Here is a 58,306-nt window from a genome sequence, read left to right as displayed (position 1 = left end):
ATTGTGCTATTGTGTACTGGTAAATGAAAAGAGTCATTAATAGTTTGAGGTGATCACCAACACTTAGAGGAAAATACTGTTATTTACTACATCAGTACTGTAAAAGGTATATATTTATTAAAAAGTTACAAAATGCCCTGCTTATTCAGGAAAAATTAGAGTGCTGTGGGTATGTAATGTAATTCTTGAGGGCTTTATACTCATCTCTTGGAGTACACAAGCTTTCATCCACAATGAAAATGCACACAGTTCAATAGTTCCAATGTGGAAGAATGACTGGACAATACAAGAAAATATCCCTGAGAGGCAGACACCAGAACCCCCCTGGACTGGTGCTTGATAGCCATATGATCTGACAGCCCGTGTGTAAGATCCCTCAGGTAGTTTCACATATGGTTTAAGTGGGTGGAAGTCAATAAAAAGAAGCATTTTCTTCTGCGCTGCTCACTTGTATTATTAACACAGACATTTTTGTGTCTGCCTCCTGAACCAGATCAGGAAACTGATTCACTTCTAGAACTAATCCAAGGAAAAAAGTGCTAGATGTCAGTGGGATTTAATATGCCTCATCATGCAAATACGTGTTGACATGGGGGAATGTGGGAATTCACATGGAAGGTTTGAATGGTGCTTCAGTCAATTCACAGTTAAAATTGTTTCCTGAACATGTCATTTTAGTGTTGGTCACCAAAAACAGTTGGCATATGATGGATCATACTGGGATTCTGCTGTGAGCTACTTGCCAGTAAAATTCATGATTTTATGGCATTGCCTTCATTAAGACTGTGATGTGTCCCTTAAGCCTATTGAAGGAGGAAAATATTTATCTATTTGGTAAGTGTTGAAGTCTGATTTAGAATACCTAATAAAGCCACTGAAAAGATGCTATTGAAAACTTCCATCTGAAATTGAGTCATTACCAAAGCCACATACATTTAGTGAGATGATTACATTTTTCTAAAGGCTGACAATCCCTATAGTTTCTGCCAGCATTGCATTACTTTGGTTATTTTATTTTTACTCTGAGCAGTTGTAATAATGCTTACTGCTTTCAGATATTGATCATAAATCCTCTGCATCAAAGGAAGAATAAGCTGCCACAGACTACTAAAAATATATTTATTTATTTATTTTTTAATGTATACCAAAGCCTGTTGCTGTAACTGAAGCTAGTGAAATAGATCAAAGAATGGCTTTTCTGTGCACATTATCTGAGTATAGGAAAAATACAGGGGAGTGTGCTTATCACTTAGGTATTTAGCTAATCCTGTCAGAACAAGCAGCAGTGTTTCGTATGTAGTGGTGTCAGCATGTGCCTCTTTATCTTATGCATTCAGTAAGTGCATAATAATGTAACATTTTGGTAACATTGAAATAATTTTAGATAGTGTGTAGTGACTTAGGGGGGTTATGGTAATGTGGGGGTTTTGCTATTAATTGAATTTCTCTATTGCAGCATTAATAGAATATGAGAGAAGTAAGATGAAGTGTCAGACAGGGAATTGAGAGGTGGACCAACGAAAGGTTGGGTTGAAGTACACTGATTCACAGAATAACAACCCTCTAATTGTAAGGGAAATGAAAGTTACTTTTTCTTAGGAGTTTGTAGATCTTAATACTGCATGCACTTATTAATGTTTTTTACAATCTTGATACAAATATATTCATTATATAAATCACTTTATGCCTTGACTTTGCACTCATTAATGAATTAACATTTATGTAAGTATTGTGAGATTTAGTTGACTGGTCTTTTCAAATAGCAGATGCTGTGTACTACACTTTTGGACAGAAATAAAGGCAAAAGATTACATGATCCCTTTTTAAGTGTGGTCTTAACTTGGGAGAAATAGTATTTTATAGCACTACCCATAGTCAAAATCAGTAAATGGAAGATGTGGTCTCTGTTTCATAAAGCTACTTGTGTTTTACTAGTAGTTCAAACCAGATACTTACTCATTTGAGTTTCTGGTATTTTGCAGGGAAAGTGATTTTGCTTTCTGATGGTTTATGCAGGTTCTCATCCTTAGGGGTGGTCTCAGGTGTGTTGTGACCAGGGCATAAGATGGCAGGAGGCAGCAAAAATGATCGTATGCCTCTTGTGGGACTGCCAGGAGGCAATTAGCACTCAGCCTAAGCTGGAGTAGCCCTGAAGCTATTCTGATGAACCATGACTGACATGAGTTCCTAGCAGCCCCTATGCTAGTCAAGAATTGCTGGCATTCAGCAGTTCTCTTTCACACCACTGCCTCCAAAGAACCCACTGATATGATTCAGCTGCATAATTGGCTGTGATAACTTTCATCAGCTAAGCCAAAACACATTGACAAGCAAAGCAGAGATTTCAGAATTGTAAGAAATTCAGGTCACTATTCATATCTCACTGTTAAAGAACTTCCTGTTCACAAATTTTAGCTCAGTCTTTGTAATAAATCCCTGCCTTGAGTTTTTTTCATGTTCCAATCAATGTGTAGCCTACATTGGCTGTTTATAAAGAGTTCCAGAAAAGTTAGTTTCATCTCTGGAATTATTTGAGTAATTAGAAATCTGCCTTCATTGCTTTCCAAGTGATTTTATTATTTCGGCGTGTCATATAGAAAACAGATGGTAGGACACAGCACAAATAATTCTGTAACAAACTAAGTCAAGATAATTTCGACCTTAGTAGCTGTAGGAACTATAAATACTTAAGGAGAAAACAACTATTTGTCAAAAATTGTGTGAGACCAAAAGGCAAAATGGAAGCTAAATTCCAGTGAATATGTATGAAAATGTCTTCTGGGTTTACCAATCTTCTTATATTTACCAAAATAATATTTCTCTTTTAATGTCGTGGCTGGAAAACTTAGTTACCTCTGGCCTCATGAAAAACTGCACCATGAGAACCGGAACAAAATACTAAGGTGATATGAGCAAATTGACACAAATTTGCACCAGTGGCTAAGGAGAATTCAAGCTCACTTCAAAGGAGAGATCAGTTTTGCCATAGGATATTACAGAGCAATTTTAATTGACAAGAGATGCTCCACATTAATTCATTTGCTATGCTCCTCTGCTGCTTCTTCCATGGTGCTGCTTTTGTTGTAGGGAAAAGAGGGGTCAGTACAGTGTGACACCTGGAGACTTGCTGGGCAGGCTTTAGAGTTGCCATGGTATTGCAGCCATAAATCCGATTGCTATAGGAGTGAGTAAAATAGGCTGATGCTGGGAAAATATGACTGAAGAGTTGTCACTGGACAGGGCATGTTTCCTTCTTAGGAAGATTTTTCTCAGGCTTTTGAATCATGAGGTTCACACTTTCTCTAAAAGGAGGAAAGAAGCTTATTACTTAGTGTCTGAGTCTCTATAGGTATTATTTAACAGCTACTTAGCACTCAGTGTTCAATTTCATATGTACTTAACAATGTAATTTCAACATTTAGTTCTATTTACCTGCAAAATAGAAGAGCAATCTCACCTATTTACAATATGTACTTTGTTTCTGGGCACTACACAACAGAGTTCATAACCAATAACTCAAAGAGAAAGAAGGTAAGTGACATTAATGAGTGTGCTCCTAACAGCATTCCAGCCTCTTCTGGCTGCAAAATGAGTGGGATGGAAGATGAGAAATGTGTGAACCTTCCTTTGAAGATTATTTGGAGTGCTTTTTGCACTGGTGCATGATAAACCTGGTAGTAACATTTTCAAGGTTGTGTACTTGATTATAAGATTATAGGGCATGCTAAATTGCCGCCTGTAACAGACCCATTTCCTGGGTTGATTTCTGGTCAGCACTAAACACTGATGAAGGAAAGGTACTCTTATTCATCAGCCTATTCAGTGTGAGTCATGACAATTTTCAAACATATGGTGATGGTGTACTTTGTGGCCCTTCAGCATGTAATAATGAGTGTAACACTGTGTAGGCAGTACATTTCACTTTCATAGCTAATGTATATATACATCAGTTGTTCCCAGCTTTCTCCTAGTATTGAGACATATTTCAATTCCTGTTTACAGTTACATTATTTTCAATATGTAGGGCTTGATAAAGTATGTAAGACTGCACTATATATGTATATTTGGAACAATTTCAGTGTATATCAGCTTTCATTAAAACAAATGGTATTTTAAATAGTAAGGAACAATTTTGTTAGAACACACTATTTAAAAATCTAAAGTACTGCATATGGCATGCTTCAGCAATTCCCCAGAACTTGCCTAGGAGACTGTTAACTGATATGCTAGAGTGAACTGCTCCATGTAATCAAAACACCTCAAACAGACCATGCGTATAGGTGACACTGGCATTGTAGAAAATGGTGGTGGCACTAATTTTTTCATTAGATTAATACAAGCTCTGCTTCCTGTGCATTGTGCTGGCCACTAAAGTCGGAGGTCAGGGAGCCTTGCTTTAAATTCCAATCTTTAATTATCTGTGAAGCAAAACCATAGCCTCAGAATATCTGTGATGATCTACATGCTGATGATGTAACTCCTTTCTTAGCCAATGTCTGCATAAATTACAACTTAGTTGCACTGAGACTAGCCTTATTGGAACATGAAAAACCTTCAGAATATGATGTAATGCAGCAGTATTTGTCAAACTGGACAAATTATACAGAGAGAGTGACTGCCCATTGGAATGGGCTGCCTGGGGAGGTGGTGGAGTCGCCATCATTGGAGGTTTTCAGGAGAAGACTTGATGGGGTGCTTGGTGCCATGGGTTAGTTGTTTAGGTGGTGTTGGATTGGTTGATGGGTTGGACGCGATGATCTTGAAGGTCTCTTCCAACCTGGTTTATTCTATGTATTAATAGCATCCCCTCACTAGTGGGTTGTTTGTTTTTCTATACTGATCTCTGAATCACCTATACATGGATGTACGAGGAATTCCTTTCTTCAAAACCTGAGACCTAGAAGTTACATTCCGTAATAGAGGGGGTATACTAAATGTGGACAAGCTAGATCATGGATCCTGTGGTCTACTCAATGTGGTGGTGTGAGGTCATAGGCTGGACTTGATGATCTCGGGGGTCTGTGATTCTGTGAGGTCATGGGCAGAACATGGAAGCCAGGTCCTTGTGGCTGTCTAAATCAGACAGGGATCAGGGAGTATTATAGCACTGGGAAGACACAAAATGATTAAAAAACATTCAATCCTTTCTCATCTGGGATAACAGACTCTCTTCTACACCTTTTCAAGACTGAACACAGATCAAGTTCTTGGTAACTGACAGGCCTGTGGGGATAAAACATCCCGACCAGCTTGTAGGAATTAATTGTGCAACCTTCTCAGTAATGTTTTAAGTCTTAAGACTTGATAGCAGTGATGCACAAATCTTTTCTTCTGTATCACTGTGAAGGTACAGAAGTAGTAAGTGTGTCCATGGTGTCCTTGAACTTAATCCTTTTCAATGAATTTCTCTGTGAACTTGAAAGCAGATTTTTAAAAAATAATTACAGCATAAGAGATAGGAATGGAAACATCTGAAACTGAAGCAAAAACTTCACAGTACATACTTGCTGTGGAGGCAACAAGGAGAGAGAATTCCACCCCTCTGGGAATAAGATTATCCCTCCTTATTCTGCATCTGCTCTATTTCCCAGGAGACAGGATGAGGAACAAAATAGCTAGCACAGGCAGTTCTCTTTCCTATTGATTTCTAGAGTGACTCTGCCATTCTCAGCCCCATATACTGTATGCCATCCATCTAGCCACAGGCATATTCACAGAAGCCATTTTCTGTAGAGACATAATTGGTCATTGGCACAGAAACTACAGAAATGGTTGTCACACAGCAGAAACATTTCCATCTCCCTTTCCCTTGGGGCAAACTGTATCACCATTAATTCCCCAGTCCAGTGCAGCTGAGTACTGCCTTGATTTGAATACCCTCTTAACCAAAGCAAGTGCCCACAATAAAAAGCAGATGCAAAATGGCCTCCCATTAAAAAACCAACCAAACAAAAAACACCAAAAAACCCCAAAACAACAAAAAAAGGCAGCTTAGATGTCAAATTTGGTGTAATTCCTTACAGAGTATTAGTTGATAAGGAGAGAAAAGCACTTAGTGGAAGAACTGGAAGGAGATAAGGGTTTGGCAATTGCTGCAACTTCAGCAGTGCAGAAAAGTAATACATAAGTGAAAGGCAGATTACTGATAAATCAGACTTGGGAACAATCATTTTCAATAGTGACCATGGCAAACAACTGCAGCACATTAGCTCAAGAAATCTGAAATAAATGGGAGCAGTGGAAGACGAGTAACTGAGGAGGTGTAGAATCTCTCTTATAGAGACTTCAGTTTATTTAGCCAAGTAAACTGATGGTCAAAAGGTGAGAAAGAAGTGCAAAATCTCTAGAGGGGTAAGTGGAGGAAGGACCAGCTAAGAGGGTTACCCAGGGAACAATCTTCTTTCTGTACAATAATTTAGACATGTGAAAGTGTCACATTGGAAGACCTCCTTAGAAATGCAAACACATAGAGAAACGAGACTAATCACTAGCAAGGGAAAAGAGCTGGAAAGAAATGACACAATTTGGCACTAAATCTGCCGGTATATATTGCCCTTGAGAGTGAACACTGGAGAACTGAGGTTCTTGGGCAGGAAGGGCAAGATGTCTTCTCAGTTTTCAATAGTTTGATAATTACAAGCAGAAAAAGACCTGATCAGGCAGTTGTCTGTAATGCCTTTTAGACTTGTGACACTGCATTCTCTCTCATCAGTAGGTGCAAGTTTCTACTTGGAATAGGTCACATACAGGCATACACTGGCATTAGCATTTCTTTGATTAGCACATGCATGAGCTTTAATAAGAGGCAGCATCTGAAAAATTACAACTTCCTTCTTTTCCAAATGTATGCAGGAATCTTAGAATAAAGAGAATACATCTTTATCATCTCCATGAGGAAGCACCATTTTCCCTGGTGCTGGGACAAGTTTATGTCTCAGTCTGTGTCTCTGCCTAATGTTGGTTGGAAAAATTAATGCCTTTCTGACGCTTTCAAAGTTCCATACTATACAGTTATCCCAGATTTACATGGATGCACGACTGACCGTCCTCACAGGTTGTGTTTTTTAGGGAAAAAGGCACTTTTCCCAATGAAACTCTGGAAAATGTAATGAGAAAAAGACACCTAAGTTTCCTTCACCATGGAAAAAACCCTACAATAACTACCAAGATTATCAAGGTAAGAGTCTCACCTAATGTGATCACAAGTAATCTGTCAGCAAAGCCTGGTGAGTTAGCAAATTCTAGCAAAGGAATTCCTTAGCTAATGAATGCTAACAAACCAGGTAGGTAACCAAGAGCTGGTGTTCAAAGAAAGGGAAGGGGATAATGTAAATGGCAATAAAGCAGGCAGTTGGGGATCAGTAGAGGTGAAATTTTTGTTTTCTGCTTCTAGCCAAGTCATTCCCCAGGTTTGAGTATGGACTATCAAAGACTTTGTGTTTGGAAGAATCTGTCTGTGGAATAAACATTTTTCCTATCAATACTAGGCCTTTTCCCAAAGAAAAGGTAAAGAAAATTAGCACAGTCATAGGAACTAAACATATGGGAGGGAGAAGAGTAGTACTGTGTCAAACACTGAATGATCTTACTCTAGGAGTGGCCTAAATTGTGATATTCCATCAACAAAGTTTTTATTTCTGCCAAAGGATTTTACACACTTTCTCAATGGTTCAGTGACAAAGGAGATGAATAAAGAAATAAATGTAACTTCCTGTGACTCATATGCAGTGATTAACAATTCTCATACCCTTGAAACTGAAAGCCCAAGAGAATAAACTCACTGAAAAATGAAAGTATGGAGGAAGGAAAGAAGTAGCATAGACAGAATATTTTCTTCATGTAGAAGCACTAGAAGTTGTACAGAGTGAATATGGAGAAGAGTCCTTCCAAGCTAGAGGGGTGCTGGGTCAACTATTAGCTGACTGCATAACACAGATGCAGGTGAGGAAGAAAGTTGCTACATCTTTAGTGAAATGAGAGTATGGCAGAATTAAAGAAGGAACAGAACTTGCTGGTTGAGCAGAGTAAGTGTGTGTTGGTGTGAGCATTTCCTTGTAGAGGTGGGAACCTACTCCTTGCATGCAGAGAATAAAGATACAAGTCTAATTATCATAAGCTCTCCTCTGTGAACCGTAACCTATTGGGGATTTTGATGCTTAAAAGTAGAAGAATATTACAGCTTGTCAAGGGGTGCATTTCTTAGATCCTTAGTACTTCAAAGATAGCAGTGGAAATATGGATATATAATTATAGCTGTGTTGCTGAAACTGTCTAGTATTTTTCTCTACATTCACATTAATATTGACACGCAAATTCTTCAGTAGTTTATAGCTTTTAAGAAGTTACTTTAACTGTATTACCTGAGGTTTTTATGCTTGATTTTTCATGATAGTTTTAATTGAAAGGGCATCTTAACCTTTCAGTCTGTTACTTTTGGGCTTTAACAATAGCACAGCTCTGTAATAGCTGGGAGATGAGAAGAAGAATTGTTAGCAAAATCTTAATATCCAGTGCAAGCACCCTGGTCTGTTTTAAAGGCAGATGTTAGCTAATGAAATGGCCTGGTTTAACACCTCATGGCTTTTTTTTCTCTGTGGGTAGAAAATGGCAGAGTTTTTGTGTTACAGTTTTCTAGAAATCTTTGTGACTGTGAAAAAGAAGAGTTCACTTGCATATAAATAAAGCTTATTGACTTGGGAAGAGGACCATGATCAGTTGTTACTTTATTTAGAACTTTAATACCATCTCCAGCAGTGAGTTCTTGATGGTATATTCTGGCATCTTGACTATGACAGTGAGTCATGGCACACAAAATACAGCCCTTTTAATCCAAAGTGCTTGAATTTCCTAATAACAAGATACCCCTGTGTGCAACAATTGCACATATGCATAAAGGAGTTAGGCTAAAATTGTGCCTGTGTACTTGACACCTTTCACTCTTGAGCACTGACTTTTGTTTCTTCTTTTCCGTAAAGGACATTCTTGTAGGAAATACAAGTGTACAGCATATGCAACTGTCAAGCAACTGTGATGAAAAGCCAGACAAGTTGCTGAATCTGGCCTTTCAATATTTATTACTGCCAGGATGCTTTTAAACAGCACTTTAGCAGCAGTTGACATTATTCCAATGTAGTGCTTTACTCCAGCCCATATTTATAAAATGAAGTAATAGATTTTATAGACTGTAGGATTAGATATAAAGAACTTTTGTCTCTTTTTCAGGAAAGATCCTCTAAACCAGAAGGATTTGGTCTTTTTAATAACAATGGTAAAATCAAATGACCTACACTCCTTAAATGAAGTGAGCCTGAATGTCTTTACAGAGGCTTTCTCTGTTTCTGGATGTCAGTTAAACCGAATCTTAGTCTGCTGCATGTGTTTGTCACACTGTGGCACCTAAGACCTTCGTATTGCATTAGTTCAATCATTTAGCTTTTTTTTTTTCCTCTTCCACTGTGAATTACAACCCCCTTTCTTCTGGGAGAGGAGGGAAGTGAGTACATAAAAGACAAATGACAATAAAGAATTCAGCATTTTAAACAGTGTATTTTGAGGCTTTGTTTTAATACCCACTCATATGTCCCCAGAAAACCATGGTGACTTTGGTGGTGGTAGGCAAAGACTACTCTAGAGACAGCATGTCTAGATTGTTTATTCTTAAAAGCAGGAGATACAGCATAACTAGTTCCCTAGCAGAAGATGGAAATGTGGCAAATAAATAGTTCTTACTGCTAGATGAACTTGGATAATTTCTATGTAGACGAGACAGGAAAAACAAGATCCTGGTGGAGAGGAAGTCTTACAAATATTTCAGGTCAGGCAGAAGCTTGACAAAGCGGCACAATCACCAAGTCTTTTCTGTGTCTGTCTTCTGCTGTGTGCCATAAACAGAGGGGAGTAATATTGCACTCTAGTTCCATTGAGCTAATCAACCTTCCTGCAGGAGGGAGCTTATAGTATGTGCTACTTATATGGGAAATTGCCAACGTGCATACACTTGATTAGCCAGTGTACTATGAATCAGGGTCATAGCTGGAGTACTTGCTTTATTCAGATATGCTCAGATCCCTCGGGTAAGCTGTTAATTGCAGGAAATCTTTTAAAGGAAATGCATGATAGGAAGAAAGCAATGAATATTGTTTATTCAAAAGACAGGAGTGGTGCCTTTGAATCACTTCTCCTGCATAATTATGTAATTAGGGCATGTTCTATTTTTAATTAAATCTCTTTCATATTAATGAAAATTCTCTGAACCTGTAGACCAACTGGCATGACTCTTGTAGTTTGTATAAAGAAATGCCTTTCAATCTTTTTTACTCCCTTTCATATTACTGTACAAACACATAGTCCACATTATTATACATCGTGAGCCTGTACTGCCTTGTCACAATATGATGGTAAACCATTAATACATTTTAAATGGAGATGAAGAACAAAGGAAGCTGCTGCTCCAAAACATGAGCATCACAGTTGTTTCCTTGTTGGACAGCTTGACCTGTGTAAAATATCAATTAGTGAGTGGTAGTCAGAAAGTATACTTAAGTTCCCTCAGCTTTTCAAATCCAACAGTGACTCGATTTGCAGTCTGTAGACAAGCCACATTCCCCTTTGTTTTGTTTCTTGAGGGCTTCTCTGGCTCTTGCTGATTTTCTGCCCCTTTGACAACAGCATTACCCTTGCTTCCTTTTCCATCTTCCTCCTGCTTAGGAGTTTCGCTTTCTTACCTGTCTTTTCTCATATCTGCCATGTTGGAGATTTCCTCAGTGTTGTATGTGAGGGCAAACAGATGTTAGCTCTGTTTTCCTTGTGTATTTTACATATTACCATTTAGTCAAGGCTGGACATTTTGATTTACCACTATACCCCCTTATGTTTTCATTAACTTATGATTCAAACCCTGTATATACTGCAAGCAGACTAGATGATTGTTGTACATCCCTTTCAACTGAGCTACTCCATGCTATTCTATTCTCTTCTATTCCTCAAATGATACTGCATCATGGTATTCTGCCCAGACAATAATTCTTTAATGAAGTTAGGCTGTTGCTGTTCCCTGATGATTTCCAGTTTATATTTTACCACTTTGATATACTGAGCTATTTTTTAATCTCAAACCTCAGTTCCTTCTATCTTCTGTTTCTGGGTTTAATCTCTACTTAGTGGAACACAGAGCAACAGTAAGAAAATACTGTGATTGTTCCCTTGTGAGAGAGAGAATGAAGTTTGGAAGCTGTAAAGAAATAGTTCTTGTGGTTCTCATAGAAGTCTTTTTTTGTGTGTGTGTAAACCTGTAGAAGAGTAGGCATCTTTCACTTAGTTCAATGTAGAACAAAGGTGCTGAAACATATGAACAGCACTTAATTACTCTTAGGTGGGCTGAAGTACAGAATTTGGACGCCAGCCAGTGTTTCCCCCGTGTAACTTGGACTGTGATCTGGCTGCATGCTATAGTGCATTTGTCCCAGAGGTGTTCAACAGCACCAGCGTTGTAGGTCGTACTGTCAGCCTGCTTTATGTGGGGAAGCAAATCCCTAAACTTCTCTCCAGGACACTCAAAAGCGCTAGCCCACTCTGGAGTAAAAACACCACAGTGTCACCAGAGGAAGAGTGCCTTGAGGAAATAATCAGGTTTTGCTCTCTGCTGACACACACTTCAAGCAGGCGAAGCCTTAGCAACGTTTAGCATGGCCCCTGCCCTTCTCTCCCGGCAGCCCTGGGGATGTCAGTGTAAAGCCTTGCATCTCAGCCACTGAAGGCCTCCATCAGCATCCCTCTTCTCCCTGGGTCCGCGCAGCATCAGCAAACGAGTGGCCCTCTCTGGGGAGAGAAGGGAAGGTCGGGCAAAGCAGGCGCGAGGACCTCCGCTGCTAACTGCGCTGCCCGCTTCCCGCGCAGCTCCCACCCTCTGAGGGGGAGAGATGACGTCATGGGGTTGGAGAAGGGGGGGCGCGGTTGGAAAGAAGGGCGCGCGGGGACTTATGGGAGCAGCAGGGGGAGCCGCCATGTTGGGCGGGGTGGCGGGTGGGAGGAGGCGGGGGAGCGCGGGGCGGGCGTAGGGGCGGTGGCGGCGGCAGTGGCAGCAGCAGCCGGGGCGGTGGTGGCTGGCAGCTGTCAGTGCCCACTTCTCCGGGGCCGGGCCGTGCGCCTACCACCGCGGTCGCCGGGCTGGGCTGCATCTGTCAGCGCCTCGGGGTGAGGGTGCCGTGGTGCTGACCTGTTCCCTTCCTTCCTTTTTCCCGGTCCTCTTCTATCCCCCCCCCCCCCCCCCCCCCCCCCAAAACCCCTTTTCCTTCCGCCCGCCCATCGCTGACATCCTCCTCCGGTCGCCTCCTCCACACCACCCCCCGCTCCCCGGGCTGCGCGGCCCCCCGCCGCCTCTGTGAGCGCTGCGCACATCGCCCGAGCCTGCAGCACCGAGCGGTGAGCGAGGGGAGCTGTCCGCGCCCCGGGGCGGCCCTGCTGGGGGATGGCGGGGTGGGGGGGCAGGTGACGAGGGGGGGTGCTGTTTGATATTTTAGTTTTTTTCCTTTTTATTTGCAATTACGCAAACAACAAAAGGCTGCGCGGGCCGGCTGGTCCCTCCGCAGCGCCGCTGACAGCCAGCCCCTTCCCTGTGCCGAGGGACGGGGTGGGGTTTTTAGGGGATGTGGGGCGGCGAGGTTGATTTTCGATGTTCTGCGTAAAGCTTTCTCAGCTGCAGTTGTCGCTCGGCTGCAGGAAGGAGAAACCCCCCCAGCGGTGATGGGGATCGGCTCGCCTTTGTCCCTGTTTCCTCTCCTGGCTCCCGTCGGTGCTGCGGCTGGGGCCGGGCGCCGCCCTGGGAGGGACCCCGCACAGAGCCGGGGGTGAGGGAGGCTGCCGGCCTCGCCCCTTCGTTGTGGTCGGATCCTCTCCTTGGGCTAGCGGCGCTTTGTTTTTACTTCACGTACTTCGCTTGGGGGGTTTGCTCTGTTGCTAACTGGGGAATGGTGAAAGAGGAGGCGAGGGCGGCTTTCTCGGGTTTTGCAAATAGTCACCGGATTTATATATTGTAGGTCACCTACCATGCTGTAGTCGGACGCGATTTGTAGATTTAGGTCTTGCCAGGTTGCTACACTTCTAAAACGAGGCTTGGTTAGGAACAGGTTATTCTAGCAAAATGACACGAACACATAACTGACTTAAGATAGCTGTATTTTAAGGGGAGAGATTAATTAGAAAGACACTTTAAATTTTCCTGGTCCTGGCCTCGTGTTTCTAATACTTTGACAAGACGCTGGATTTGTAGATCACAAATCACAAGAAGGAGCTTCTTTACTCTATTGAATTCTATGTTCTAAGCATATTTACTAATCAGAACATCATCGCTAGTGTCATGCTATCTCCTAGCTTTTTGGAGGCTACTATATCGATGATGGTGCTCTTACTTGTTTTATTTTTCCTGTTAATGATTTCCATTAGTGTATAGGATTTAAATGAAGGAGCAGTATGTGAGTACTGCCCATGGAATAAGAATACAGAATCAGAAAATAAAAACAGCTAGAAAAAGAGCAAAGGTTTGTTTTTGTAATTTGCTTTGAACAGCAAGATGATGAGCAAATGTTATTCATTATATATAATACTTAAAGTTACACATAATAATGCATAAAGTGAAGACTATCAGAATGCAATTTTAGTGTAATTGCAATTGACAGAAGGCTTAATAACATTTACTCTGGGAAGTAATTGTCTCTCACTTCCACTTTTGTACTGAACTTCACTTCAACAGGAAACTTACACCAAAAGGGTGTGAGCATTGGAAGCTAAAAAGGAACCTTCGAGATTTTGAGACTTAGCATTTTAATTAAAAAACCCCCAAACAAACTGAAACAAAACAAACCCAAATGCAATTGATTTCAAGCTCTTTGGAAAATAGCTTTATTTTGATTATGAATTACAAAGCTTCAGCAAAACACCATAGAGGATATTATGACCCTAGGATTATAGATACAATTGAAAGTAACACATTCAGCATTTACTGGCAGTAGAGAGAAAGCTGATCCATCTGGTGATCCTGAGCAGAAGACCTTGCATTTTGTAAGTCACTTGCGTGATTATTTTGGTGAGCATGTGGTTTAAGAGAGCCTTTTTATGAAAAAAGAAGATACAACTTCATCAGTTCATTTTAGATATGCATTTTATATGGTGCAGAATCGTGTGGACAAATGCAGGGTATTAAAATTGTCAGTTCCTGAAACTGGCACAACAATGCAGTATTACTTCTGCATCATGTTGCAGTTAAAGTTTGGCAACCTTTCTGTTTCTAAAGGATGATGATGGAACCAGACAATTTCAGTAATCAGAAATTCTAATAGTAATTCAAGCTTAAATTCCCTTCACTTTATCATTAAACATTCTATCATACAGGATTAAAAAAGAGAATAAAGCTACCCTTCAAACGTCTGTGAAATAGACTCATTTACTGTTTGTCAAATTACTGTAGTATGCTAAGAGTGCCTTATTAGTGGAAACTGGTTTTTAAAAAGGTGTGTTTGACAAAAGTGGAGTTGCATACAGAATTGTTAATTAAATTTGCAAGAGTCCAGAATAAAATCCTCTGAATGTTTTTGAAGTACAGGAATCAAAATAATACTGTACAGACACTTAAGGCATAGAAGAGCAAATGCTGCTTCCTCTATTTATGAAGGCCTTACCATGGTAATGTCAGAAAACCCTCACTTGTGTGCTATGTTTATGCAGTGTATGTATCTCTCTGTATATCTGTATGTGCATATCTGTTTATGTATGCACATGTACCTGCACGTCCCTTGCTTAACTGGGAGGTTGGGGAAGGGTATCCTGCATATTCAGTTCTGAGTCCCTTTAATGAAACTTCTTGAGATGTGGGCTTGTGTAGTTACTCATTTATCTTTCTCTGCTTGGCCTCTCTGGCAGATGTGCAGTTGGGTTTATTCTAGGATTAACAGCATCTCTTCAGATGCACAGCTCATAATTATTTTAAAACTTAGTGTACAAATACTTGTTAAAATAACGTTTGTATCGAAGGAGTGGAAAATAAGGAAATTTGGGTAATTTCATTAATAAGCAAAATTGGTATTTAATGTTGAAGAGCATAGTAATGATAGGGACAAGCACACTAGGTCTGCTTAAACTATCATAAAAATGGACCAGTTCCCTGATGCTTGGAATGAAGTGGCTAGTCAGAGGCTTTTTTCTTAATCCAGCCTGTGTGGTACATTGTGTCTCCAAAGTATTTTAAAATTGTTTTAAACTAACATCATATTTACCTTGATCAAAGTTTAGGAAAGCATTTCTTTTCACTATTAACTCTCATTTTCTTTAAAACTAAAGCACGATGAATACAATATCAAATAGATACCACGTGGTAACCAAGTAGCAGTCAAAGACACGATTCTAAAAAAGAAAAAAAACAAAACCAGAACCATTTTGACTTCAAAATAGAACTGATTATAGTAATGAAAACCTGAGTCATGATTGGCTTCAGGTATTATGAGGCATTATGACTTTCCCAGTTACTTCTTTAGTGAAACATTTTTTTCCTGAAAGCAAGCTGTAGAAATAAGTGGATTTAGTTTGAAAAATTGCTTAATCAATAAATGGTGACCATAAAAAGGTGCACTTTTGCTGGCTTAGATTTGCTAAAATGCTTTTGTTGCCTTCATTTTATGGGATTTAAATTGGGCACTTTGTTAGAGGGTCAGGGTTGGAATTACAGGTGCTTTCAGTGATGGAGGAATTACTTCCATAGGGTTTTGTGTGAGGTTCTTTGCAGGCATCAGATGACAATATACTTGGGGGGTTTTTGTGCTTAGAGAGTTAATATATTTAATAATGGCAGGCCATAGTAAATAGGCAAACATGAGGACTGAGGATGTGTGCTTCTAGTACTCATAATACTTTTCTGAATGTGACCAAGGGAGTTGTTCTCAGAGGATGAATACTAAAGCACAGTTAACAAATGATATGTTAATTTCTTAGCCTATGAAGAAAATTAATTTCTGATAGTTGACAGTTTCTGCAGATTCAATCAGCTAAGAAAACAGATTCAATTAGTGGTGTGTGTGTGTTAATTTAATCACTGTTTCTTTGAATCCAGTTTATCTCCCATGGATGTAACCGGTCTAGTCAGTAATACTGGGCTTCCTTACATACCAGTAGGGTTGGGATAGTGGCTAATTACACCTATTTACTCTGTGATGCACCCCAGCAAAACATTTAAAAACTTAATGTTGCACTAATGAACGTAAAGAAGGTCAAGAAACATCTAATATAAAGCTGAACTCCTTGGTACTACTAAAAAAGTTGTATCTGAAAATCAGTCGTTAAAGGACAGTGCATGTTTTTGAATTAGCAGATAATGGTATATATTAACTTTTACTAATTTGCATTGCATCCAAACACTGATGTTATAAAAGCTTTCTTCTGTGCTGCAATCTTTTGGCAGCATATTACTGCACTGTGTGTCTGGAGACAGCACAAGTAGTTAAATGCTAACAAAAAAAAAGAGTGCTCATGTGCTGTGATTTGTGTGCGTATGCCATTCCACAGTGTAGGGGTGGTGGTTTTAAACTTTTGAGTTTGGTCCTTCCAGCTGACAGTAGTTGAATGGTTTGCAAAGCCTGTCATACAGATTAGGCACTAGCAGAGTAGGATATGGGAGTTAAGTGTTGGGGTGGTTCTACTTCCCCCCCCCCCTTTTTTTTTTTTTTTCCCCTTTTTCATTTATCTGGTGAAGAGAATCTTGTGTTTTAAGATTGAGTGCTTTTATGGAACTTCCTTTATCAGTGTCAGGAAGAATGGTGCAGGAAATTCACAGCCACGTCTTTCTTTTCAGTCTGAGCAGCTTTCAGAGACCGCTGTTACTCTCCCATACCTCTTCTATGTTTGCCACGGATTAATTTTACTCACACTGACTGTTTCATGTGTTCATGTGCGTAAATTGGATGTTCCTCCCTACACCCCTCCTGCCCCTTCCAATCATTTAGAGTGTTTTAGAGGGAGAAGAGTTGGTTAAAAAAGTAGGATTCTTCTTCCCCTTCCTGCCATTACAGATGGTGGCTATGTGTAGTCAGTGCATCTAGTGTGATGGTAGTTGGAGCGTATAGGAGAGGTCGCAAGTTTGAGATAGGAGGATGACAACCACCTCCTAAAATTCTGCTGACAGAATAGTAATGTATAATCAATATCTAAGGATCTAGTTGAACTTTTTCTTCAGTCTCAGTGCCGGTTTACTTAGTTCCATGCTTTTCTCATTTGTTCCATGTCCTTTTTCTGTTAACACAGCTCACTGCATGGCAGCATGGTGAAAGAGGTGTATTTTGTCTGTTTCTGTCCTGGCTCTTACCCCTCACCTGTGACTGAAATACAATCCAGTCAAAGATGCAGATCTTTGTTATTTATTCTTAAATTGTCAATTTTTTTTTTGGACAGAACATCTTGTTCTGGCACAGTGATGGGAGTTGTGAATGAAGGTGTGGCTGGATGAGGAGCATTACTTACTACCTAACCATAGCCTTAGTGACTGACTGCTCATGGTCTTGTGTTTGCAGGAAGGCAGACCAGGTGATTAAGTGGCCATTTCTGTCTCTAAATTCCTCTTTACATAGAGGGCAATAATGTGTGGAAGAGACGAGAATGCACTATTATTTATATTTACCATTTCCTTGGATACATTCAGTATAGTGAATATTGCTACACTGAAATATGGAGGTCACAGTGTACAGAAGTTATAATGATGTTTGGCAGCATGCTAGCACGTCATGGTGATGATCTAGAGGTCTTACTAGAGAGGTCTTCCCGAGGATTTACTCATTCGTATGCTAATTCTGGTGAGTGGTCTATATTGTGACGTTTGGGTCTGTGAACCTGATCATTATGCCTGCTGTAAGGCCCACATAACAAGAGGATAACTTCTCTATAGGGCTATGGTTTGGGAGCATTCTGGAACACAGAATGCTGGTACTTGGTGGGCATTCCGGAGGGCTTAGTCATATCTTACCGCGATGAAAGGTAAGATTTTGTTACAGTACTGACAAAGAGTGAAGTGATTCTCCCCTTAGGCTCTGATCTTGTGAGAGCCCACCTGGAGTACTGCATCCAGTTCTGAGAGTGCCCCCACCACAAGGACATCGACTTGCTGGAATGGGTCCAGAGCAGGTCCATGAAAAATGATGAGCTGGCTGGAGCACTTTTCTATGGAGTCAGGCTCAGAGAGCTGGGATTGTTCAGTCTGGAGAAGTGAAGGCTCCAGGGAGACCTTATAGTGGCCTTTCCGTACCTGAAAGGGGGCTATAAGAAAGCCGGGAAGGGACTTCTTAAAAGGACTTGTAGTTGTAGGATAAGAGGGAATGCGTTGGAACTTGAGGAGGGCAGATTTAAACTAGGTGTTAGGAAGGAATTCTTTACAGTGAGGGTGGTGAGACACTGGATGCCCCCTCCCTGGAGAGGTGGTTCAAGGATGGGATGGATGAAGCCTTGAGAAACCTGGTCTAGTGGAAGGTGTTCTTGCCCGTGGTGGAGGGTTTGGAACTAGATGATGTTTAAGATCCCTTCCAATCCAAACCATTCTATGAATCTATGAATGTCTTAGCCAGGTGTCCTCATTTTTCAACGATGTGTTATTCAGCCAGTGTCTTTTGAAAGACAAGAGGCACCACAGGATGACTTTGACTCAGTATCCTGGTAATTTGTTTTTACTTTAATGTATCTCTTTCCCACTGTTCAGAAAAGAGGTAAAAACAGATTAATGATTCAGTTACTCTAGTTTTAAGCCTTTCTTAGAATTCAGTTAGTATCATTTTATCTCACAGTACTTTTAAGATAAATTTACATGCTGCATGTTGATTGGAGAGCACACTTAAAATATTGCTGTTCAAATACTTACTGAACTTAAAAATTCTAAGTTTGGAGTTTGTGCAGAATGCAGGTAGAGAGCAAAGATACACAGTATATTTTTGAAAGTAGCTGCCAGTGAGGTTTAGATTATAGTGCCGTTTTGTAGTTTGTATCACCATCAAATCTTTAACCTTGCTCAGTTGTTACATAAACAAATGGCTTGGATTTCCACCCCCCCTTTTGTTTCATTTTGGGTTTGCTCCCCCTCTCTCCCCCCACATCTGGAGGCACTGGAAGCAACACTTGGAAGTACAAGATATATTTCTTGCAGTGGCACAGTTTTAGGAAGTGACTGTTCTGATGTCCTCAGTACCAGGATGCTTTCAAAACAGATTTGTCCGAGCAAGATGGTTTAAAAACTAATACTGAAAACATTAGGTTTTATATCTTTTGTGTCTATTTTCCAGTTAATGTGTGATTTTGTTCCCTGTCAGTCCACCAGAAGAGTGGTGTAGTGCAGCAGGATGGTGGGAGCTATCATGCTAGTGTTATCACAGCCCGTATTTCAGAAGTTCCAAAGGATCACCCAATGCCTCAGCACTGAGATAAATCACAAATGTGAAAGGTCACTGAGAGGGAGCAAAAACTGTGGTTCGGTCCTCAGGTGTGAGTGCACAGAATGCTAAACTGACACTGTCAGATGCTGGGTTAGGGCCTGCTGTACTGCTCTCTTCTGCCTGTCCTCATAAAGACCACATGAGTAAACCCTGCAGATTATGGAGTACTTCACAAGGAAGTTTGTCCCAACGTTACAGGCAAATCAGCGCTCTGCTGTTGTAAGTAAGAAACAGTGAATGATACAAGGTCGTTTTTCTAGACCATTGCATTGTTTGCTGTGCTTTTGAAATTGGCTAGGTATAAAAAAGCATTACTCTGATAACTGATGATTGCATTTGAAAATATAAATGTTGATGTAATACTTAATGGAGTAGAATTACTCCCCTTGCAATAAAACAGTTAAAACCTGAACTATTTAGTTGTGGAACTCTTTTCTATAGTTACTTTGGAATAATTAGAGAGGTGATTTTATGAGGTGGTTTTGTGTTTTGGTTTGGGTTTTGTGTGTGTGTGGGCTTTTTTTGTTTTTCTAATGGTAGGGTAAGCTGGAGAAGGCAGTTTTCCTTAAAGCCTGAAGAGTGACTGCAGTTTTTGCATCTTAATGTGAACTATTAGATAGCTTCAAAACCAGCTTTAAAGGTTTGTTAAACCTGAAGGCTAGTGTGTTCTGAAGCAGTGTTAGTGGATATTCCTTTTATATCTCGTTTTGGTTCAAATAACCCTTTTGTTCAATGCCCTCAACTGTGTCAGAGCAATGTAATCTGTACTCACAGTCAATTGTCAGCAAAGCTTCCCACACAGATCCAGTAATATGAGGCAAGATGTGCCCTTCTGTGCCCTTCTTGCATGTGTTTTTTCAGTGATTATAGGTATGTCATAAAAAGTAGATTTAGTTAAGATTATAGGTCTGACGTTAGTAAGTGGAAGCTGATGGGGGTTTTTAAGGTATTATGGAAGTCTGATGGGAACATTCCTGTACTTAAGTACTATTTAGAGTTAAGATAAATAGAGAACACAAATGGGTACAGTTCTTGTCTGAAAATAACAATGCAAAATGAAAGATCTAGAGTTAAGATAAAAAAAAAAAATTGTCTACACTATTGACATCTAAAAATTGCAAAACAAGTAGCTTTGAAAACGCTTCGATGTTACTGTCTGCTCTATTCCAGTCCGGAAGAGACACTCAGACTGGCTTGAATCAGTCTATTAAAAATGTATTACCAAAGCTAAAAATTTGCTGAAGACATGGTTGTGCAGAAGGGGACAAGTCTATGAAGAGCCAAGTGGCATTTCCACACAGAAATAAATCTGGATTCTTGGAATATTGAGAGTGAAAACTGAGATTCAATAATCATGGTGGATTTGTAACTCAAAGTGTCTTGAAACTACTTCTTTAAAAACAGACAAAATTTCCTTTCAATCTATTGAAAGTAGGTAATTTATGAAATGTCTTCATAACTGCAAAATACTAAACTACATTACAATTTTAAAAATAATTAACCTTGATATTTCCTAATATATAGTTGATTCTTAGGGCAAGCATTTCTAATAAGTAAGGGTAAATATAATGACATTCTAAATGATTCAGCATCTGCCTTGTCATGAATTTAAGTAGGTTTATTCCGGCTTCATGTAACAAAACTGCTTAACAAAATTATCATGACTGTATTAAATGATCCAGTGAGATGGACTTTGTGGTCAAAAGCAGAATGCAAATCCTGTGTGGCCCTGGCTGATATATTGTGTCAGTGTTTTAGGCAATAGGCAAAATGTTCTGCTTTCTTAAGGTCTGCTGGTGGCTGCTTGAATGTGATTCTTAGTGTTAGCTTTGAAGATGATCAACAGACACTGTTTGCTGTTGACACAGCAGCAGTACAAAAAAGAGGCAGCTCCCTTGCTTGAAGGGATAGGAGGCTGGGTTTGCTGTCTGTCTTTAGAAGTTGCGTGGTCATAACTGAAATTAACAAACTGACATTAGAGCCAAACAGGTTTGTATTTGGTTCTGTTATTCTGGAAAAGAATGGAGGCTTGGTTTTGTCACAGGTATGAGGATAGTTAATAAGTATGTTGTTTCAAGTTTAGAACAAAGAAGGTATGTGCCACCAGACTGTAACAGATAATAGTAACATTTATTAAGAAGGAATTAATAAGTACCTTCTTGAAAGTACAGCTTTTAATGTAGTTCCTCTAGACTCCTGGTTGGGTCTATTAAACTGCCTTAGACACAGGCCTGTCAGATTTCTCATGCACTTGCTCCATCTTTGACAAAGAATAACCTTTGACATGTTAACAAATACATGGAAAGATCTTATTTCCATCTAGCTTCATTTGAAACCTGAGATGGTAGTAGGGTTTGGGAGTGTATACAGAGAATACATTTTTCTCTTAGGTGCTTATGATCCATGTGGACTGACTGTGTGGTCCAAACAGGTGCCACTTTTCAGAGGAAGAATAATCCACTGTGACTTTAGGGTATGTCACAATTCTGTGTTTCAATCACTATCTATTTTTAGTACTTCAGGGAGGTAAGATACAGTGAATGAGATACACCAAAAAGAGAATACATTCCCTTGATTCCTTTTACACAAATAATGCAGGTAGGCATAGTAATGCTGCAGTTTGTGAGCAGGGAGAGCAAGGTGGGATTTGGCCACAGTCTGCAGCATTGTGGAATCCCAGATACGGTTGAATCTAAAAGGTTTTGGCGATAGTTAAATTCTCAGGTCATGTGGATTGTCTTCAGTTAAAAGGATACAGCTTTGACTGTATCATGATAATTGAAACCCCAGCTAGTGTTTATTCAGTGGAATACTGTCAGGAGATTGACACCATAATAACCTTTTCTTTAAGAGTAGGAGTAATCTGTGTCGTTACAGGACATATGTTTATTCTACTGAATAATTTTATTGAATTAATTTTCTACTGAATTAACTGTTTCACTCATAATTTTAATGAAAGTACTTTACCTGGTACAAAAGAAGGAAGGCTGAAATTACTCCAAAGGTTTCTTTTGGTTAGTAATTCTTGAAATGTACAAAAGTACTCATTTCAAAATATTAAGACTCTCACTTAAAAGAATGCAGCTTTGATTGCTAAGAAAGTGTATGCTTCATTAGTGTTGTAGTGTATAGAAATGTAAAAGAACTCCACAGTAGTGCAGATCTTCATAGCTTGCAGTTTCTCAAAGAGATTTGCCAGCATCACTCTTTGCTGCAGGTTTTATAGTAGCTATTTTTGCTATAATCAGTTTTATTAGCAAATACAATCTTTCAAAGAATCCAAAGATTTTTCTCTGTAAGGTATGATTAGCTATCTCTTTGTTTGTTTTGTTGGTTTTTTTTTATTGTGATGTTAAAAGATTCCAAGATTTATCAAGGCATATGTACAATGACTCTGTTCTTTGGCTAAGCAAGTTGATAATCCTCTTCCCTTAAATACAGTTTAATGCAGTGGATGGAATTAATGATAGGCATTGGGATTTCCTAAAGTTTGACACAGTGTCTTTTCGGAGGTGGATGCTGTTGTGATGTAGGGATAGATCTTGTAGCTATACAACCTCTTCCCACTGATGCCCTGTGGAATGGGTAGGCTGCGCTGGGCAGTCTTAATAGAAAAGCAACAGCCAGTATTCAAGGCTTTTTTAAAAGCACATTTTAGTCAAGCTATGCTTACTGTGCATTTCTTCAGAAGTTTGTCGATTTACCTTTGCAAAATATCAGTGTCCAGTTTGCTTACCAACACAGTTGTGTTGTGATAGGGTTGTAGGTCAAATTACAAATGTGATTCTGAACTTTCATTGGCATATGTGTCCTTGACATTAAAGCACTGCAAGTGTCCTTTTCATAGTATTTACTTTATACACCATTATCTTAGACTAAGTGCTTCCAGTTGGCAGACTTCTTCACTGGCACTAATTAGCTCTGAGTTGAAGGCTAGCAGAAGCAGCACAGCAAGTTTTTTTTTGTTGTTTAAATTCAGATGCTTACTAGCTGCAAGTTGATAGACAAAGTGACTCCAAGGGGTTAAATCTTTTTTTTCAAACAATTAGTGTACTCTAAGAGACTTTTCTGTACCTTAATATTGATTGCTAGTCATGTACAATTCCATCTTCTTACCTGCTTCAAGCCAGTGATTTACATCCTCCAGTATTGTTCTCACTGAGTTATTTTTAAGGTAGTTTGTGTATGTGTGCTCAATTGTGTAGACACTTTCTGAGATTACGTATTTGGAAATCCGAGGCAGTACAGGAGTGCAGCAGTATTCTGTTTATAGAACTGGGTCAGCTAGTGTACTGCAAGTCTGACCTCCAACAGGACACAGTTTCTAGGTGCAGGTCAAGATTGAGGCTTATACATGGAATCATATATAGTATGATGGAAAGAGTGATAAATAGCGTTGACAGTTCAGCTACAGTCCTGAACAGGTCACGAGGAAAAAGCTAACCAGTTTATTTGTGGGGTTAGAATGTAATGGAATAAAATTCCTAAGTAATTAAAGGGAGGGCAAGTCAAAGAGGAGAAAGGTTATAGATTGTCTTATGTGTGGGAATGACTTGTGATAGCAGAACTACCCTCACAGAGAAAGAGAAATTAACATCTTAGATGGGGAAAAAAAATACAAGAAGTTAGTAACCATTGTTCTTCCAGAGTTGGAAATTCCTGGCTGTAAACCGTGACATCAATATATTCAAACTGGAGTTTTTCTTACCTGAGTCCTTTTACAAGTACCTTTCTAAGTACATGAAAAGAACCCCTGAGTGAATCATTCTTGCCGTTGTTTCTGACTAGTGTGTGTAGCTGAGCTGCCTTCTTTGGAAGGGGTGCAGTTAATGCAGTCTTTTACACAGTATTTGTGTCCCTCAGTAGACTGGTTTCCTTCTCTTGCCTTCGTCGATGAGTTTCTTTTGTGCTTGGAAGGCCTGTCATCTTTTAGGGATTGCTTGAGAAGGCAGTTTTCCACATTATGGAGATTAGCAGTTAAAGCAGCTCATAGTGTTTCAAGATGGTGTGTTCAGTGATGTAATGAGATGTGTTCCAGGTCCGAGCAGGGAGTTAATAACTTGTAATTTGCAGTTGGTACAAAATGAAACAAGTGCATGCCAGATGTAGGACACTGAGGTTTGCCATTTAATTAAGAAGGAACTAAGTGTGAAATTAGGGTTAAAAGCCCTGAATAGGCTGATTATTGTTATGAAACAGTGAACTGATGAGTACATATTGGAGACACAAAAAGTTCAAACTAGTATATATTGTATCTTTGTGGAATTAGAAGTGCTGGTAGATGACAGGGCCTGTAACTATGGCTTAGCCAGTCTTGTAGCTTTTAGTGTTAGGATGATTTTTACGCTTCTGCATAACCAGTTTATTCTTTAATTTTCAGCTATCCTGCCTGCAATCTGCATATTCAGAGGGGAAGATGTAGGGAAAATTTGACTTGTCACAGCAGTTTACAGACTTTGTGGGGGTATTTTTAATTGTATTTCAAAACAATAACGATGAGACACTAGATACATTAAAAAAATAATCTTCCAAGCTTATAGTACTTGAAACCTGACTATTAAATAATGAAAATACCAATATTTAGAAAGGAAATACTTAGGATGCATGGCAAGGAAATGAAAAATTAAATTAATTAAATTACAACTTTTTGTTTGGTTTTGTTTTAGAACCCAGGCTAATCTTTAGACAGGGGCAAAAAAAACAATCTTGTGATTTTCTTAGAAAAGTGTTCCTCCTTGGTATGTTTTTGTACACAAAGAAGGATTTATATGGTTATGAATTTTGGCTCAAGAATTCTTTGAGGTGATCTGCAGGGAAATGACTTTTTTTAAAGTAGCTGAGTAGGAAAAGCTATTTATGGTTAAGAGATCCTTAAATACAAATTGAAGAGCTTAAGAAGCTAGCTCTGATACGCATACGCCTGTAGAATTTAGGAACAAATTGTGATGTCAGAATTATTAGTGTGGTTTGAAAGTTTTATAAATAACAAAGTACTTACATGTCTGTATCTTTAATTAATTTAAGTTGTTTTATATGATGAGGTTATCACAGCAGTTACATGACTGAAAGACCGTAGACTTTGCTCTGTCATCTTTATGTTGCTTCAGTTCAGATTCTGATTCTTGCTATTCAATATCCATTTATTTGATGCTACATACATCTGCAAAAACCTCCTTTAGGAGTCATTGTAGGGCTTTTAATGTTGATCTGTCTGAGTTCATTTATTTTGTGCATTTGAAGAAAATGGCTTGGGTTTTTTTTTCCCAAGTGTTTGTTTTGTTATCATTTTGGGTTGTTTGTTTTTAAATGTTGGAAAGTGTTAAATGACTTTTCTATTTTAGAATAGCCTATGTTGTGGTAAGTAAACCAGGAAGGTAATCCTCAAGATCTGCACAGGCACATATTTTATACAATATGTAAGTTGATGAAACCAGTTGCTTAGTCTGCAACTCTGACTTCATTCCTTTTTTTTTTCCCCCCTCTCATCAAAAATTCTCTTTTCCAGCTACAGTTTTGTGCCTTTGTTTTGCTTTAGATTTTATATAGAATTAAAAATTAATATTTGAACCTAGAGTTCCTGCATTAGGTAAAATTACAGTACAGTGTATATAGGATAAAAATGACAGGATCTTAAGAAGCCTTTGACTGTGCCCTTTATTTTCTGAAGGGAAGAAGTAGAGGCAAAAAAGAAAACCAATTATTTTTGTAAAAGAGAAGATAGAAAGGCATTGTAGGTATACATCCATGTATACTTCCTGCATACAAACTTAACCTTTTTGCTTCCTACATGAATTTTGCTGCCTCAAGGTATGCAAAACTAGTTGTTTGATTATGTGTTCAGACATGGCACCACACCTTTACATTACTCTTAAAAGATCGTAGATACTTATCAGTCTTACTCCTACAAATGATCAGATCTGATAACATGATAAATGACATTGATTTTCCTTCCATTTTCTAAATTATTCTCCTAGGCACAATTATAAAACTGAAAAACATTGTCCAAATATTCTGTACTGTTTTATCCAGATATTATTTAAGCAGAGAAACTATAAAACCTATGCAGAAACATTTACTCCTTTCCTGTCATCAGGAAAGATAAGGATTCTAGCAATTTTCACTAGTGGGGACCTGAGAGTTCTCTCCCAGGTTATGTGAACCTTCACAAAGGTCTGTGTCTTGATGTGGCTTTTGATGTGGCACTGCCTCCAGTACAGTTTCTTGTATTAGTAGCTCTGAGGCAGTGAAAGATGATAGCTCTGATTTAGAATGAGGTGGCTTGAGATGAGAAGCATTTGTTTCTAAAGCAGGTCTGCTGTGTGATGGGCTTTCAGTATATTTTTTGCCTCATTTGGCTTAAATCTGCTTTTCTTTGGTTTAAAAGCTTCTGTACTGGTTTAGCCTTCCTGAGTTGGAACTTCATTATATTCATGAAGAGCTATATGCCTGATGCTATGTGTGAGCTGAAAACCTTCTTTCCTAGTAGTAATACATCAGTTTCCATTTCACACCTTGGATGTAATTGTGTGCACAGATGTGCCTTTGGGATGAACTTTGTATGTTGGATGGGTACTCCCAGGCTGCATTCTGCTTGAAGGTATCACCACTGTAGTTTGTAATATGCAGGGGTTTTGTGCATTCTTTCTGTAACAGTGACTGGCCATTCATTTATCTGTATTCACCACCTAGATTTAATTTAATTTCTGTTGTGATTTAAATACACTTAAACAAGAACAAAAACCACACAAAACCCCCAACCTCCCAGCATCTTTATATGCATTACATACACACATGCACATACCTGCCTTCTGTCTTGAGCATAGAATATGCCAAGTATAACATACAAAATACGGAGGCATGCAGAAGGAATTGCTACGCCTGTTTGCATAAGGCAGGCAGATGGTCACATGCTTACTTTGCAATGTGGCAGAAAAACTATTTTAAAAAAAATCATATTTTTTAGAACTTCTAATGAATAGGAGCTTCCATTTTGTGTTAGGGATGTCATCTGCTGTTTGCATTTCTTTATGATCAAAAGTTCAGTTCTTTGCATTCAGGATGGAAATTGTTAATGGAAGGCATGAAAGCATGCTGACGCTAATTAGAGTTGAGCTGTGTGCTGAAGTTAGCACAATCCATAACAACTTTTTGCATGTCTGTCCATGTTGTACAGTAATTTACAAAGCCTACATTTACAAATCACATTAAAAGGCAATTTTATTTTTTTTTTTTATACAGTTTTAGAGAGCTTGTACTTTTAAAAAATGTGATTTAAGCATTCTGGGAAGTAATTCTTAGGTTTAAATGGGATAGGTGAAACTTACCATGTTGCTCATCTGGTTTGGGTGAGTTGATTTCTTACACCATATTAGATTAGATTTTGTACAGGTGTATATGCTCTGTGTTACATATATCTGTGAATACAAGGCACTTATATTAAGCTGTAGGAAAATCATATTCACAGCTTCCCTATGCTTTCAGGCAACAGATGATTGCAAAATAAACCAATGTAGTGCACAGCTCTTTTGTGACAGATGGATATGCCTTTTAGATATCACATTGCAGGAGATCATTACAGAGAGGGTAATTTGAGTATATAGAAACAGAGCAACCTTTTCAATGCAATACTAGAGCAGAAGGGCACATCCTTTGGCAGTTGTCATGAAGTGTTGCATAGATGTGTGTTCCTTATGGCACTCTAACTCAGCATTTAAGTGGTTTTATTTTTTTTAAGCTTTATTTTTTAGACTTGTTTCTGTAAAAAGTTTTAATACAGTCTAGTTAATACATTTTATATGTTAGTTTAGGAAAGCTTCTCAAGTGTCTTCATAAAGATGTGGTAATTCCCTGCTTTTGAAAAATGTTTCCTACTTTATTCTGAATTACACTTTCTGGTTCACTCAAAGGGCTTAAGTGTAAAGGAGCAATTTCTCAGTTCTTTATTTTAATTACAGGTATTTTTCTTTCTTGGAAGCATTTTAAAAGGATCAAGTTATTTCTTTGTCTTCTATTTGTATTTTTACACTGTCATGCTAGTTTGTCACTTCAGTAATAGCATCTGTGATGATGAAACTACCTGAATTTCTAATATGTGGATATTTCTATTTGTGGATATTTGTAAAGATAGTTGTAGGTTAGTGGCATCTGCAGATAGCTATACTATAATGTCTTCTATATGCCAGCTATTTTGGTTTTGCACAAACCAGAATCCTGGATATGCTACCCTGTTCTACCACACTTGTTAGAAACTCTGCTGACATGTTTATGTATTTCATTTCTGTTGTTGTTTTGCTGGTGAACTAGTATTAACAGTAAATTGGGAAACAAACTGGAAAACTTAAAATACTGTTCAAATGTAGGACTTAAGTATATTTTTGCACAACTCTTACAGTATTTTTTGTTCTGAAGATACATTTCAAAATGGTATTTTTTAATGACTTCTTAAAGGAAAGCTTTATTCAGTTATAGAAAATTGCCTTCTTTTTTTTTCTGGATTAACTAGTGTACTCTTCCATTTCAGAATGTATGAAAACATGTCCACAATGGTGTATTTAAAAGAAGAAAAGTTGGAGAAGCTTACTCAAGATGAAATTATTGCCAAAACTAAGCAAGTGATTAACGGACTAGAGGCGCTGAAGAACGAACACAATTCAATTTTACAGAGCTTACTTGAAACACTGAAATGTTTGAAGAAAGATGATGAAACTAATCTGGTTGAAGAAAAATCAAACATGATTCGAAAGTCACTGGAAATGCTGGAGCTTGGCCTTAGTGAAGCACAGGTAAAACTGCAGTAGAAATACGGCACTTCAGACTTTACAGACTGAATAGATGTAATGGGCTGAGACATTTATGTTACTGTGTGTTAAGGAATAATAGAGGTAGATACTGTGTGTCATGCTGTGTTACAGAACTAATTATACATTCAGTATTAAAGCACTAAAGTTCATAACCGAGCTTCTCCTTGCTTCAGTGAGGCAGTTGCTGTTTTCTGTTTAGGCTTTTCCATGGCATTAGGCAGGTAATGTTTGAGTAATTCAGGAACTGGGCACTGGCATTTTAACTCTATACATTTTTGCATAGAGAAGTCTCACACCTACACAGACTAATTTGTTCCAGCCTTTGAGCTCTGCTGTAACCTTAAAATCGTTACATAATCCCGCTAAACCAAAGCTGAATCTAAACACAAGGTTGAGATGTGTACAGAATGTGAACAACTTGAACTGATGCAGTAAAGTGGACTCTGAGCTAATTTCTGTGAACTTAGTCAATGAAGGTATCATCTGCAGAAAATGAGTGAAAAGATGCATGTTCAGTCAGGATGGAAGGACCATTTGCAGTCCAACTCTAGGGTATTTTGTACTAGGTCAAAAACCTGAAACAATGTGATGCAACACTGCCATCAGTATAAAATGGCAAAGTCTTTGCAGTTGAGTTGAAAATGCTGATGAGTCAGCTCTATATTAATAGGCTTTATATTGTTTCGTAACTGTGCTCAGCCTTCTCATCTGGATCAAGCTATTACTGTTTGGTGATCTGGAAGCTGTGTGCATTGGATCATGGTGAATTGAGGTTTGAGAGAATGAACAAATACGGGTTACCAGACATGGAAATGTAGAGCCTTTGGACATGATGGTACAGACTGTCAGGCTGTAGTGTATTGTACAGGCTTTGATCCTTTGTACTGCAATAAAATTGAAGCTATATGGAATAAAATTGTTATAGTTACCTGAAATGGGTGTATGTAGAAGATCTGAGAGTTGAATGAGTAAGTTTTCTCTCCTGAACTTCAATGTGACATTGGGACTGAAAAACACTAGTTCTGATTCTTGGCTCTATCAGGCTCAGCAGCCTCAGTTGCAGATGTTCCTGTCTTGTGTGCCCCACACGGTGGTTTGTGAACTGTGGTGACTAGGAGCCAAGACATCTTCATTTACTGCCTTCATTAGGAAACCAATTCCGCTTCAAACTACTACTCTCAGACGTGATAAGCCTACTCTTTCTGCACACTTTCAGTTGCATCAGTGTAGTAATTTTTAAAAATTATTATTATTTGCAGAATTTAAGTTAAGATATGGAAATAATTTATAGATGATTTTGTGACATGGGTATAGGTATGATGACATAAATGTAGTTCCATGAGAATAAAACTGACTTTGCTGAAGAAGTAATCAAACTTTTCTTTCAGCTAATTCTACAGAGTGAGAATACAAAGGATTGTAGTATGTTGTAGTAACTTGGACAGTGTTACAACATCAGGTCTTGTTGAGCCTGTGACCACAAATTTCCTAAATGTACTTTCTGATATTACAAATGCCACTGTTTCAGTAAGACCAAGTAATTCAAATGATTAACAGTTTTGAAATGTAAATGGGTACGTGCTGAATTCTGGAGATTTGGACTTGGACTTTTTCTTATGTTTATTGGGGAAAAAAAAAAAAAAAGGAATTTCTAAAAGCTTGATGACTTTTTTTGAAGCTAAAATTTCAGTTAAGGACACCATCTGTTTCACATGAAGTAGTTTAAAAACACTTCAAGGTGACATGAAACATGAAAATGAGGAAATTAAATGCTAATAACTTGGGCATGTTGAATTAATCTAAAAGAAGTATTTGGTTGTCACCAGTGGCTCATTCTTAAAAAATGTATTTGTTTGAATTGTTATTGGCTGCACTATGTATTAGTGGGCTATTACATAAACAGTGTAGGCAGAGTATCTTCTGTATGTAGTGTGTGACTTTCACTTAGCAAGCTCTTTTCTTGTTTAACTTTGCTTTGCAAAAAAATGCCTGACCCAAGTATTCTGCCATTATGGCTTTTATATTTTTTGTCCTTAATGTAATGCTTCAAACACAATGAGAGTCTGCACACTCACTTTTGTGCATATGTAAAGTGCTTATATAAATTGTGCATTCAATTGCATGTTTATATCTCAATAGGATAATTGTCCCTTTGGAGTATTATTGTTATGCTGAAGTGTTCATCTTTGTGAACTGTAAGGATATGTATGATTACTTTTCTCTCTGAAAGCTGCTAAATTAGAAGTCTGTGTTAGTTCTTAGGTTATTTTTATGATATTTCAAGTTAGAAGTATTACTGCTTCATTTCGTGGTAGTGGAACAAACTGGAATTTCTATTTCAGTAATCTAAATCCTAGTTTGAATTTTTTATGTTTTAAGATCTTGAGAGAATTGTAAAACAATTTGACTTCTGACAGCATTGTGGAAAACAGTCATTAGTAAATAGTTCCTCTAGGCTTAAGTCTGGCTGAACAAATGGTAAAAAAAGTTTGGAGGAAAAGTAAGACCCAGATGTATAAAGAAGAGAAATCTATCTGTTTACCAGGTTTCACAGCTGACAGGTTTTAAATACTAAAAGGCTTTTTTGTTAAATATTGGACTTCATGCCAGAGGAAATATATCATGTGACTCTTTCTGCTTTTCAGGTGATGATGGCCTTGTCAAATCACTTAAATGCAGTGGAATCAGAGAAGCAGAAATTGCGTGCTCAGGTTCGCCGGCTATGCCAGGAAAATCAGTGGCTACGGGATGAACTAGCCAATACACAACAGAAACTACAGAAAAGTGAGCAATCTGTGGCACAACTGGAGGAAGAAAAGAAACACCTAGAATTCATGAATCAATTAAAAAAATACGATGATGATATTTCACCCTCAGTAAGTAGCTGTATAGTAAAACTCACTTTACATTTACATAAATCTGGCTAGTTTCCAAGAAATGACTGAGAGAAGCTTTTTAGTTGTCTCTTACATAACCTTGTCTTGGAGACACTTACTTTGTACCAGTGTCACACAGTTAGCAGAAAGATTCTGAGATACCAGTTCATTCTTATTAATATTAGAGAGTAAACGTTTTACTGTCTGGAGATAAGTTTAGGTGCTATTGTGGGTGTTTTGTTTGGGGACTTTTTTGTAATTAACTTAGTATCAGCTCAGAAAAACCCAACCAAACAAAAAACTGAACCAAAGCAAACATTTCCCTGTGTAAATTGAACAGTTAAAATAAACAGGGAATGTAAACCTTCTGAGATTCTAGGACCATGGGGAACTTGGTGTTGTTTTGACTGCAAGAAAATATTTAATATTTGTTTGGTGAAACCAGTGTGTAGCGTTTTTATCTGTGGAGAATTTACTGAATCCCCTTTCAAGACCTCCTGCTAGATACTGTGATCATTTGCACATTTTCAGTTGTGTTTAGCTAGTCCATTGCATTACATGCACTTAGATTCACAGAGAAAACGGATACAACTTTAATTTACAGAAGCAACTTATCACTTAACGATTTCTGAATTGTCTGCCCTTCTTGTTATTAGTTTAATTTGTTTCCTTAAGTTAGATGGCACAGTAGAGAAAGGTCTCATTTTGTGCATTCAGACTTTCTCAGCTTTGTCTTGGAAGGAGGAGTTTTTCATAATGAATTATTTTGGTGACTTAATGGTGAAGATGTGTGCATTTTAGTCATGCTTAACTGACTGCTTGACTAAATCCTTTTTAGCATATTATGAGTAGCGAGAGTTGTTTTGGGCAGTTGCGTGTGGAAATTCTCAGTGCTATTTCATGAGCTGGCATTTGTAGCTGAACGCTGTTAGTGAAGCCTGTTTACAAAAGGGGCAGAAGGAGGGAATACTAGAATTTTGGTGTACTAACTGTTGGACTGTAATCTGTAAATGGCCTGAAGAGCACCATCATTTGAAATTTAGTTGGCATGCAGGGTCAAAGCCAGCAAAGCATCTTTGTAGTTTCGCTCACCATATGGACAGTCTCTGTCATTAGCCTTTGAAAGTAGTCAGTGATTTTTGTACTCAGTATGAGGCTGGAATTAGCACACCTAAAATTAACGAACTTCCCATCTGAGGTCCAGTTCCATCAATCTGCTTTTTGCAGAACACCCACTTTTCCCCCTTTGTATTTGAAGGCCAGCAGCAGTTGCCTTTCTGTGGGAAAAGGTACTTAATGGGGAGCCAGAAAAAGAGGAATGTGTTCAGCTCCTGGGTTTTCTACATGTTGAGATTAACATTTCTGAGAACCTGAACTGTTTATATTGTGTAGATGCCACAATTTAGAAACAGGATTGAGGGATAATTGTGGAATTTGGAATTACCATTGGATGTTTAAAATCATTATACACTGATGGATTGTGTAGGAGTCCAGATGGAGACTGTTGGAGACTTCCTTCAAAGTGTTGGGGTTGTGGGGTTTTTTGGTTTGGTTGGTTGGTTGGTTTTGTGTGTGTGTGTGTGTTTTGTTGTTTCATTTTGAATCTTCTAGATCACAATTACAAAGTCTATTATTTGTGCAGAAGCTGAATACTCAGAAATTGAGGTCTACTTGTTCCTCTCTCTTGTGCATCTATAAGTGCATTTATGACTGAAAAAGTACAGCAGACAGTTCTGTATTCAGTAGTGCTCAGTCTTCTCTGGGTACTTTCATTAGGCATAATGTCTCTGTAAGAATAGCAAATGTGTTCTTCTGTGCTTAAATTGAGACTGAAATCTAGGAGACCTGATTTCTATTCCTGGCTCTTCTGAAGGTGTCCTGTATTGTTTTGGGAGAAAGTGTGTAAATACGCTTGAACGTAAGACCTTCGTAAAAACTTCTGTGAGGAAAGTTATTCTGGCCAGTTCCCACATTTTGGGAGTGAGGTTTTCCCTTGACATTGCTAATTAAGTGGACTGTCTCTTTATGCCTAAGATTTAAGTGTAACAACTTGTTTGGGTTTGGGGTTGTTCTATAGGAGGATAAAGACACAGATTCCACCAAAGAGCCTTTGGATGACTTATTTCCCAATGATGAAGATGACCAAGGACAAGGAAGTAAGTGTACTTCAGGTTACAACGTTAGTGTATTTTTGCAATGTAGAATATAAAGATACCCTTTACAGAAATTAATACATGCTTGGAGGACCTCTGGCACACAGTAGGAGTGGTGAATGCCTCTGCTAGAGTTAAGGAAACCAGTCATTGATACACAGTCTGTACATTGATAGGATAGATGTGAAGCCTAGATTTTAAAAGAGAGTTTACTAGCAGTAAACTGACCTCAGTTGAAAATTTGTCCTGCAGTTTCCTGTGACCCTGAGAGTGGAAAAGGTTTGTTCCAAGTGACCGAGGCAGATTCTGAAATACTGAAGGTCAGGACGAGTGATGAATATGTAGTGAAGTCTGAGGCAGAGGTTTGGTAGTATGATTGAAAGAAGCCATTAAATAGAGAAGTCTTGCTTAGTGAAATTTTCTGGGGTTTGTATGAGTGCAAAGCTGATATTATAGAATGTATTGATGCTGTAGTGCATATGCAGTGTGCTGGCAGTACAATGGTTCTTAGCTGACAAATTTCTTAGAAAAATTGGCTAAAGGATCACGCCTTTGTAATCACAGAATTCTGCTTTTCCTTTATGGGCCCATAGAGAAGATACACTGCATTCTTGATAGCCAGCAATAGAAGGAAGATTAGGTTAGCGTTCACCATGAAGTCCCTCCTGAGCTCATTCTTGCTTCCCTCTACTAGGAAAGTTGAATGTCAAAGCTGTCTGTATACCTGCATAATCCATCTACCTTATTTTCCAATTTACCATGTGTCAAAGTTCATGTCAGTGATTTCCTTGACCTCCAGGAAAAACACTGAAATGCTTTAGAGCTTTGATAGGCAGTGGTTGTGGGTGAAGGCTTTAAATTGTATGGTTCCACTGACATAATAAGGCTCCCACTTGCTGTGAAAGTGGGGTTTTTGCTTAATAGAAAGGCAGGCTTGCAGTTGGGAGTCCTTATCCTGTGTAGTGTAGAATGAGGAAAAAGGACAAATAATTTGAGTTTTTCTCCAAGTATTTGACTTGTGTACATGGATGTTCCTGTCCACAAATCAAGTATTTGTTAGTGTGAAATTACGATACAATCTGAAAATCGTTAAGGATTTCCTGAGCTGAAACAGCTTCCAACTTTCTTCCTTGGCTTACTACATTTGACCCTTTTTGCTGGTAGATATGTAAAATAATACAATACTAGACAGAATATGAAGGATAAACTGGCCATATTTTCACTGCTCAAGACAGCATGACTGCTGTGAAGTATGTGTTGTACTGAAGAAATGAAATTCATTGCATTTCATTTTGTGTCATTGGGCAATAATGTTAGATGTTTTAGTTAGTCTTGTTTTAAACAACTTGAAATATTGTTGATTTCTTTCAGTTCAACAGCAGCATAGCAGTGCAGCAGCTGCTGCCCAGCAAGGTGGCTATGAAATTCCAGCAAGATTAAGGACCCTTCATAATCTTGTAATTCAGTACGCTTCCCAAGGTAGATATGAGGTTGCTGTACCTCTCTGTAAGCAAGCTCTTGAAGATCTGGAGAAGACTTCAGGTCATGATCATCCTGATGTTGCCACTATGTTGAACATACTTGCTTTGGTGTACAGGTTTGTATACTGACATAGGTAAATACCAGTTAAAAAGTTAATATTTGGCTACAACCTGTTAATGTTCAGAGTAACACTTTTTGCGTGTTTTATTTTGCATTCCATTTATTTTCCTTCCTGTTTTTTATTAAAACCCTCAAGAGGGTCCTGCCATAATAAGGTATCCCTATACTTAAAAGTCGAACAAATTGCTGCATGTGCCTTTGCTTTGGAAGTGAAGCTGATCTTGCTACTTTATTTTTTCCTACTGAGGGTGCATGTCTCGAGTACCCAGTTACAGATAATCTAGAGGTGTAAACTGGACAGCATTGTACATGCTGGTCCTCAACCGGCAAACTGCTGTGACAGGCTTCAGCTTTTCCCCATTTCTAAATGTGTTCTGCGTTACTCTTTTTTGTACTTAGCAGTCAGATTGATTTTTATAACTTTCTTTCCTGAATTCAAAGTATTAATTATGGCTCTTTAAAATTTAGAGACCAGAATAAGTACAAAGATGCAGCAAACCTCCTGAATGATGCCTTGGCTATCCGTGAAAAGACCCTGGGCAAAGATCATCCAGCGGTTTGTATACATGCAATATCATATTTTCGGTTGTGCTTTTCATTGAATTTTTTTCAACTCATTGTAATATTAAACTCAACAGGAAAGTTTTTAAGACCTGGCTTATCTCTAAACAGTACAGGTAGGAGGCCTCTTAAATATTTGTAGTACCTTTTGAGCACCACAAATGAGTTGCACATACGTGATTTTTGGATTGCGTAGATTTTCTGTGGGAAATAATTTGTGAAGATTCTAATTTGTTTACTCAGATCATGTCATTAAACTCAGATTGAAGGGATGCTTCTCATTTGGTTTACTGCTGCTTTTAAATGATACATAAATCAAGATTTTGTGGTGAAAATTCAGTATTAATGTGACATCTATCACTTCATGTAGCCTGTGTGAAGCAGAGCAGCAGCTCTGAATGTAGATGCGAGAGGTAACTTTGTAAGAGAAGAACATGGAAGGAATGTATGCACTAAAAGAAAAACCCACATATGAAGCAAAAGTATTTCGTTATTTATTTATCTTTTCTTTCTTTCCTTGTTTGTGTATGGGTGCAATCAATTAAATTATTTCTTTACTTGAAAATTTCTGGTGGTCCACCCTGTGCATGAAAAATTTGAAATCAATGTCTTGCAGAAGTGTTGATTTGTCATGTGTTTGTGTTGGCAAATTCCAGTGTAATGACTGTTTCTGTACTGTTGGCAGGTGGCAGCAACTCTAAACAATCTTGCTGTACTTTATGGAAAACGAGGGAAGTACAAAGAAGCTGAACCATTGTGTAAGCGGGCTCTGGAAATCAGAGAAAAGGTAGGAGTGAAAGAATACAGCACTTTTGGAATGTTTGGTGGCTGGTGGTTTTTTGGTTTGGTTTGGTTTTTGGGGGAGACTGCAAAGTTAAACACTTACTTTTTTCTAAGTTTTGGTTGGGTAGATCTGCCAGATAAGTCACAGAATTAGCGATGCCCTAGTAGTTACCAGTGTCTGAAATTCAAAACAGTAGTGAATTCCAGTGGGCCTACAGAGCACTCAGGGTATATTTTAAATTCTGTATTTGGTAATTAACCTTCTTTACCTTTTTCTTTCCCTCTTGATGGTTAGGTAATCTTGATTTGACAAGAGCATCGGAATTAAAAATGAAACATCATTAATATTTTAAGGTTGATTATTCTGTGGCTATGTGGATATTTAGTCTGTGAGACTGAATACCTGCATCTTCAGGCTTTACATAATACGTTCTGCATAATGTTCTACTACTTATATTATTCCTGTTAAAATTGTTCTGCAACACTTTCAGTTTGCAAGAGAGTTGACTCATTTTTCATATATTTCAAATGCAAATTTTGCTTTTGTCATCCTCATGTGCAGTTGATGAGGAGTGCAAACTAGCAGGATATTGCTAAATGATGCATTTCTAAACTCTGACTTGACTGGAGAATGTTTAATATGAGACATTTCTTTTCCAGGTCCTGGGGAAGGATCATCCTGATGTTGCCAAACAACTCAATAACTTGGCTTTACTATGCCAGAACCAGGGTAAATATGAGGAGGTTGAATACTACTATCAGAGGGCGCTGGAAATTTACCAAACTAAGCTAGGACCAGATGATCCAAATGTTGCAAAAACAAAGAATAACCTGGTAAGCCTTTTATAAAGAAAATCTAAGAAAAAATAAAATTTTCTGAGGAAGTGCATCTTTATTCAGCATGTATTTATTATTTATCAAGCTAAATAAAACTGTGTACTCATTCCTTTTGGGGGGGCATTTTGTTTCTAGGCTTCCTGCTACCTAAAACAGGGCAAATTTAAGCAAGCGGAAACTTTATACAAAGAGATTCTTACTCGTGCTCATGAACGGGAATTCGGCTCTGTAGATGGTAAGACATTGAGTCCCTAGATTTAAGTGTGTCTCATTTTTGTGGTTATTATGAAACAAAATCTAGAAAAAGTGAATGGCATTCTGATTACAGTTGTTGTTTGCATGAGGTAGACTTAAAAAATGATGTTATGTATGTGTTGAACTACATTCATCAGAAGAAAGTGGTTAGATACAGCAGTAGCATTTGATTCAGAAGGAGAGTTTTTCTTACATGAAGTAGACTGGATAGGCTTATGTTTTATGGATTGCATTTCAGGCATCATTTATCATAACCCCAACTAAACCAAATTTTGGCAGTTTTATGGCAGCAGAAAAATGACTTTCCAGTCACAGAAAATGTCAGTGAAGGATTTTTAATGATAAAATAAATACATTGTTAATACGAGACCTCCATTGAAGAATGGGGAAAACAGCCTTATATTGTGAATTTCACTGTATGCTAAAGTTAAATGCATTTTACCAACTACAAGTCAGCGAGGAATTTGCGTTGCATTCCATGCCAGTAGCATATGCACCACTTAGTAGATGTCAAAACAATTATGATAAAAGAAAGAAATGCATCTTTCTAGCACCGAAGTAGGCATGTGACAAATCGATGGCAGCACATACTTCAAAGCTTCTCAGAAGTAACTGTTTCTCAGTTCTGATAAGATTGAAGACAGAATTATAAAACTGTAAAAGAAGTGGTGCATGTTTGTTTATCTGCTGCCTCTACTATGGACAATAAGCATTTTTTGGATGGTAATAGTAGAATTTCCTGGTTTGCAACTTTATTTCAGAATAGTTTGTTGTTTCTGTGTTTCTCTAATACTTCCTTCTCCTTCATCAGATGAAAATAAGCCTATTTGGATGCATGCAGAAGAGAGGGAAGAATGCAAAGTAAGGCCATTGTAATTTTTTTTGAGCTTTTACCTATTAAAGTTACCAATCAGTTATTTTTCTTCAACACTACTCTTTTTTTTAATTAGGGAAAGCAGAAAGATGGCACATCTTTTGGAGAATATGGTGGCTGGTACAAAGCCTGCAAAGTTGACAGGTGGGTAATTTCTGTACAGGACAAACCACATGGCAATACTCAGTGTCCAGGGCTGTCAGATTAAAGCAACTTTAAAAGTTAAACCAAACAAGCTGCTTGCTTGGGACTAGAAAAAAAATGGTAGTGTTAAAAATTCAGGCTCCAAGATTGGGTTTCAGGAACACAGTAGCAGTTTTCAAGTCCCAAGGCTGCTTTTAATCTAGACTGGTTAGATCGAGTAAGTGGTATAAAAGTTTGCCAGTTGTGCTCTTGACAATCTCTCACATAGAAGCATAGGTCACTTTTCATTCTTTTTATTCCATTGGTTGGCATACATGTGCTGCCTGCCCCAGCAAGACCTCTACAAAGGGCCGGGAGCAAAAAGGAGACTCTGAATAACTGAGCTTCAAGTTTTCTAGCTGGCACAAGAAAACGAAATTAAACTGCCATACTTCAGCATTATTTAAATTTCTAAAGTATGAGGAATATAGTTTTGTGTGAGTGAAAACATTTACTTTAGAACGGAAGAGAAACAAGGACTTGGAGATGTGGTGGTAGAATATTTTTTCATTGCTTGAATTTTGTTCTGTAACTGCCTTTTTTAACGTGCAGGTGGTAGCATAAAAAAACCTGCCCCTACCAATGCTCAGTGAGAGATTATTTGCTTCCTCAGTGTTAGAATTCTTTATATTTAACAAGCAACAGAACCTTTGTACTGTTGAAATCTGCTCTTTTTCCCCCCGCTCCATCCTGAATTCCGAATTACATACATTTTGCTTGTCTGGTTTTCATGTACTAGTTCATTCTACTGCATGGGGAAATCTTTTCTCTGCTGTTACTGGGACAATAATACAGTGACTGAGCTAATTCTCATTGTATCATTGAAACAAAGATGTCCTATCAGAGTGTGAGACTTGGTAATGGAATATGTGATTTTATTTTCTGGAAGCTTCAGAATTATTCACTTGGAAACATTTGGACTGAGCTAAATTTTCAACTTGAGATGCATCTGAGAAGCACAAGGGTGTAGCGCTCCAGCTTTCTCTTGAGTGAATGTAGAGGCTAGTTACTGACTTTGAGTTTCAGGGCTGTTGATTAATCATGGTAGCTGTTAATGAATGTGGAAAAGGCTGTTAAGACCCTTCAATGTACATGAAGTACAGCATGGTATGTTTCAAGAAACTTATTAAGTAATTACAAAAATATGATAAATACTGTAGTAATTTAAGCTTTTATTAGTTTGTGAGTTGAGAAGAGTTTGGTGTACGTGTTTATGATACACATAAAAACTACTTTTGTGTGTCTTTTCTATAGTCCAACAGTAACAACTACTTTAAAGAACCTTGGGGCACTTTACAGACGACAGGGCAAATTTGAAGCTGCTGAAACATTAGAAGAGGCGGCAATGAGATCTCGTAAACAGGCAAGTATGAAAATTTGTGTTAATGATATTTCTGCGTTGTGGCCTTGCAGATTTGCTGCTTCAGTATCTTACATACATACAGAGTATAGACATTTCTAGCTAGTCAGTGTCTGGTGCTTGCTGTTGTCCTCCAATTTCAGTCTGAGCTACTAATAAAACCGATAACATCTTAATGCTTGCAGACTGGTTGATTACTAGGGCACTGGCACCACGTACTGGAGATGTGATTCAAATTGGGGGTGAAATTATGTGGAAAATTGAAGAGAGGAAAACACTGTGCTGGCCAGCAGTCCTCAACTGGCTATGTGCCCTGGGAGAGAGACTATCTGGGGGGGAACTGTAGACTTTCTGCTGAATCTCCTTTGCCATTAATGCTGTTCTATTTTTAATAAGGAGCTGTCAAACTTAACAAATGTTCTGTTTCTGCTTACAACTGACTGACTGGCACAGACCTTTAGAGCATTATAAATGTATCAGTTGCTTTTTCTGTTACTTTAGAAAACCCATGGGATGAATATTACGGTTTGAGGCGGGGCTGTTACTCTTTGATGTGTAGAAGTTCTTTGCTGTCTCTGTGCTCTCAAATCTGTTAAAGTAACCCTTTCTCCATCTTAGAATGCAGGACAGAGTATTTGCTGGGAATTACTGCCTTTTTGTTTTTCCTTTCCCTTTTGGATTATTTGATACAATGTCTTCTATAAGGGTATATAGGACTGGACAAGTAAATAGGGGTTGTCAGGGTCAAAATGGAAAAGGAACCCAGAAAGTACAAGTGAATTTAAAAAAACCAACAACTTGGAAAGTTCAATTTTAATTTCATTTTTATGCAGTGGTAAATGGGACATTTGTGTCTTTCTCAGAAGTAGTTTGTTTTGTGGTAGTTTATTTTCCTATATATCCATGTAAAATTCTAAACTCAAACTCTGCATACAAGTAAACTGCCTTAGAGGACGGACCTCATCTTTACTAATAATGTCCTGGTTTGAAGTTGTGTTTAGAGAATGGTACTGCAGTGTTTGATGTATATAAAAGTAGATTTCTGTAAAAGGGAGATAGTAAAAATGTTCCTGGCAAAAATCTCATGCTCTTCTAGTGATAGCAACAACAGTTTCCTTTGATAGAAGGTGGCATAAGTTCTTTATTCCACAAGTGATGGAAAACTTGTGCATGTTTGCCATATAAAAGTGAGGAAACTGGTAAGAGACAGCTATGAATCTGGGAGAAGAATTCTTCAGCAAGGAAAATTTGAGAGTTGGGTGGAAATAGTCGATAGAGATACTTTATTTTACTGAGGGTGACTTTTCACATACTTGTACTGAAGGTTTATTTTCAGTGTTGTCATTCAAATGTGGCTTGAGAATAAGAAATGAACATGCATTTCATCTTAACCTATTTGCTTTAGTTCTTAGTTTTATTGTTGCCACTACACATGATCATTTTTTACTGTGAACAGACACAACCATTTTTAATTGCATAATATCATAGTAATAAGAAGACTGGAAGAAAACTTAGCATGTAGTTATTTTTGTTCCTTTTTTATAAATATATATATAAAAAAACCAAACCAGAGCACCAGCTTTTCAAGTTCATATTTTTACTAGGAAGCTTGGAATTGGTTATTTGGGAATTGTTGATGGGAGGAACTTGCTTTTGGAGAATCCCTTTTAGAATCCCTGTGAGAGTACCTGTTTAATCAGTCCACTTCTGACCTGCTTGTACCATTACAAAAAGTTTCTCTTTCTTTTTTTCCATGGACCCTGATGGAAGTTTGCTGCTGCCTACTTTATTTTGTTAACATGCTTCAAATTTTCATTGGTGCATCACATACCCCTATACCCTTGTACCATAATATATCACATTACACACAGCACTAGGTTTTGACATGCAGGAAACAAGACTCATACTAGAAGCATTTAACACTACCTTTTTATTTTACACCATTAAAGACAGGGTGAATGCATTTCCCATTTTAAGCTAAAAGCAAAGAGAGAGGTACTTTTGTTCACAGGTGTGGAAAAGTGTCAGTCCTCCACAGACTATTTTCTCTTTCATGCTTCTTTTGTTTGCTTTAGCTCCTGGGATCTATATGTGAGCTTCTTTGTCCTTCATCTTTTGTGACAGAATCAAACTAACTGGGAAGGTGCAGTTACCTGACCCTTTTTTGTTTCTTTAGTTATTTTTAATGTGTGAGATAAATTAGAGACAATAGCTTTGGAACAGAGCCTGGAGCCTGGAAAAGACTAGTGCAAAAGTCATTTTGAGCCTGTGCTTCTCTACTGTTTGAGGGTTGCAGCAAATTTTCTGCTCCATACAGCCAGGTGGAAGTGAACATACAAGACCATTACATGTTAGTTTCATGCTTCCTTGTGTGTAGAATTCCATTAGGGAGGGCTGCTCTGCTCTTCAGTTAGTGAAAAGCAGCTGTATGGGAACCAAGAGCCTGATTTCTATATGCCGTTAAACCAACTTTCCTTCTTGTTCATGTACTTTACTTTTAAGCAGAACTCTGGTATAATTCTCACTTTGTTGTGGTAGACTTTATGGATTTGTTGCACAAGTCTCTGGCTGCATTTGCTGATAATGCTGCATGGTGAAACATGTGCAGGGTATTTTCTTACATGTAAGGCTTTTGGCTGGGATCACTTCTTGCCAGCAAATACCATTTATGATGTGGAGGTGTTTGTTACAAAGATGATGGAACTAAAAACAAGTATGATTTGAGCCTAACTATTTTCTAGCTCCTCTGCTTAACAGTTTACCTTATTTTTGTAGTGTAGGGTTTTCACAGAAGATATTTCAGCCCTTTTAAGATACTTAAAGGATTGTTTGGTAATGGATGGTCATTCTTGAACAGAAAGCAAGCATATAGTCTGTTCTATTAGGAGCTCCTATGAGGACAGACTGAAAGAGTTGGGGCTGTTCAGTCTGGAGAAGAGAAGGCTCCAAGGTGACCTAATTGTGGCCTTCCAGTATCTGAAGGGGGCCTACAAGAAGGCTGGGGAAGGACTTCTCAGGATATCAGGTAGTGATAGGACTAGGGGGAATGGAATGAAGCTGGAGGTGGGGAGATTCAGGCTGGACGTGAGGAGGAAGTTCTTCACCATGAGAGTGGTGAAGCCCTGGAATGGGTTGTCCAGGGAGGTGGTTGGGGTCCCGTCCCTGGAGGTGTTTAAGACCAGGCTGGATGAGGCTCTGGCCAGCCTGATCTAGTGTGGGGTGTCCCTGCCCATGGCAGGGGGCTTGGAACTAGATGATCCTTGTGGTCCCTTCCAACCCTGACTGATACTATGATACTATGATTTTCCATTTGATTCCTTTCTGAAGGATAAATTATATTACTGTGTCAGTATTTTTAAATAATACAACCTGTATCTTAGATATTCAGACACCTGCAGTGTTCTTTCCAAATGTGGATGAATACTGCACCATTTGGTAGGTGGAAAACTATGATTAGATTGACTGTTCATGATCTATAAATTACTTAAATATTAAGCTGGTGGCTGGATGGCTTCAGGTGGGTGACACAAACACTGTAAGACTTTAGCAAGTGTAGGGGATGAAGAAAAGAACAGCAAGTCACTGAATTCCCAAACTACCCACTTCATGCTATGTTGCTTCCCACAGTGTATAAAGGACAACTCAACTGCCCTGTGAAACCAGGATGGAGTTATGACTTGTTTTGACTTGACACTATTATTGTGTGTAAGTTGTAGGTTAATACAGCTTGTGATAAAAGGAAACTTTTCCCCATTTTATCTAATTCTCAGGGTCTTGACAATGTTCATAAACAGAGAGTTGCTGAAGTGCTGAACGACCCTGAGAGCATAGAAAAAAGGCGAAGCCGAGAAAGCCTCAACGTTGATGTGGTAAAGTACGAGAGTGGTCCCGACGGAGGCGAGGAAGTGAGTATGAGCGTAGAATGGAATGGGGTAAGTACAGTACACAGTTAAAATAGCCTAGATAAAGTGTCACTGTGACAAAAATGGTTGTCCGTGCACCAGCCACCCTCTGTTCGGTGTTTTCTTGGATGATCTACTTTGCATTTTGTAATCAATTAAGGGATTATTAACATTTTGTTTACCATAACATGATGTAAAAAATGGTAATATTTAAACATTTTAAAACATCCTTTCTGTTGTTGTCCTCAACGGTGACATTTCTTCAAGAATATCAAGCAGTTGTATTTAACTCTTAAGTTGTTTAATGCTGATTGAATGTCCTGGTGATGGTCTGGTGTGCGGTTGCTTGTCAGTGTTTTCTTTTTACTGGTAGAAATATTCTGGCAATTAACTTAACGTTTGCCTTCGTCCTTTTGATGCCATATGTGTATTTTAAATGTTTCCTTAAAAATACTGCATCTGCTGGGATTGCAAAGAAAGTTTGCTGTGGAGGTGTATTTTGTGTTAGCAGTTTTAGAGTAAATTAAACTGACCAGACTAACACAAATAATGACAATCTCCTCCTTAAGCACAGTAACTTTTCAAGCTGCTCTACAATCCGTTTGAAGGGGCAGTGCCCTCACACAACAATGCTCGTAATTTCACATTCCTTAAGTGAACTACTAATACTGCTTCCCTTGCTTAAAATTTGCTGGGAATCAGAAGTAGTTTGTATTTGTTTCCCATATATTGACTACACTGTATACACTAATTGTCATAAAATAAAACTACATATATAATGTGATTACATACGCATTTTCCTTGGTTTTGTTTAACTAGAAAGTGCAAGCTCCCAGTTAGTGATGTGGCTGATGTAGTTGTTCGCTTCTGTCACCAGCTTTCCCATGCTTTATTCCCTTGCTAGCAATGGGATGTAACTAACTCCCAGCTGCAGTTTTATTATATTTATAAAAGTGGTGTTGCCTGCTTTTGCTTTATGGGAGGGGAAGTAGCCTACTTTGCAATATTGAGTGTTCTGAAGTTTCTTTTCTCTTGCCATAGCAATCTTTTTGTTCCTTATTTTAGCCACATGAGACCGTTTAGCGTTCCAAAGAAACCCTGATAAAATTCATATGCTTTAGTCTTAAAGGAGAATCTTCTTTCCATCTTTGCTTTTGTCTCTTATTTTCTTGGCATTGGTGTTTTCAGTGCCAAGACAGTCAATCAGCATCTATTGTGAATAACACTGCATCATTAATAAAGCCAAAGTAAGGTTGGATAACTCCTTTTTAATTCTCATTTTGCCCATTCAGTGTTAGAACTGTGTACTGTACTCCTTTAATTTTTGCTTGACTTTGCATGACTATATGTTCTAAATGGATTAAACGTTTTTCTGTTATTGACATTAATTAAGCAAGCATGCAGGGTTTGGATTTAAAGGGCCTTCTGTGGAAAAGCAATAAACAGTATTTCTAGGTCGATAACTTGAATCAAACTTGGTGATAACATTTGTTGATCTGAAAAATTAAATTTTGACCTCTCAGGGCAAACAGACTTCTCTCTTTTTTAGCATGCTAAAGTGGGATTGCTTTATTCTCATTTTCATGATTTCTTTTTTGGTATTTTGTATTACATGTCTTACATGAAGTGGGCAACTCACTCTCCCTCTATCCTGCCTGGTGTTCCTATGTCAGTGCTATCCTTTCCTCTACTTCATATTGTGTAATTGGTTTTTTCACCCATGTGTGTTCCCTCCAGACAAAATATTCTGATTCATGAAATAGAGGTGGTTAGTGTTTGGGTTTTGCTTTTTTTTTTTTTTTATTGGGCAGTTACTTCTATGAGCAGAGCCTGAAGAGAGGCCTGCCTTTTGCCTTTAAATTCTTCTGAAGTGGTCAAGCTGACTGGTTTTTCTTAGCTATCAGAGAGCAGGTGGTGTTTGTAAAGCAACAAATAAAAAAAAATACCCAAATTACCTTGGAAGATCTACTGATTGGCTTCCCTATGGAATGCAATCACTAGTAAGCATTGTATTCTTTGATGTAGTGGTTTACATTCTCCCAAAAAGAACCAAAATTCCTACTGTAAGTAAACCTGTTGTTAACTATTAAAATGAACATGCTGAGGTTCATGTGCATGTTTACAGGTTCTGTATAAACTTTGTCCCTTAAAATTAACCAAGGATATTTGGCTGCAAAGAATAACTTGGTCTTAAAAATTCAGGGTAAAAATATCAAGATTTTTATTCCTTAAATTGTTCATACATTAAAAATGACAGTGGATATCTGTAATTGGAGTACTTCGGTTGATCTTCAAGTCAGGTGCAAGGCAGATAAGAATCCTGATAGAATAATTATGTTTTTAGTATGAGTAAGTATCTTTGATTTTTCTAAACTATATACTGCAAGAAGACAAGCTTTTGGGCCTGTCAGACCACTTTCGGGCGTGATATGAAAGCAATAAATTTCCCTACTACAGACTAGCTGGTAGGAGTCACTCTTCTTTTATGTGAAGTGTCAGGCAGCCAGAGCAGCATTGCGGCAGGCAACTGCAAAGTGCAGGAGATGATAATGGTGGGGAGATGTAAGTAAAAGTAATAAGGTGATTCTCAGTCTGAGTGGCATAAAAATCAGCAATTAATCTTTGCTATAGACATAGCTATGTTTGATTTTTTTTGTTTGCTTGGGGTTTTTTTGTTTTTGTTTGCTCACACTGGATTTAGGAATTTTTACTATTTGTTTTTTTTATCCTAGGCTCATGTTTTAGAGGTGTCTCGTTAGTCACACAATCGGTGTTTAACTGGGAAGTTCAGTGTTTCTGTTTCAGGTTGATAGTACCCAAAAGCTTGTGTGCTTATGCCTAATGTGCTAGTTAGCATAAAAAAAGTTACAGTCTGTATCTATCAAATTCATCTTGCCTTTGTTCATTGAATCCTTATCACTGCTGCAGCATCACTAGTATAAGACTGTATGAATACTGAGCCTTTTCACTCATCGCATACTTCTCATGGGAGTTTAGATTTCAGTTTACTGAATCCTGCAAAGCTGAAGTCTCTGTTTAAAAGAGAGAACAATAGATACAATTTAACGTGAAACATAAACAGCTACATTTTCATCTTGTAATCACTTGGCGGCAAGGCATTTTGCCATTTGCAGGAATAATTGTAATTGTTGTTCATTCCAGTTGCTACAGCTAAGGGCTCTCAAAACTGTTACCTTAATATTATCAGTAATAGTTTCTGTACTTGACACTGAGAGTGAAAAGCATGTAAATTGAACCATGGCTTGTATTTGGGTTGGATTCTTTCAGCTTTCATTGCTGCATTAGAGAAGGTATAGAAGTTTACACTTTGATTGTGTGTGTGTGTGTGTATACATACACACAAAATATTCACAAGGTGAGCAAAGGAGTGAAACAGAATTTTGTCTGGAGGTTAGGTGAGAACACTTCTCTTCTTGCACTTTTGTTTGAAGGAAATTCCTGACAGAAGTTAAAGCTGAAATGAATGCACCGTGAATTGTTCCTTTCTTCTGATTCTGTTTTTTATTTGTTTGTTTCCTTTATTTCTGTGTTAACGTCAGCCAAAACAAATAAAATCCTTTCTTTGTTTACAAAATGTAATACTAAAGCTACCCCTTCTTAAAGGTGTTTTGTGCTTCATACAAATGCTACCTTACTGCGCAGCATCATTCACGCTCATCCGTAAGTTGCATGTCATGCGGTAGTCCCATAGGCAAAACCATACAAAGATGAACCTTCTGCTAATTGCGAAGGCCTGCGCGTTTTCCTTAAGGACAGTTTGAATACACCAGAAAAATTTGTTTGACCTAGAAATACTGTAACCATAACTGTTCAACATTGAAAACTGTTGAATTTTTCCCAACAGTTTCATTCAGTTTTTCTCTCTCCATTTCTGACAGGCCTAGATGCCTTTTGTGATTCTTATACTGTCTCCTGCATGACGGGCGTGCACCATCTTCAAGCTTTAACTTCTCTCTTCAGTACTGACTGCTGTGTTTTAGCAACCCCCTTAAGATTCTTGTTAGAGCTACACTTCCCTGTAAACTGGCCATTCCTTCAGTGCTGGTGTCTCTTCTGGTTTTCTATCTCTGTACATGTGTAGCTTTGCCAGCTATGTATCTAGTCATACAAAATGTTATTACAACCATTTGCTGTGTAATACATTAGTAAAAAACAAACAAAAATGAAAACAAACAAGTTACAATGAACTTTATAAGTAGCTGTTCACTATGGAAAAAAGGTAGTTAAAAATATCACACAAGGTATTATTGAAATGGCATGATGGTGATCTTTACGGGAGAAAAACCAAATCAGTAAAAGTAAGGCATGTTCTCCAAGTGCTTTAAAATGTATTTAGAGACCTACTATATGGTTAACATCAATATGGAACTCTGGATGTCTTCTCTTACGACTATTCTAAAGTAGCATTGCTGTTTAGTCTTTGTGTGAGATTTGGGCAATTATGCTTTTCTCTACTAATCTTGGTGTTCAGTGATTTGTGTATTTGTCTTTCTAACTTCTAATAAACTCACTCCAACTCAGGTGTCTGTCTTTGTCTGCTTAGTAGTACTTTACTTTCTTCTTTTACAATTTTTCTCTAATAATCACCTAAGATTTCTATGAAATAAGAAGTGGTCACTTCTAATCTTACTAAACTGTAGTGTTTAGGGTTGCTTTTTTAAGAGCAAAATACAGAATTGTGATTAGCTGGAAGTTTCTTTGGATCAGCACAGCAGTGGCAAATGTGAATGAAACGTATGAAAAAGTAATTCCATTGTGCTGTAAGTTTTCTTTGGTGAAAGTTAAAATGAAGGCTAGGAGCTTAGCCATTCATGTTTCTTGTAAGAAAGATTTTTGTTTAAGGGTTTTAGGATTAAACAGACATGTTTACAAGTAATGCAGGCATGTAGAAAAAAGAAACAGTTGGTTTTTTACTTAGACCGGTGGAACGCTTTTGCTTGAGGCTTGTACTGCGTTAGCCACACTGCGCTCATGAGCTGGTAACAAGGTGGTGGTGAACGGTTTGACTGCTGCGCTGGGGATTTACTGGTTTTTGAATCATGGCTTGAGCATGGCTTCACCTTTTGGAAATCTTTGTTACAGTTCAGAAGGAACCTTTTGTTTTGGTAAAGTTATAGCTCCCTGATGTCCTGTGTTTCGGTAATTGTACCACGTCTATATTAATAGCAATCTAAACAGAACAGTTTCATAAATGAAATGGTTTTGAGCCAGGTTTGGGGGAGGGCAGCAACCTCTTGCACTTTCACATTTGTTCAATTTTTTTCAGGATGGCACTGGATCTTTAAAACGCAGTGGTTCCTTTAGCAAACTTCGTGCTTCCATTAGACGGAGCAGTGAGAAGCTGGTTAGAAAGCTGAAGGGAGGAAGTTCACGAGACAGTGAACCAAAGAACCCAGGGTAATTATCTATTCTTAGCTGTGCTGGTGTGCCTTCCTTCTGTGCCCCCACTGTAGCCTAGGGCAGTACCAAGGGCAGTGTATTCTTCTTTGCTTAGCTTACTGCACATCATAGATATTTCTGTCTTAAAGAGAGATAAAACCAGAACTGTATTTGCTTTTAAGAGTTAACTCAATTTTAACAGTGTTGTTTTTTCCCTTTCTACTGCTTCAGCTATTTGAAGAATAGAAAAATCTCATAGGAGTATCAGTAAATGTTTGTCACCTGTTTCTCCTTTTCACACAGCAGTGAAGTATAATAAATGTTTCTGGTTTTTTTACAATAAAAGCTTAAATACAGTAAACTCACAACTAACATTCTTGATATGTTCTTGAGATAACTTTATGTATTGCTGTGGATATAAACAGCCCTTTTCAGTTTCTGTTTTGGAAATCCAGGTTTCAGAGAGTGGAGGAAAATGTTGAGAACTTGAACCTAGTTGTGCATCTCACTGACATTTTGACCTCTGTGAAATCAATGTCAAAAGTCTAAAATTAATCTGACTTCTCGCTCTTTCCTGTTTGCCATATCATTATGGGTTTGGATGTACATAATATTTCTAATAAATGCATAAAATAGTAATCATCTTTGTCTGCTGTAGAGAAGTTGAGACATTAAAAGGTACTACTGTTATTCATAATAGCATTTGTGGGTGTTCCCCAACATAATCGCTATCAGTTTGGCAGGATTTTTCCTCCCTTGCTGTGTAAAACTGGAACTCACTTAGTTGACAGGAAATGACAATGTGAATTTACACTTTAAACTCTAGAACTTGGAGAGTCTTCTGATGGAATATGAATAATATAGTAGATGATGATGGTAGTACCTGAGACAAGGACCTGGAGACAAATTCAGGCTGATTTGGTAATTAAATTTTACTGTTGACTACCAGAGACTTGAAGCTGAAGGCACTGAATCCAATTCAAGGTCAAAAATACTTCTGTGGTTTTTGATGCATCATTAAGAACTGCCTCTGAGTTGACAGATTGGGAGTAAACTGAAAAGCATGTGATATAGAAGGAGGAAAGACACAAATGTCGAATGATTTAGGGAAAACAAGCAAATGCAAACTGGAATAACCAAAAGGGATTCCTTCTTTTTCTTTAGTATCAACATTTTTAGATGTTGATTTCCTGTTTCTGTTCAGTTCTGTCCAGAGTTCATACATTGTAGCTCAGGTGTATTCTGGCACGGGTAGATACATTTATTCATAGCTAATCTTGCATTTTCTCCTCATTTTTGTGAGACATGGAAAGGTTTTCAGTATCTTACAACTTACTCTCTGTAGTAAGTAAAGCTAACTTTTCCTGCAGATAAATTAACTCTTGTGATTATAGCTGTAGAAAATTACGCTTACGTATAACAAGACATTTGGCTTTGCAGTGTGCTGTAAGAACTCCTCTGCCTTTTTGTCTGCACTTCAGCAGTGTTATTCCATCAAAGCAGAAATGACCTTTCCATATTAACATTAATTATACTGTGGGGTCTGTATCACCAGATTTCCTCATCTAAAGACACTGATGTGTAACAAACTTAAAAATAAAACAGTACTTTTTTGGCTTTCCCTTTTTAGATAAAATATTTCTGTTTTTCAGATGTCACTGTAGTTGTCAAAGAATAATTCATTCTTAAAACTTGTAATAAGTATATTGCCTTGAGAGGCTTTTATGTAGGTATGCATGTTGAGTGTGAAAGATGAGTAAATATTGCAGTTTCTCTTCTTGTAAAATACAGAGGTTTTAAAATCTTGATTTATATTGCCTGGTTCTAACAACAACTGCAGAGATTCCTAGTATTAAACACTGGCTGTGGATCTTGAAGCATAGCTGTATATATTGATTTCCCAAAAAGTAATTCTGATTTCTTTTTTCTGAAGAAACTTCAGTAATGTATTTGTTTGTTTTTTCAGTTTAATGACAGGGATATTCAGTTTGTACTATGCAGACCTTTTGGGTTTAGTGCGTCTAGTGGCTGAATATTGCAATACTGACATAACAAATACATCAGTCATTTTTGTTATGAAGTCAGCCAGTGTAGGTGGAAGACTCACCCGCTCGAGGCAGAGGACTTACCTTCCTCTCTCTTTACCAATATGCCTCTGTTTTCCCTGCCTGGATTCACACCTGTAACTTGCTCTGTGCTTCTGCAAATAGTTACTGGCAGTGTGGGTATGGTTGTGAATGAGGAATACTCAAAACAGAAATACATCAGTATCACAGAATGAAAGAAATACTTAGTATTCACGTTCCTGCTTGATAAAGAAGGCCGAAGGGAATAAAGTGAAAACTCATCAGGGAAGTTGCTCTTTGTCAAAAAGGCTTTTACTTGGTTTTAAAGAATCAAGTCTCATAAGAACTGTTATTTGAGAGATATGTTGCCTGAAGCACGATGTCAGGTGCTTATAGTATTTTAGAATTCAGTAATAATTGAAGCTGGCTTAATTACTGTTGAGTTTGAGTTTTATTTCTTATTTACTTTTAAAAAGTAAGATTTGTAAATTAAGAGCAGGGTGTTGGACTAGATGACCTTCGGATGTCCCTTCCAACCCAGACCATTCTATGAATCGATGGAAAAAAGCCTCCACTTTTATTACTGCTATTACTTATGCACAAGAAAAAACAATTGCATGCTCCTTGTGCAGTCCTGTTTCTAACATGGAGGGAATTAGAAGTGCATTTGCCAAACTAAAGTTCTTAAATACGTTTATTTAAAAAAACCCAAAGCCAACCAACCATAAACCCCACAAAACCCCAACACCAAACGAAAAACTTAAACCCCCAAACCAAACAAAAAACCCACAAACAAACCGCTATCTCATGGATGGTTACAAGTTTTGTGGTTTTAAATGTATTTGCATTTCAGCAGGAACCTAAAGTAGTTGTGTGAATTTTTACCAGTGGATTTTTCACTTCCCTGTAATGTTTTCCATAAACTTCTGCGCTCTTTTGGAGAGTTTTAGATAACATTTTCTTTGTGTTTTACAGATTAACTTACATTGACTTCCACATATAACCTCTGTTGTACATGTTTCCTTGAATAAATGAGAGGTGTATACCATGCATGAGTCTTTGCTTTGTTGTTGCTAACACTCATGTCAAGTATTTTAAACTGTGTGCATTCTAGCTTTTGAAATGTTCAGCTGTAGTGCTAGGTAAGCTTATGTTAAGTGGCAGCTGTTGCCTGTGTTTGTTAGTGTTTTGGTTCATTGTTCTGCTAAGCCTTTGCTTTATGAAAGCATTTAAAACTCATGCTTCACTTTGACAGTCTTGCTTCAGTAGAAAGAAAAACTGGTTAATATCTAATGTGATCTGTATGGATAAACCTTTCCATGTTTTTGGAAGGCACTGGGAACTTTTATGTCAGCCAGTTGACCCTAAAGCTTTAGGTAGCACTGCAGGATTAGGGCCTCATTGTCTTGCAAATAGCTAATCAAATATGTACTCAGAGCCCTCATTTAGTATTTCTGACATAGTTAAAGAGCTAGTGAAAAATCAAAGCAGACAGAGCCTTCTAAGTAATGTCCAGACATTTTGGGATAAAGGACATCAGGCATTCCAGTTGTAGGTAGCATGATGATAAGAGTCTTAAGGTTGATCTTGAATTCCATTACACACTTTAAAATATTCTTATTAAATTTTGTTTGTGTTTGAGAAATGTAGATAAAGTATTAATCCTTGTCTCAAACAGCAGTGGATATTCCTGTTAATGCTGTGATAGTTGGATTGTCATTAACTCCTGTGTAGGCAATTAATTTCCACTCCCTCTTACCTGTTGCTTTCAATACACTATTCTCGGGTTGTTGTTACCAGTGCTCAGAGCCAAAAGAGTTCATAGCAGCAACCATCTTGTTTTGCTTCACTTTGAAATGCTCTAAATAAATGCTGTACAAAATAGGTCCTGGAGACTTAGCTAGAAGAGGCAGGAAGTACTGACCCAATGTTTGTCATAGTTTCCCCCAGTTAGACGCTGCCTACATGGCAAACTTACTAATGGTTCACTATTTTTTTTTCCCCTAAACTGTTTGAATACTTTGATGCTTTTACACAAAGCTGCATAAAATCAAAAGTGAGAGTTAGTTAATAACCAAATGATGCAAAGTCAGTGTGTTAATTTGATATGCTTTTAAAATTGAGATTTTGAGTTGAAGTGAAATCAGTTGCCTGAAATGTTTAAGCTCTCAGGAGTTTGTAATTGTTTTGTTGTTATATGTTATTTAGAACAAATACAAACCTAAGCTACGTAAATATCTTAAAAGGTATCCCTCAGACCAGTGTGGGGGCATTGTTAAAACTCCTTTAGCTGTGCATTGCTCGTTGTGATACTTGTGGTTTTAGAGCTGTTAGTTTTCAGCTATTCTGATCGGTTTATCCTTGCATGTTCACTGTCCTGGTTGCAGCATGAAGCGTGCCAGTTCTCTGAATGTTCTTAACATGGGTGGCAAGGCTACTGAAGATCATTTTCAAGTAAGAAGCCCTACAATACTCTTCCAAAACTAGCTATCATTAGTAGGGTTTGAGAGAAAAAAACTGTATGATGGATAAGAAAAGAACAAACTCCTAGTCATGGACAACATCCTATCTTAGTAAGATGTTTACAGCACATGCTTAAGGCATTGTTCCTGTAACACTGGTGAATTATGCTAACTTTCAGCAAGTGCTGGAGTCCAACCAGTAAAGAGCATTGGCTTTTATGATACTAAGCAGTATCTGGCTTTGAAGCTTCTAACTATTACAGTGGATATGAGTCTGTTGGAATCTTATGTTCTTGTAAATGCCTCTTAAAAATACAAGAGCTTTTATAGCCCAGTTTCTAAGTATTTGGCCCATTTATTGCAAAGGGCCAAACCATCTTAATTACTCTGCATTTTCAGATTCCCCTTAAATGTGACTTCACTTGTTTCTGAGGTTGTACAGGAGCAGTCTCTAGAAGTTTGTCTGATCTATGTTACGCTTCTGCTAGTACAAAACCTTATTTTTCTTATCTGTTCATGGTGTGCCCAACTGCTACTCACCATTTCCTGGTGTTGCCTAATAAATCACTGTTCCTTAGACTGTCCAATAAGCTAGCAATGTTCTGCATTCTAAACACTGCATTTACTAACACAGTAACTACAACTAATTATAGGAAGATGAAATTGCTTCTGTACTAACCAAATTGTATGAGAGCGTCTTCATCATGGAGCAAGAAAGGCCAAACTGTATGGCTCTCATTCCACCGTCGAGCGGCAGGGAGGTGTCTTAAGTGTATTATCTTTAGTGAGCGTACGGCAGTGCTCTGCAAAGTGTGCACAAAACTTTGCTTAGAGTGAAGTTCAGCCGAAACCCCCAAAATCTAGGGTAAAGCACAATTCTTTGCAGCTGCAATGCCAAGGTGCTCCTAAACTGACTCCTTTGTATATAATTTATGCGACTTCCAGAAGAGTGGTTTATTGTTTGACTTAAAATTAGTTCTCACTTCTTGTGAACTTTTGTGGTTCACTCACTATAGACACTCGTGGCAATTCCCATAGATGGGCTCTTGCATTTCTGGTAAGATTTGGGTCAGGACTGCAAAGGGTGTACATAGACATAGCAAGAGACTTTCAGTATTGCTGATTAAAAGTTGGGGAAAAGGATTTTTATTATATACAAGGAAGGTTGGTGTGGAAGCCCCCCTACCCAACACGAACAAGGCTCCTTCTCCATAGTTCCTTGTATTTGTTTGTTCCTGTTTGTTAAAGCCAGTAATTGTGTGTGTGTGTGTCTCTGTGTTTGAACTACCTGGACATCTGATTAATTTATTTACTTGATTTTTTTTCCCCTTCACACAGGAACGAAATAATTGTCTGACAGACTCGAGAGCTCTGAGTGTCAGTCATACTGATTTGGCGCATTGAGATTCTTGGACAGAAGCTAGCTAATATTCCTTTGTGAATAAAGAAGCACTGAGACCTTCAAAGCTTTGGTTCCTCATCACTATGTATAGGAACACCTACTTTGTAGATTTTGTTGGTTTGTGGTTTTTTTTTTACCCAATGGACTGCTGTTTTTACTTTTCTAAATAGGGGTGATTTTAAACACAGCATTAGTGGGTATTTTCTTCTAAAGGAAAACTATATAGATGTGTATTGCTCATTGCACTGCTCCCATTCATGCTACTTAGGTTGATTTCTTTAATAGATCTGAATATTACAGCAGCCAAAAAAAAAAACAAAGGGGGTAAAAATACAAACATGTGTAAAGCATACCAAAATGCAAAGATGTTTGAAAATACAGGCAAAGTTAAATGTGTAGCAGGAAATATATACAGAGCTAGAATGAGAGGAGGATAAATGTATGTGCATTACTGTAAGAATTCAGGTTGTGCGTACTGTGGTGGTGGGGCTTTCCTCTGCACCACTGATTCTTGTGACCTTAGAAACCTGAGCTGGCAAAACAGCACTTAGCCATGGCTTACTTAACCACTTGACTATTAAATCTTCCAGAAGAGATGGTTGGGGTTCCATCACCTATAGATAGCATGAATAGCAATACCTCTGACCCTGACTTTGATACTTACAGATGTAAGTCTTAGGGCACAACAGTTGATGGAGACAGGATGGTTCATGTTGATCAGGAGAAATGGAAAATTGACCTTTACCTTGAAGAATATTGACGTTTTGGACTGCAGCTGTCCCAGAGCAGCTGCTCTTGCTCTTGGGGAAACAAAGACTCAGGTTGGTTTTCCTGCTTGTTCACTGGAATTCACTGTCCCATTGTTTGCTGAAAGTGCTCCAGCATTTCTTTATGATGATTCCAAATCCTGCCTTTTTCTGTAATAGCTGATGGCAGCAGAAGCAGGCAACTGCACGCTAGGCTGTTACACTGTGGAGCAGCTTCTGTGCCAAGGACCACTCAAATCCTAAGGGCCTCAAGTGGAAGCTCTAGATGGCTGTAAGTGGCAAGGAACTCGCTTGGCCACATGTCCATGTTAAATCTACTTGCGTTAAATATATATGCTGTCTGTGTACAGGACTGCTGCTGGAACTATCTCTGTCTAAAGTGTTTTATAGACACTAGTACCTTTTGCTTTTCTGTAAAGCTTGTAATTTTGTTCTTTTTTTTGTAAAAATTGTTACTTTCGTGAGGTTGGTTAAGAAAGTCAACCCCCCCCCACCTGTGTGTGTACAAATGTATTTGTGGTTGTAGCTGTGAGGTGGAAAATACCGAATGGAACTGAACTTTGGGAAAAGCTGGAATATTCATTCAAGGTCAGCACCAACTGAAGGAGGTAAAACACAGGGACATAAGCAAGTTTCAGTGTATGAACAGGCTGTGAAGAGTAATTAGAATTAGTACCTTGTAGGAATATGTGACTGGCTTTGCATCTGGTTTTAAGTTGTGTTACAATACCTGATGCAAACAGTTGCGTCTGTAATGCACTTAACGTGTTTACCAGGAGGTACCTTATTTAGCATCTCTTTAAAGAAAGCTGTGTGTGGTGTGCCTGCTACAGAGACAGTGTAGGAACAGGGAGACTGATGCTGCTAATGTGTAGAATGTTTAGCACAGAGTAGTGCAATTCATTAATGAACTTGAGCAAGAACAGATTGTTGCTCAGTTATCTAACAATATATACTCATGTAATGTAGACTCTTGGGTTTTAATCTTTTTATTAAGAGCTTTTTATATTAAAAAAATACATAATATATACTTCTTTTGCCCTTAAAGCAAAACATGTTATATGCACCCATTGATGAAATCAGTGCTCTGGACAAAGCCTGACTGAGCTAGCTTTGCCCAGGGAACTCTGCCAGATGTCCACCTGACAGGAGAGCCCTGCTGCAGCCCTTGATTCCCTGCACAGCTTGTGCCAGTGACTGTCCTGTCCCACTGGCTGTGTGGCAAGAAACTCACTGCAAATGCCCCTTTCAATCAGCCTGTGTCACACCAGCACGGTGCTACTGCCGTAGGAGTGGCTCAGCAGGCCTTGGAACACAGTTCTGCAGTCACTGTTTCACTTGGAGACAGTTAAAATCTGGCTTCCGAAAAAACCCCACGGAACTGTTGGAACACAGAACTCACTTTGGTAATAAGGAATCGTTTAAAATAAAATGGTGTGTTTTTTGCATCCATCTGTCAGCTTTGAAGGAAAATTGGTTTTGCAGCCTCTCTAAAAAAAACCTAAATCCAACAAACAACCCCCCAACCCTCCCTCCTCCTCCCCCCCCCGCAAAGACCAACTTGTGTAAATA

General features: G+C 38.2%; 1 protein-coding gene across 7 annotated transcripts; it reads left to right on the top strand.

The window, feature by feature from the left end:
• Positions 1-12,050: 12,050 nt before the first annotated feature.
• KLC1 (kinesin light chain 1) lies at positions 12,051-57,859 on the top strand. 7 transcript variants are annotated; one of them, XM_054161783.1, is made up of 17 exons: positions 12,051-12,420; positions 21,842-21,924; positions 28,972-29,233; positions 31,897-32,127; positions 34,205-34,283; positions 35,652-35,877; positions 36,351-36,438; positions 37,129-37,230; positions 37,887-38,060; positions 38,199-38,298; positions 39,130-39,179; positions 39,269-39,336; positions 40,630-40,738; positions 44,506-44,667; positions 49,925-50,055; positions 54,491-54,557; positions 55,904-57,859. In XM_054161783.1, the coding sequence occupies exons 3-17, from the start codon at positions 28,973-28,975 to the stop codon at positions 55,967-55,969; spliced, it is 1,914 nt and encodes a 637-aa protein (XP_054017758.1). In that variant the 5' UTR covers positions 12,051-12,420; positions 21,842-21,924; position 28,972; the 3' UTR covers positions 55,970-57,859. The 7 variants fall into 7 exon arrangements, with proteins under 7 accessions (XP_054017758.1, XP_054017759.1, XP_054017757.1 ...); XM_054161784.1 differs by lacking the exon at positions 21,842-21,924 and having other exon boundaries at positions 44,506-44,640; XM_054161782.1 differs by lacking the exon at positions 21,842-21,924.
• Positions 57,860-58,306: the final 447 nt, after the last annotated feature.

This window comes from Dryobates pubescens, chromosome 5 (assembly GCF_014839835.1).
Source record: "Dryobates pubescens isolate bDryPub1 chromosome 5, bDryPub1.pri, whole genome shotgun sequence".
Taxonomy (NCBI): Eukaryota; Metazoa; Chordata; class Aves; order Piciformes; family Picidae; genus Dryobates; species Dryobates pubescens.
Note: the sequence above shows the minus strand (reverse complement) of the source record. Positions and strands in the feature narration are given on the sequence as shown.

What these genes read in the sequence shown, in the direction of transcription:
- KLC1 (XM_054161782.1), top strand. Translation starts at nt 28,973, where the DNA reads ATGTATGAAAACATGTCCACAATGGTGTATTTAAAAGAAGAAAAGTTG. An exon ending in ATACTTGCTTTGGTGTACAG is followed by an intron (nt 35,878 to 36,350) that starts GTTTGTATACTG and finishes TTTAAAATTTAG; the next exon opens with AGACCAGAATAAGTACAAAG. An exon ending in AAAGCCTGCAAAGTTGACAG is followed by an intron (nt 39,337 to 40,629) that starts GTGGGTAATTTC and finishes TCTTTTCTATAG; the next exon opens with TCCAACAGTAACAACTACTT.